The sequence below is a fragment of the Callospermophilus lateralis genome, chromosome 8 (genome assembly GCF_048772815.1).
Source record: "Callospermophilus lateralis isolate mCalLat2 chromosome 8, mCalLat2.hap1, whole genome shotgun sequence".
In the NCBI taxonomy this organism is placed as follows: Eukaryota; Metazoa; Chordata; class Mammalia; order Rodentia; family Sciuridae; genus Callospermophilus; species Callospermophilus lateralis.
The window spans coordinates 67,869,404-67,941,492 of record NC_135312.1 but is presented as its reverse complement, the minus strand read 5'-3'; the positions used below and the strand labels follow the sequence as shown (position 1 = coordinate 67,941,492).

At 37.9% G+C, this 72,089-nt stretch overlaps 1 protein-coding gene and 1 pseudogene across 2 annotated transcripts; both read left to right on the top strand.

The window, feature by feature from the left end:
* Nucleotides 1-26,298: 26,298 nt before the first annotated feature.
* On the top strand, nt 26,299-67,416 carry Sparcl1 (SPARC like 1). 2 transcript variants are annotated; one of them, XM_076865355.2, is made up of 12 exons: nt 26,299-26,716; nt 37,477-37,590; nt 49,067-49,130; nt 52,309-52,455; nt 52,836-53,819; nt 55,327-55,399; nt 56,107-56,225; nt 56,747-56,867; nt 58,120-58,256; nt 60,795-60,943; nt 61,686-61,834; nt 66,959-67,416. In XM_076865355.2, the coding sequence occupies exons 3-12, from the start codon at nt 49,077-49,079 to the stop codon at nt 66,985-66,987; spliced, it is 1,962 nt and encodes a 653-aa protein (XP_076721470.1). In that variant the 5' UTR covers nt 26,299-26,716; nt 37,477-37,590; nt 49,067-49,076; the 3' UTR covers nt 66,988-67,416. The 2 variants fall into 2 exon arrangements, with proteins under 2 accessions (XP_076721470.1, XP_076721469.1); XM_076865354.2 differs by lacking the exon at nt 37,477-37,590.
* LOC143406542 (dynein axonemal light chain 4 pseudogene) lies at nt 47,349-48,735 on the top strand (annotated as a pseudogene).
* Nucleotides 67,417-72,089: the final 4,673 nt, after the last annotated feature.

Below are 72,089 nucleotides of genomic sequence, written 5' to 3'. Positions count from 1 at the left end.
CTTATTTACTTGTTTTTCATTGTCTCAAGAAATTTCTACAGCCTTTTTAGAAGTAGTTTTCAAACTTTATCCCAGGGATTTTTTTCTTCATAAGAAATATTCCCAGAAGAATACACAGTTAGAAGTAGGGCTATTCTGATTAGCAATTTAGTTTTCATTCTCTCCCTTCTTCCTGCATTACCTTCCACTAAAGAAATAACTAAATCTGTCATAGTTCATGAGTTAATGTAATCATTATTTTAACTTATTTTGAAATATTTAGAGACTCACAAGAAGCTGTAAAAATAGCACACAAATTACTTTGGTTGCTTCCCCCAACTTTCTCCAAAGGTAACATCTTAAATAACTGCAGCACATTATCAAAACCAGGAAAAGGGGCTGAAGTATGACTCAGATATAGAGCACATATTAAGCCCTGGGTTCAATCCCTATCATCACCCAGAAAAAAGGAAGACTATAAACTGTACTATAGACTTTATTCAAATTTGGCTGATTTTCATGTACTCATGGCTTCATATGGTTCTATAAAAGTTTATCATATTTATGGATTCCACCACCACAAAGGAACTCCACTGTGATATCCTTTTAGAGTTATAGCCTCCTTCCATCTCTGTCTATAACACCTGGCAACCACTGATCTGTCTCCACTGACCTGATGTCCAGGATTGGAGCATTTCAAGAATATGACATAGATGGAATCATGCAGTATGTCATTTCTCACTGAGTTTGAAATGCTCTTGACATCCATCCAATCTGGTGTGTGCATCAGTAATTCACTCCTTTGTTTTTCAAAGTAATATTACATAGCATAGATTTACCAGTTTCTTTATCCATTCATCTTTTGGAAGAATGGGGTTGTGTCCAACTAGGGTTATTACAAATAAAACTGCCAAGAGTATTTATGTAAAGGATTTTGTGTGAACATAAGTTTTCATTTCTCTAGGATAAATGCCCAAGAGTGGTAAGTAGATGTTTGATGTTTGATAAGAAAATGTTAAACTGGGCTGGGGATGTGGCTCAAGCAGTAGCGGGCTCGCCTGGCATGCGTGCGGCCCAGGTTCGATCCTCAGCACCATATACAAACAAAAATGTTGTGTCCGCCAAAAACTAAAACATAAATATTAAAAATAATTCTCTCACTCTCTCTCTCAAAAAAAAAGAAAAAAGAAAATGTTAAACTGTCTTCCAGAGTAGATGTCCCAATTTACCTTCCTACCAGCATTATAGGAGCCATCCAAGTTTCTCTGCATTCTTGTCAGCATCTACTACTATCAGTGCTTTTCATTACTTTTCCTTCCTTTGTATATCCAATTTAAAATTGAAAAAAAATTAAATATTAACAATATACTTATTAAACACAAAATTAGAATAAATACCTGTGATAATATGAACTCAAGGATAGTATTTCAGATGGAATTTCAATGGCTTACACCAAGGTCAACAATCTAATTCCAACTTTAGAGATTCAGAAACTTGATCTTATTCATTGACCTAGAGACAGAAGGGATATGCAGGCATTGAACTATGCCAGAAAAAACTCCCAAGAGACATATCTGCAAGAAGGCATGTCCCAAATAACAATATAAGACAAAGCTGAAGGGTACCCATTTCCTCTAGCTTGATGAGTCCATGCAACAGCCCAAACCTCAGAGCAAATGTTTACAGAAGGAAAGTACAGGATGTGGGATGTTCTTACAGAAACATTATGAAGCCATTCTGCCCAATGAAAGCCTCACTGCATTTTAGATATTCCTGGATGAATCACAACCAGTCAATAGGGTTAAATTCTTGGGCCATGTCTGTGTTGCAGAAAAAGACTCACTTTTAATTCCCCTTCTATAAAAGGGTCACTTACTTTCTTTTGAGCTTAACATCACAACACTAACATTCTTCTTTCAACTTTCATTAATATGTTAATAATCAAGCATATTAATTTCCATTATATTTTAAAATGCCAACTCCCTAAGAATGTTCTGGATTCACTCTTATGGAGCAGAATACTACCTATAAATTATAGGATAATTCTCAACTTGTAAATAACTAACCATACACTTTGTCTGTAATTTTTTTAAGTTTGTTTTAAATGTAAAAGCAATATAGGGCTGGGGATGTGGCTCAAGCGGTAGCGCGCTCTCCTGGCATGCGTGCGGCCCGGGTTCGATCCTCAGCACCACATACAAACAAACATGTTGTGTCCGCCGATAACTAAAATAAAATAAATATTTAAAAAATTCTCTCTCTCTCTCTCTCTCTCTCTCTGTCTCTGTCTCTGTCTCTCTCTCTCTCTCTTCTCTCTCTCTCTCTCACTCTCACTCTCTCTTAAAAAAAAATTTAAAAAAAAAAAGCAATATATGTCCAGAGTAAATCAGACTTAGTAGTCTTGAGGATGCCATTTCCTGATGTGATTATATTGACCTCTTACTGGCATTTTAACACAGTTATCTTTACTCCAAATTTTAGAGTCTATAATACTTTGATTCAACATCAGTCTATCCATAGACTAAATATGCTAAAATTCTAAATATATAGGCTATGTAGACAATCACACTGGTACATGCCAGAATTCCAATCATAAAAAATAGCATCTAATCACAAATCCAAAAGAGTTCTGGTAACTGAGAACATTGCAAATATGACTATGAGTTACTTTGGGTCTTTAGAGATTGGCCTTCATCATGGCACAAAGTAAGAGAAAAAGTCTTAGAAAATGCTCTGAAGTTAGAAACTAGCAAATGTTTCTGCAACAGAAATTATTATTGTAATAGTAACAGCAGTGACTGTGGTGGTAGATAAGAGTATAAAAGTTACCACCTCACATTCATTAAGGTGAGTGCTATAAAAAATAGACAATAACAAGAGGTGGAGAGGACATAGAGTAATGAGAACTCTTATGTATTTTTGGTATGAATGTAAAAAGGTACAGTCACAGCACAAAATTGTACGGTGGTATCTCAAAATATTAAAAGGAAAATTACCACATACCTGCCGATTACATTTCTAGATACATAATCAAAATAGTTAATAGTTGTTTCTTAAGACATATTCGCACACCTCTGTTTTAGCAGCATTGTTCGAAATAGCCAGGACTTGGAAACAACCCAAGTATCCACCAACAGATGAATGGACCAAAAAAAAAAAGGTGGCTGGATCATTATTCAGCCTTTAAAAAGTAAGGAAATGGTTATGCAACCTTAAAAGGAAAGGAAATTCTGACGCACCGATAAACCTTGAGGACATTATGCTAAGTGAGATAAGTTAATCACTTAAGAGGAGTCTGTCATAGACACAGAAAGTGGCACGGTGGTCACCACTGGCTGTGGGCTGGGTGAGATGTTACTGTTTCGTGTGTACAGAGTCTCAGTTTTACAAGTTCCAAGATGGATGTTGGTAATTGTTGTACATTACAAGCATACATCACTAAACTTACAAATGGTTACCATGGTGAATTTTATATGATAGATATTTTACCACAATAAAAAAAAAAAAAGTTAGGAGAAACAAAGAGTATTGGAAGTGGCCTTTTACTGCACACTTGCTGTATGCCACGTCTTTTCCTGAGTTGTTAATCTAAATCATTTGATTGGATTCTCTTAACAAATCCATGCAGTAATTTGCCTCTTTTGCCTCTCTTGAAAACAAGGGAGCTGAAGCAAAGTGAGGTGAAGTATCTTGCCCCAGGTTTACCAGAAAGTAAGAAGTAAAGCCAGAAGTGTAATATGGGCAGTCTGATGTAATATATATGCTTCATAGATAATGCTTTATTAAGACACTGTAGCAGACTTAGTACGCGTTTAGTTCACTTTGTCCTCACAATAATTTAATACATTTACAGATGGGAAAATGGAATTTTAAAAGTTAGATAGCTTTCCTAAAGTCACATAACTAATAAATGCTGGAAACAAGATGCTAGCCCAGGCAGTCGGACTACTATTCCTTACACTGACGCAGAGCTCAGACTCAGAGTTCCATACATAAAAGTAACTTACTGGCAGCATCTGTAGACTGGGGCAGGGGAGGTAAAGCATACGCCAATATGATTTTTCTCATCTTCTCTTAACCTTTCCATCTTTATTCTAATTCAGCAAGAGCCCACTGAAGTGTTGAATTAAAACAGCTCCATAAGGGTGAACAGGTGGGTTTGTAAAACTACATTTGTTTTGTCTGATGAGTCATCTTCGTCTTGTGTCTGGTAGAAATGAAGTTGTTTTGTCTCATTCTGGCCCTGAGAGGTATTTAAGGTTATATCCAGAGATATCTTGAGTTTGTCATCTTTGAGTATAAAAATAAAACCAACTGGCATGCCACAGGTATAGGCACAAGGCTTGAGTATAGGGAGGTGGCAGGTATAAGAAGTCACATGAGGGGCTGGGGCTCATGGTAGAGCACTTACCTAGCATATGTGAGGCACTGGGTTCGATTCTCAGCACCACATAAAAATAAATAAAGGTCCACCAACAGCTAATAAAAGAAAAAAAGAAGAAGTCATGTGAGTAACCAGAAATGTCTTAGCCATACTAGTCAATGCCTATGTCCTTCTCCCATGCAGACACACTTAATATCCATCAGAAGAGCTGCCTCTGAGCACCTACAGCTAAGCATTTTTCTATCCCTGGATACCTACCAGAAAGGTAAATCCTAGGAAAATTTGTAAAGTGCAGTACATGGTGCCCATATCCATTTTGTTTTCCTTCATAGTATCCTTCAAACTCACCTACACACAGCAGGAATTCTTTATAAAAACCTGTTGTCCTGTGTACCTCTTGTCCCTGTGGTGCTTAGCAAACTCCTTTGCTTTTTCAGCAGTGATGTCCCCAGAGGTCACCAGGAGCCAGGAGCCAGGCACTGTTTCTCTAGGCTCTTAAGATACTTTTGAAAACAAAGCAGCCAAAAATCCCGACAGGATCAGTCAGGAAATAAACACAACATATTATAAATGGTTAAAATATTTAGTTTCTTAGAACATCATTAATATGAAAAGGGGTTTAAAAGAAGTTAGGCAGGGAAAAGGATCCAAAGAGCTAAGGAGAGAAGGAAAAGGAGTGGTTTTCAATGTTAAATAGTATGGCCAGAAGAGGTCTTATTGAGGAGAATTGGAGCAAAGACTTGAGGATGATGAGAGAGTGAGCCAAGTGGATAAACTAGGGAAAAACATTCCAGGCAGAGTTAAGAGCCAGTACAAAGGCCTTGGGACACAGTGTCCAGAGGGTCTGAGCAGCTGCAAGGAGGCTAGTGTTGTAGAGCAGAGCAAGTAAATAAGAAGTGAGTAGGTGGAGAGCAGTAGCAGAAGGGTCAGCAATAGCATGGTGCCACCGCCTCTGGATCTTAAAAACCAACATAGGGACTTTGGATGTTACCCAAAGTGAGGTTAGGTACAAATGAAAGGTATATCCCACTATCCCTTGAATTTAATGAATATAGATAGCATACTTCTCCTCTTTTAAGAACCCATATTAAAAATGTAAGAAATACTACAATGGAGAGGACCAATGACCACCCAACTTAATTCTACATCTAAGTGTTTCCCACTTATGGGGTGGGAGAGCCTTCCCTAAGATCTCCCTCACACCCTGAAGCTCTATCCTAATTACTAACCTCCCCTTAGCAACTATTTGAGACCTTTGTAGAAATGCACATAATCCTGCCTCAAGATGTATTCTTTTAGTGAGATGATACTCTATGTCAACGATAGGAGCTTTCAACACTTCAGGATCATCAGCCACAGCCTCCATTTATGTAGTAGTTACTGCCACAGTCTGTCCTCAAGAACCTGAGACCTCTATGAAATTAAACACAAACGTGGTTTATTCCACTGAAAACTTGGGGATTTAAGTATCTAAGGCATCAGAAATCTGGTTTAGAATCACAAAAGTCTCTTTTCTGTCCCAAATATTTAAGTGAACTGATTCTTTTCTTTGGTTCTCTTTTTTTATACTAATTATTATCTGGTTGTTAATTAATTGAGCTGGAATGGGTAGAATAAAATGATTAAATATTTGAGGGAAAACATTGACATTAAGATGGACATTTTTATTCATCAAAATTATCCTAGTAAGGGTAAAATTCGCAGGCTGGGGATGTGGCTCAAGAGGTAGCGCACTGCCTGGCATGCAAGGGGTGCTGGCTTCGATCCTCAGCACCACATAAAAAATAAAATAAAGATGTTGTGTCCACCGAAAACTAAAAAGTAAATATTAAAAATTTCTCTCTCTCTCTCTTAAAAAAAAAAAAATCGCTGGAAAGATGCTTTAGTGAAATGCAAAACCCCAGGGGAAGTTTCGAATAACAAAAGAGAGTTGGTGAGATACTGAATCCAGTGAATCCCGGGGAAAGGAGTTAGAGGAGGGAACAGAGGGAGCCCTCAGGAAAAGGAAAATGTGAAGAAAACCAGGTCACCAAGGGGATAAGGATGGAAAGAAGGGGCAGGGGATGCTCTGGAACAGGACAAGCTAGGAGAGACTGACAAAACGAACATGTCAGATTAGAGTTTAAAGTGGATTCCTGCAGCCTATATTCAGTGATCCCACTAGGGGACTCTGACCTATAGATTCTAGGCTTCCTTGTGCTGTTTAAACTTACAAATCAGCCCTGAGGGCTGGGTACATAACTCCCTTGGCAGAGTGCTTGCCTTACATGCACAAGGCCCTGGGTTCAATCCCCAGCACCACAAAAAAAAAAAAAAAAAATCACCCCTGAATAAATACACCTCTAAAACCTGGAGACACATAATTCTCTCTAATCAAGAGTAATGAGGTTCTTCTCTGGGTCTGGTCAGTGCTCAAATGGCTCCTGGGGCTTTATGAGCATTATCTCCTCCTGTGAAGAAGCAACGGGCTCCTCCTATTATAAGAACCCTGGATTGCAAGTGATGACATCACCAAGGCAACAAGAAAGCAAGTGGCTTCAAAAGGAAAAGGAATAAAGGTGTTAATTATATCAATAGAGCACCATTTCTCAGCCATGGTTCTGCTGACATCTTGGCACAATTCTTTGTGGGGAGGTTGGGCTGAGGAATATGTTGGGGTTCACCCCAGGGCACTATGGAATGTCTAACACCTTTCTGGTCTCTACCACCATGATGACAGCAGCACCTTCCCAGTCATGACAATAAACATCTGTCCCCAGATTTTGCTCAATGTCAAATCACCTTAGCTGAGACCAGCAGTTAATGAGGTGTCCCAGTTATGCCCTATACAACTTAGCTCACACTCAACCTCTAAAACGATCCGAAAACAATATGGAGGTTGATGCACCTGTGCTTTTGAAAGCTACAACTGGAGTGATGATCAAAAAGTGAGCAGATATAAAAATGAGCTTCACAATTCTATTTAAATGCTGTCCTCTTTAATGCCTTTGCAGTGGATACATGGCTATTTCACACAGTCCAGAGGCAACTTGTGTAAACTGAGGTTTGTGGACATGATCAAAAAATGTAACCAATGAAAAAAAATTTATCAATGGCTGAAAGGGACTGGAAAGCCAAAGCTTTTATTTCCTTGGTCAAACGGTAAGCTTATCCTTTCCTTTCTTCTTTTAAGTGAAATAAAGACATGGCTTGAAAACACACCTGCCCCATTCAGCTCAATAATTAAGTCTTGTCTGGCTTTAGTGTAAAAATAGGTATTCCTCTGTCTGAACGTGAAAATAGCACTTCCCCAACCAAAGCCAAAAGTTTTAGAACAGCAAAAGATGTTTACTTTTATAAAGGAGCCTTTCCTCTTGTGTTTATTTTGGGATTGTGTAGGTGTTCTAGTAGAGGTAAGCAGGTATATAAGGCTCAGAGACAAACCTGTAAGAGCACACTTCCTGCCGAGGGGGCCTGTGACATTTACAACTTCCTACACATATGTCAAAAATATATACTGATACCAGGCACATCTTCCCTTTTGAAGGGGTGGCAATATTGAAATAGTCATAACAGTCATAACTGATTCCTAATCTTTGGGGAGCACTTTGTATTTATTATTCATCATCTGATCATTCTACAAATAATTACTGAATATCTGCCATGCACAGTTCACTCTTGGAACGTATTAATAAACCAACTAAAATTTCTGCCCTTGTGGAAATTTAAAAAAAAAAACAAACAGAAGGTAGGTAGATAGATTCTTCTATACTGTAAAATGTCATAAATAAAACAAGAAAAAAGTTCAATGGGACAATGTGGTAGTTTGGATCTGGAATATCCTCCAGAGGCTCATGTGTTGAAAGCTTGGTCCCCAGTGCAGGAAGGTTCAGAGGTGGGGCTTGGGAAAATGATTGGATCATGAGGATCCAATTGGATCATCATCTCTGACCCCATCGATTGATGAAACCATTGATGAGTTTATACCTGATGGCAATATTAGAAGGTGGTAGAAACTTCAGAAAGCAGAGCCTACGTGGAGGAAGTAGGTCTTTAGTTACATACCTGGAAGAGTTTGTCTTGTCCCTGGTCCCTTCCTTCCCACCTCTTTCTTTCCTGGTCATCACAAGATGAGCAGATTTCCTCTACTCTGCCCTTCAGTCATGAGATTCTGCCTCACCATGGGCTCAGAAACAATGGAGCCTGTCAGCCATGGACTGAAACTTTTGAAACTGTGAATTAAAAAACATTTTTTCCTTCTTTCAGTTGATTTTCTCAGGTATTTTGTCATAAAGATGAAAAGTAGACTAACTCAGGCAATGTCAGCAAATTTTCTGTAAAGCTCCAGGTAGAAAATATTTTAGACTTTGTTGACCATTAGCAATATGGTCTCATCTCTGCCAAGTTGGACAAGACCAGCCATATTCTTTTTTTTTTTAATTTATTTCTTTTTTTTTTTCTTTTTTTTTTTTTATTGGTTATTCAAAACATTACAAATATTGCAGAATTACATCGGTTACACATCCACATTTTTACATAATACCATAATAGTAACTGTTGTATTCTGCTACCTTTCTTATCCTCTACTATCCCCCCTCCCCTCCCCTCCCATCTTCTCTCTCTACCCCATCTACTGTAATTCATTTCTCTCCTTATTTTTTTTCCCATTCCCCTCACAACCTCTTATATGTAATTTTGTATAACAATGAGGGTCTCCTTCCATTTCCATGGAATTTCCCTTTTCTCTCCCTTTCCCTCCCACCTCATGACTCTGTTAAATGTTAATCTTTTCCTCCTGCTCTTCCTTCCTGTTCTGTTCTTAGTTGCTCTCATTATATCAAAGAAGACATTTGGCATTTGTTTTTTAGGGATTGGCTAGCTTCACTTAGCATAATCTGCTCTAATGCCATCCATTTCCCTGCAGATTCCATGATTTTGTCATTTCTTAGTGCTGCGTAGTACTCCATTGTGTATAAATGCCACATTTTTTATCCATTCATCTATTGAGGGGCATGGGGGTTGGTTCCACAGTCTAGCTATTGTGAATTGTGCTGCTATGAACATCGATGTGGCAGTATCCCTGTAGTATGCCTTTTAAGGTCTTCAGGGAATAGTCCGAGAAGGGCAATGGCTGGGTCAAATGGTGGTTCCATTCCCAGCTTTCCCAGGAATCTCCATACTGCTTTCCATATTGGCCGCACCAATTTGCAGTCCCACCAGCAATGTACAAGTGAACCTCCTCGCCAGCACTTGTTGTTATTTGACTTCATAATGGCTGCCAATCTTACTGGAGTGAGATGGTATCTTAGGGTGGTTTTGATTTGCATTTCTCTGACTGCTAGAGATGGTGAGCATTTTTTCATGTACTTTTTGATTGATTGTATGTCCTCCTCAGAGAAGTAAGACCAGCCATATTCAAGACATTTATTTACAAAAGCAGATTCTTAGAAACCATAACTTGCTGACCCCTAAGATAAAAGGAATCAGGAGTTCAAGAGAACCAATTTTGAGTTGCTTTATCATGGTAAGCCTCATGGAGAAAACACTGTTCAATCAAAAACCAGAAGATGGTAGCAAGTTGGATTTGTGGTTATATAGAGAAAGAACATTCCAGATAGAGGGAGCGATTGGTGCAAGAGTCCTGTGCCAGTGATGTGCTTGGTATGCTCTGAAACCCAGGGAGGAGCCCTGGCTGGTTGAGGCAGAATGAGCGAGTAGCCCTCTGTGTAACTACTTCCAAGTGCTGCCCCCAGTTAATTTTCCTTTTTTTTTTTCTTTTTGTCCTCTTCTTTTAAAAGAAACAAGGGCTACTACAATGGATCAGAGCTCAGAATGAGGCTTTTTCCTGGTATAGGAAAGGTAAGAGGCATTGCTATGTTTTGTTTTGTTTTTCCATTAGGGCCTTGGTTCAACTCAGTACTAAGAACAGAGATGGCAGATGAGGACAAGAACACCTAGCCACAGAGGTGTCCTTGAGGGGCCCTCACCAATACCTTCTAAGTCTTGGCAAAGCTGGCAGCATGAAGGTTTACGAATGCAATTATGAAATACACCCTTATTATTCACTTGACCTGTTAATTCCTGGGACGTTTTTCAGGACAAGTGACTGTAACATTTCACAGAACCAGAGGCAGGAATCTTATTTCTAAATGTCAATGAACCCATCTTCTAAGAAGGGGTCCGCATCCTGATGTGCTGGAAAGGAAGAAGAGCTTGAACCTTCACATGCCATCAGAGCAGAGCCAGGCCACACTGCAGACCAGAGGCACACCCAGGGTGGGACAGTACACCTGCTTCCAAGAGTGACAACCATGGACATGTGTCACCTTAGTGGTGGTACCCGTGTGCAAAACTGCTTACATTTAATTCCAGATGGAGTTATATACTTATAACTCCATCTGGAATTATATATGCTTATAAGCATATATATGCTTACACTGAAATTTGGAACAATAAGTTTTCATTTGTACCCCATCTTTTTCTACAAAAATATTTCTGATGAAAAGACAACATAGAACAAGGGATTTAGGGGAAAATAAAAGCCTGGATTAAAAGAAAGAAAAAAAAACAAGCAGAAACATATATACAAGACACCAAAACCTCCCTCCCTCTAGAATTTTGACCCATACTTTCCCACCCATTTGTACCTCAGTCCACCTGGAATTCTCCCAGTTACCAGAATGTACATTGGATTTCCCCACCTTTGTCAGGAATGCCAGGGCCCCACCCCCTTTCCCTTAGATGATGTCTACACATCCTGGGGCTCTAAGGGCACTTTCTTCAAGGAAGACCAGCCTTCCTGTTGCACTCACAGAGGAAGGCTCCACACTCCTAGGCTTGTAGTCTGTACATCCGTCTGAGTGATAACTGAGTATCTGTCTCTGAACTGGAAGCTTCATGAGGACTGAAATCCCTCTCCTTTCATTCCTCATCCTATCTCCAGGAGCCAGCTGTGCCTGACATAGACAGACACTTTGTACATATTGGTTAGACAAAAAGAAGCCTCCCCTCGATCAAAAGATAAAAGCAAGACAGATTAAAATATTGGCAAAGTCAATAAGTAAAAACAAACGAGCTTTTCCAGAAAGACAGGACCTTCCAGATTTTGAGTGAAATATCTCTGTGGGTACTGAAAAAGAGTTGATTTAATGAAATTATAGACAGCAAGCATACATTGACATAATACATTTTAAACAGCTATTTCTTAAGGCATTCTTCAATTCAGGGACCAAGAGATGGCAAGTCACAATTTAATATGAATAATTCTAAAAGAGTCAAAACAAAGGGATCCAAGAACACAATTTTCTCAGCGTTCTAACGCACAGGTCAAATAACAAGGGGTGGCGACTGCAGTCCTTGAGGTTATTCTCCGTAAACATCTTTTTTTGCAGTCAGGATCATGGTATGGCTAGACAGCTGCTCACTGAGGGTTGGATTCTCTGTGAATACAGAAAGAGCAAATCCACTCTTATTCTTTGACAACTGACTGGAAAGAGTATGATTATTCCTTTGACCTTGGTTCAGGATGAAACTTTCTCCATTCTGGAGAAAAGACTCCTTGATCCCTTTCATCTGTAAAAGATGACTGTGGTCCATACTCCCCTCTTGTGGCCACTTCCAAGTATACTAGCCTGTACACTTTGCAAGGAATGAGAAATCAAGGGCCTTTGTTCAAGTCAGGTAACTTGGGAATCGCTCAGTCCTATTTCAGGCCATTAAAAAAAAAAAAAAAAAATCTCCTGGCACATGTTTTACACCATGTTAAAACAAAGGTCTATTGACTTTGTATTAAGTATTCATTGGTCGATGTTTTAAAATGCTTAAAAAGCTTAACTTTTTGAGCTAAAGCATGTGGAGGGATTGATATAAAGCCACAGGAAGCCTGATGGTTCCTTGTATGTTGCCCTTCTGTAGCTACAATTTCCTTCTCAATTTGGCCCTCTTCCAATAACATTAGCAGATTAGGAACATTCGGGGAGTGTGGGAAGGAGTGAGCTAGGAAATGAAGCAATCAATAAAGTTGCAATAATCATTTTACAAATACTAAGTACTTGTCACTATGAGAAATCAAGATTGTATAAGAAATTATCTCCGCTTGAAAATGTTACCTAGTAGGCAACAGAGAACCCCTATATGAATAACCATAATATATCATGTGACTAAGATGTGAAAAATACCAAAGGGATAACCAAAAAAGAAAAAAAAAAAAAAAAACTAAATTAAGATGCTATTCCCCAATGACACAGGACAAGTCCTGAGATGGAAAGTGAAGCAGGAAAGTAAATGGGGACAGTGGAGGAGCCACTTCCTATGAGCCAACACAATGTAACACAGGTTAAATATGGATGCAGCACTGACTGTGTACTGGGCGGTCCAAGTACTTTATCAAAAATAATATACTACTGAAGTTTAGAAAAAGAACAACTTCCTACCAGACACAGCAAGGAAAGCTTCCTGGAAAGGGGGCATCTCAGCTGGACCTTGACAAATTGGTAGGATTTAAGCATGAAGTTTTCAGATATAGAAAACATTGGTCAAGGTTTTAATGTTTTACTTAATGCCAGGTTAGAGCATAGAGGCAGAAAATTACTAAGGAAAGAAAAGAGAAGACATTGGTGTTCACATAAGGGAAGGAAAGACATTCCATAAAGTGCCAGATGGGTTTAAGTGCATGGCTCCTGAGTACAGAAGTGACTTGGTGGGCAAGGGACAGCTATGAAAAGCTTTGAAGCAGAAGAGAGACATGGGGTGAGAGGGGCAAAATAATGTTTAAGATGGATGGGACTCAGAGGTAGAGGAGTATATATTTTATCCAAAAAAGTTTGGTCAATATTTAATAAGCATACAAAATTTTAAATTCTGGTTTCTCTTTAAAACAGTAAAATTCTCTAGCAACACCAGACTGTGATTTCTTCATGATAATAAGACTACAGGAGTGAGCAGGAGCTGCAGCCTTTAGATGGGGGGCTGCATATTTTCCAGTCCCAAGTCCCATGCATTGCCAAAGGCCAAGTGCCATCTGCCAGTCTTCACTGCCAGCGTATATGTGTGTCCTTTTCTGACTTCTGACACTCTTCACTAATTCATGGACCTCCCTGACCCTTGAGGGTAATTACATTTGTGAACGTGAATCTAGAGTAGGAAAAACAGTCAGATGAGCTGATTGGGGCTTTCATCAGGATGGTGATCACAGGAATGAAGAAGGCCATGTGCGAGAGCTGTTTGTGCTGTGTCTTTGCCAAATTTCAAACAACTTAAGCATCCAACATGAGCAGTGCCAATAAAATGGGAAAAAAATATAATTGGGAAAATTTCAATTGCATTTCCTCAGAAAAGCAACCACAATGTTTTTAAAATAGTTATTCTGCCTTATTCTTTCATAAAAATTAATAGAGTAATAAGGGCTTTTGAAGTTTTGTGTAGAGTTCCATGGGAAAACATGCATGACTCCGTTTCTCTAGCCATAAATTATAATAGCCAGCTGATTCCACCACAGCACATTGGGTATTTTTAAGCATGACACATGTTTTAGTCAACTGATGAGGCTCATTAGTCAAGGGGACAAAATTCATTGGGAGGAAACAGGGCTGAAATCCTATTCTTTTGAATATACAATACAGATGTAGGTAAGCTTGAATAGATACATTGTCCATCTGTGGTATTACAATTTCATGGGGGTTGAACACACTTGGAGGAAATGATCAAAAAAAGGCCCTTGGGGGAGTAATATTGAAAAGGGTTGTTTTTTTTTAAATACTAGACTAGCAGGGAGAGGCATTGTACAAATAATTCTATTTGTCTCTTTTGAAGTTACTCATAAGTTAATGCCAATGTAGACTCCAAACAGTCATAACTTAGCTCTCCTGTCATTTGCTAGAGACTGGCCTCCTCTGTAGTATTGATGTATACAACCAGACCATGCAAAATTGTTCTACCAAACCCGTTGCTCTTTCACAACTAAAATACCAACCAAAATATGAAAATCCTTGCTCAAAACAAGGAAGAAAACACACCCACCAGAACAAATTTCCAGAACAGAATCAGTTCATTACACCAACAGCTCTTCGTAGTCTAAAATATCTTCCTCTGGGAACTCAGCACTAGAGGGGGAAAAAACAGATTGGGAAGAAGGCGGCTTTTGGCTAATAACAGCAAAGTGACCTCACCCGTGAGAAGGCCTGAAGGGATGACCTTCCATTCTGGTGAACAAGACACATCGTGCTAGTCAAATGCACAGAAATATAAAGAAGTCCAGCTGCATCTCACTTGGACAAGAGGGCCAAATGCCAGGAGCTTTCATAAATTGGACTCTGTGTCTATCCCAAGGTGAGGTCAGAACAAAAGGGTAGCTGCGTAGCTCATGCTGCAAGTGCACAGCCAAACCAATTCCCTCCAAATTCAATGAGAGCTCTGTCTGAGAAAGAAACTACTTAAGGCTTCAAGATTGTTGAGAGCAGCTGCTGTGTTTGCAGAGCTTGACTAATAGGATATGTTTCAACTTCTGCCTGAAAATCATTCCTCATCAAATATAGAGCAATCCATGGGAAAAGAGGAGGTGTTCTATATCCTATTACGGAAGGCTCCATGACACAATCTCCAGCAATGTTTACACTCCTTCTTGGTGACCATCATCATCATCATCATTATTATTGAGTCCTAGTATTTATTGAGCAAAACACTATGCAAATACTATCTGTTCCTTGCAATTATCCTATAAGGTAGATATTAGCATCCTTGTTTTACAGATAAAAACACCTGGACACAGGAAGGTTAAATAATGTGCTCAAAGTCACACAGCCAGAAAACATCAGAGCTGGGACTTGAATTCAGTTGTCACCCATCAACTCTCTGCTATACTTCCTCCAGCAAGACCAATGATTTTAAACATACACTCCATCCTCAGAGAAGTTGACTGGATGCAGGAAGGATTGAAGGGACAAAACAAATAGCAGACATTGAACTTCAGTTCCAGATCTCATTAAATTTAGACAAATTAACCTCAAAGTTATATTCAGTGATTATTTCCTGGCCAACCTCAGAAATGTGTCATGCGTCTTCCCCAGTTTCCCAGGGATCACCGGTCTCTGGTTTCATGATCTCTTGCTATAGGCCTCTTTGTTTGGCGTATCCTCTGCCTGGGAAGGAGATAAGGTCAGTACTGCTCTGAGGCACACAGTTTGGTCACCTCTCACCAGGCATTACTCACTCCTGCCTTCTCCAGTGAGCGCCCCATTAACACTGCTACATACCACCAACTTCACCAGGCACTCTGCCTCTGTTGAGCCTTACCACTGCCAGTCAACCCAGGAACTACCTGCACTCCGAGTGTGTCCTCTGCGCCCTCTTGCCAACATTCAGAGGCTGAGATGCCACTGAGGTTCTGTACACTCAGGAAGCATCCATGCCACCAAAGTTTGCTGTGCTTTTCTTTACACTAAATCACATAGGTATCAAAGCTGAGCTGCATCCGCCCCAAGGTTTAAAAGAAACTAAATGAAAATGACTTGTTCTTTTAAATAAAGTCCCCCTCTTACAAGAATGCAAATTGGTCCATTGAAAGCTGGGCTGGGGTCAAATCCAAGATAAATAAACAATTCCACCCCTCCAGCAACTGTGATTGAGCTAATCCTGTCTGCCTCGCTTCCTGTTCACTTAGAATGAGTCTTTCCTTGGATCCTCCTAAAGGACCCATCCCACTCATCCTGCGGACCAGTCCAAATTGATGCAACAGTACAGAACACTCAACTCAAACTGAACCCAAAGAGCAGAGATCAGAATCTAATCACAGATAGAAATTACACTTGGAGTTTTGCTAATATCAACATTGTATAATAAAAAGTAAACTATCACAGATCATTTCTTGCTATTCTTTTACTTAATTGAACCTTAGACTTAATGATTACCTATTCATATGGGGGTGTAGGAAACAGCAAAACAAAACTTAGAATGGTAAGAATCTGCAAGGTTTCTGCTGCTTTACACAGTGCCTTTGTATGTTTTGTTTTGTTTTTTCTGAAATTCATGTATACTATAGGACATTATGCATTCTCCCTCTAAGCATAGTTTCCTCATTCCTTTGGTCAATGGAGAGTTTAGAGTTAAATCTGCAACCTACCATTCCGTGGTTAAATTGTATCCCTCACAAAGATACATCCATGTCTCAATGCCTGGTACCTGTGGGTCTGACCTTGTTAGAAATAGTCTTTGTAGATATGCTAAAGCTAAAATAAGGTCATACTGGATCAGGGTGGGCCCTTAACCCAAAGACTGTATCCTTGGATAAGGATACACAGAGGTTCAGAGGATACACACAGAGGGAAAAGGCTAGGTGAAGACAGAGGAGGAGATTGGAGTGATGTAGCCATAAGCAAAGATTGCTGGGAGTCACCAGGATTTTAGGAGAGGCAGGGAAAGACTCCTAGAGCCTTTGGAGAGAACATGGCCTTTTCTGTACCTTGATCTTTGACTTTTAGGCCCCAGAACTTTAAAAAACTATTTTTTAAAGCCATCCATTTTGTGGTAATTTGTTATGGTAGCCCTTGGAAACAAAGACACATTTTGGTACCAAGAGTAGGGTACTATTTTAATAAATTCTGAAAAAACATTAATGTGTCTTTAGAATTGGATAATGGTAGTGGTAGGAAGAATTTTGAATACATGCTAGAAAAAGCCTGGACTGCCTTGAAGAATTTTTGGTAAACCAGGCGTGGTGGCACCTACCTGTAATCTCAGCTACTCAGGCATCTGAGGCAGGAGGATTGCAAATTTGAGGCCAGCCTCAGCAATTTAACAAGGTCCTCAGCAACTTAGTGAGACCCTGTCTCAAAATTTAAAAATATAAAAATAAAAAGGACTGGGATGTAGCTCAGTGGTAAAGTGCCCTTGGGGTCAATCCCCAGTGCCCCCTCCCACCAAAAAAAAAAAAGAGTTATTGGTAGATATATGGACATTAAAGGAGATTCTGTTAAGGGTTCATAAAGAAGTGAGGAGAACTGTAGATGTTTCTTCTGTCATCTTAGAGAATATATATCATGAGAATACATTATCATGACCAGAGTATCAATAGAATAGAAATATCCAATTCAAACCGAACCCAAAGAGCAGGAAACGATGAGCAAGTTATTTCACCTGGAGGAAAGGTGATCCTTGTTACAGAGTGTCAGGAACTTGACTGAAATACATTCTACTTCTCAGCACAAGCCAGAAGTAAAGATGGGTTTACCTAGGACAGATCCATAGAGGTTCCTCTGGTCTGATAGCTTAACCCCTGTGAAAAGATCAACAAGGTTTTTAAGACTGTCGCATCAGCAGAAACACTGGTGGTCTGGCATGAAAGAGACAGAGACAAGACAACAGAAAGGCCGTCAGACTGCCAAAATTCTGTATGGGTATAAACGTATGCTATACTTTGAGAAAAGGGAGTAAAGAATGACTCCTGCTTCGAACTGAATTTGTGTCCCCCAAAGTTTATATTGAAATACCTCAGAATACGACTGTATTTGGAAATGGGGCCTTTAAAGTAATGAAGACAAAAATAAGTCCTATCAGTGTGACTGAATCCAAATGACTCATGTCCTTATAGAAAGAGGAGATCAGGACAAAGACACAAAGAACAAAGACCATGTGAGGACATCTGAAGTGGACAGTCACCCGCAAACTAAAGAAGAAACTCTCCCAACACCTGGATCTTAGAGTTAGAGTCTCTAAAACTGTGAGGGGGAAAGATTTTTTTTTCCCCCCTTTGGTGCTTTAAGCCACCAAGTCTGTGGTATTTTGTTATGGCAACTCTAGAAAAGTAATATAACTCCAAAGGGCCTCTTCTAGGGGGACCTCAGCAGGCCCAGAGAACAGCACCTCTATAGGCCAGAGGTCAGAGAACTGAGCCAGAGAGGATCATTATCAGGCCCAAGTTGTAGAGAAATTTACCCAGCTGAGTTTTAAATTGGCTTGTAACAAAATACCTCTTTATTTCCTTTTTTCCTTCCATTTTCTTCCTTTCAGAATGAAAATATCTCAACTATGCCCTTGTATTTGGGGAGCAGATAATTTTTATTTTATTTTATTTTACTTTATTTTGAGAGAGGGTTTTGCTAAGTTGCCCTCAGACTTGGGATCCTCTTGTGCCCAGCTCAGATAATGTGTTTTCTAGTTTCACAGATGAAGAGAAATTTTTTTCCCATTATAAATTTTCTACATATCTAATTTAGAAGATGAGATTTAGAATTTTTGATAATATTTAGATTTGAGCTCAGAATTGACTGAGTTAAGAGGTTTGGGTTAAGAATATTGAAATGGCATAAATGTATTGTGCATGTAGGTGTGGTAGTAGGAGCAAATGTGACTCCATTTTGTTTTATGACTTCATCCTGTAAAACAACCATGCCAAGTAGAAGAGTCATGACTGGAGCAAGATGTTCTTTTCCTTTTGCTATAGAAACCTTTAAGAACATGGAACTACCTAATGGGGTATTGTTTCTGTAACTAGGGTAACGGGGCTCTGTTTCTGTAACTGGGGTGACTGGGCTAACTGTGATGGGTTAGGCTTCCCTCCGCTTGACTGCACTGTCCCGCTTCTGTAACCTGTCTTGCTTGCATTGTCTAGACCTCCTGAACATCCCTTTTTCGGTTTTCAGGCTTATAAGGAGTGCCCTTGCAATTGTTTGGGGCCGATCAGGGGAATAGCTTTATGTTCTGGTCAGCCGCCACCGGTGTGCTTCAATAAAGGCTTGATTCGATTATAATGAGTGGTCAGGAAGTCAGTTTATGAAACCCTGGGACAAAGCTTTAACTATAACATAGGAAAAACATGAATTTGGGAAGCCAGAGAATGGACTGTAGTTAAATTGTGACCCTCAAAAAGATAAGTACAAGTGTCAACACCTGGTTTCTGTGAATGTGGCATTATTTGAAAACTGATCTTTGCAGATGTAACCAAGTTAAGACGAAGTCATACTGGATTATGGTAGGCTCTAAATCCAAAGACTGGTATTCTTATAGGAAGAAAAGAAGACCCAAAGGGATTAAGAGAAAACACATAAACTGGGCATGGTGGCACACGTCTGTAATCCCAGTAACTCAGGAGGCTGAGGTAGGAGGATCACGAGTTCAAAGCCAGCCTTAGCAACTTATCGAGGCACTTGTAACTCAGTGAGACCCTGTCTAAATAAAATATAAAAAACGGCTGGGGATGTGGCTCAGTGGTTAAGCACCCCTGAGTTCAATTCCCAGTACTCCCCCCTGCAAAAAGAGAGAGAGAGAGAGAGAGAAAGAGAGAAGACACACAAGGAAACAAGGTTGTGTGAAGAGAGGCAGAGGCTGGTATGATGCAGCTATAAGCGAGTAGCAAGGATTTCCAGGAGCCATGAGGAGCCAGAAAAACTCTAGAAAACATCCGTCCTAGAGCATTTGGAAGGAGCATGTGCTGCTGACACCTTGATTTCAGACTTTTTAGCTTTCAGAACTTCAAGAATATTTATTACTATTGTTTTAAGCTGCCCAGTTCATAGTGGTTTGTTATGGAAGCTCTAGAAAAATGATGCATACCTCTTAAAATGATATAGAACCTTATAATTGATATTGCTCTTTATCTAGCTAGTCTAACCCCATCTTTGTATTTTTATAATTTTAATTGACAAATAGCTCATGTTTTATTGTGTACAATACGATGTTTTTAATTATAGTATGTGTCACTTAATGGAAAGGACACATTCTAAGAAGTGTATTGTTAGGTGATTCTATCATTGTACAAACATCATAGTAGGTCCTTACGTAAATTAAGATGACTATAACATCACCAGGCCATATGCTCTTCTGGAAAAAATATTGTAAGAGTGGTCCATTGCTGACCAAACATCATTATGTGTGCATGACTGTATACATTGTAGAGTGGTTAAACCTGGATAATTAACAAATGCTCATCCCACATTGTTATCATTTTTGTGGTAAGAACACATAGCATCCTCTATCTTTATATTTTTAAAGAATCCAATATGTTATTATTAACTATGAAAGCCTTGCCGTACAATAAGTATCTTACAATATGTTCCTTCTACCTGACTATAATTATATAACCTTTGACCAACATCTCATCCTCCCTATTTTTCTTGCAACTTTCCTTCACATGTTATCACTTCACCTATAACCACTTCAGCTTTGAGTAACCACCATGATATTTTCTACCTTTATGAGATCAACTGTTTTAGATTCTACATATGAGTGAGATCATGTGGTATTTACCTTTCTGTGCTTGGTTTATTCATTTAAATATGTCCTCCAGGTCCACCCAGGTGTAGAAAATAGCAGAATTTCATTCTTTTTTAATAACTGAAAGATATTCCATTGTGCAAATGCCAATCTTTATCTATTCACATATCTATTCATCAATTATTGAATATTTAGGTTGATTTCCATAATTTAGCTATTATAGATAGTGCTGTGATAAATGTGGGAGTACAGATGTCTCTTCAATATACAGATTTTATTTCCTTTAGATAAATCCCCAGTAATGGGATTGCTAGATGGTATGGTAGTCTATTTTCAATTTTTAGGAACCTCCTTACTGTTTTTTAGAATAGCTATACTAATTTGCATTCCTACCAACAAGTAGAGGTTTCCTTTTCTCCTCATCCTCACCAGTACATGTTATCCTTTGTCTTCTTGATAATTGTTATTCTAACAAGGGTAAGAGCTCTCCTTGTGGTTTTGATTTGCATTTCCCTGATGATTAGTGATAACTGAGCATTTTTTAATAAGCCTTTTGGCCATTTGTATGTCTTATTTTGAGAAATGTCTATTCAACTTTTTGCCTTTTGTCTATTTTCTGGGTTTTGTTTTGTTTTGTTTGTTTTTTTGGTTTTGTTTTTTGTTTCCTATGATTCCTCCTTTGGGCAGGAAGAACATACTCTCCATCCCATCAAAGTCAAGTGTTGTCATACAGCTTGCTTCAGTCAACGAAATGCAGGTAGAACTAAAGTATATCACAACCAAGTGAATACATTACCAAGCAGAAGCTTTAAAAAATTAAGTATAGTTTTCCAAAGATTTTCTGCTTTTTTCTTCTAAGTGAACTGCTCCATCAGCCTGGATCTCAGAGTGAAGACATGTAACAGAATTGTAGTAGATTTTTAATAAACAGGTAGCATGAATAAAACAAAACAACAACCCCTTTGTTATTGTGAGTCCCTAATATTTTGTGATTATTTGTTATTGCAGCATAAGGTATAGATAGGTATAATATAGACAGATACTTCCTATGTTTCCTAACTCTCAAAGGAAAAACTTTCCAAAGATACATCTACCTAACTTACAAAGGTCAAACATCTTGGTCTGACATCTAAAATACATCTAGTTCAAACCTATCTTTCTTTTTTCTTTTTTTTTTTTTTTTTTTTTTTGCTTCAAAGGTTATTATTAGAAAACTTGCAGTCAATTCCATTAGCCACATTATATTTATAGGAATACTGTACACATTTCGCTACTCTCTGGTTTGTTAGTTGTCTCCTATATGTTAATCCTCTGCCTAAGATCTAACAGAGGGTATGACTGATCCCATTGAAGGGTTGGGCTGGGAAACAATGGCTAGAGTAATCTCCTTCAAGAACCCGTAGCCAGAAATTGACCTAGAAGGTTGATAATCAAGACCAAGATGAGGGACCTGACCTGGTTCGGTGTCAGGATAGGATGGCAGTTTTGGGGGTTGGGGGGAATTGTACAGGCAGGCATAGATCAGTAAGCCAGAATGAAGAGTGTGGGTTTCAGGAAAAAAGGCCCACAGAGAACTAAATATCAAGGTCTAAAAGACATAATTGAAAATTATAGACTAAATTTACACACACACACACACACACACACACACACATACACACACACACATACCCAGAAAAAAAATCATAGATTGAAGCTCTAATCTCCACTGTAACTGTATTTGAAGACGGGAACTTTGAAGAGCTAATTAAAGTTAAATGAGGTCATGAGGTCGAGGCCCTAACCTAATAAGACTGGTGTTCTCATAAGAAGAGAAAGAGACACCAGACACACACACACTGGGAAAGACCATGTGAGGAACTATAGTTTAAGCCACCCAGTTTGTGGTATTTTGTTATAACAAGCAAAATAATGCACTGGAAGTGAGGAAGAGGGTTCTACAGGTCAGGTCCCAGCCAAGATTGCTATAGACATTCTGTTTTCCCTGCAACTTTCCTTCATCTATTATCTCTTCTTACCCAGGACACTCAAACACCCCAAGGAATTGTGCCACTTTTTTTTTTTTTTTTTTTTTTGGATACCAGGGATTGAACCCAGGAATGCTTTACCACTTAACCACATCCCTGTGCCTTTTTATTTCTTTTTTATTATTATTTCTTATTTTGAGATGGGGTCACTAAGTTGCTTAGGGTGTCACTAAGTTGCTGAAGCTGAACTCAAACTTATGATCCTCCTGCCTCAGCCTCCCAAGTCACTGAGATTACAGGCATGTGCCACTGTGGCTGACAATTATGCCACCTTTTGACAATGATGATATGCCTTGAGTCTTAGATTCTTAAGAGGCAGGAACTATGATATATCTTTCACATAATTCAGAGACTTGTTCTATCCACAACAAAGATGATCATTATATGTTGAGGATTTACCTCAGTTTTCTTGAAGAATCAAAAGAACCTTATGGACATCAAAATAGAGGATGCTAGCTCTTATATAAAATGATGTAGTTGCATATAACCTACACATATCTTACTGTATACTTTAACTCATGTCTAGATTACCTATAATACCTAGTTCAGTGGTGCATACCTGTGATCCCAGCCATTTGGGAGGCTGAGACAGGAGGATCACAAGTTCAAAGCCAGCCTCTGCCATTTAACGAGGCCCTAAACAACTTAGTGAGAACCTGTCTCAAATTTTTTAAATTAACCAATTAATTAAAAGGGCTGGGGACATGGCTCAGTTGTAGTTAAGCACCCCTGGGTTCAATCCCAGGTACCTCTCCAAAAACTAAAAAATAAACCTAGTTCAGTGCAAATGCTAGATAAATAGTTATTATAATGTATAGTTAAGGGAATAATGACAAGGGAAAATTTTGCATATGTCCAGTAGCAATGCAATTTTTTTCCAAATATTTTTGATCCATGCTTGATTGAATCCACAGATGCAGAACCCATGAAGGACTGACTAAAATGGGTTCTCTGGTCCTGCTACTGAAAGTTCTTAACTCCATAGAACCCCTGAGTGGATCGGGAGATGGGTATACAGAGAGGCTTCAGATGTTGACCTATAGCTTTCATCAGATTCTCAGAATCTTAACACTAAACAATTAAAAAAGAATACTCCAACTTAGATGTTGACATTTTCAGGTCTCTGACCAATGTTGACACTATGTGGGTCAGTTCATATGCTGTAATGGAATAAGCTTTTGGTCAAAATTCCCTCATCCTATATAGATTGTGTAAGTTTTCTAAATCTGAGCTACAGCTCTATTAGGTGGCTAATGTTGTACTTTGATTGTCCTTGGCTATGAGCTGTAAACTGTTTTAGAAATGACACATTCAGAAACAATAAGAGTTTGGATATGTGCCAATCAACATCCCAAAATAAAGCCATACTTCAAAGACATTGTGAATTCAAAGCCCTCTTATTTATTTTTTAATTCATTTTTCTCTCTTATCTGTAAGAAATACAATGGACCTTTTTAATCATGTTATAGATTACTAAAACATCCTGTAAAACTGAAAATCAAAATTCTCAAGCTTGGCAACCTACAAATGAACTCTCTACATACATATGTACCTTTATGATGTGAATACAGTTTCCTTTAACCAAGTTCCTTTTTTGTTAACAGATTAATTAAAAGGGCTGGGGACATGGCTCAGTTGTAGTTAAGCACCCCTGGGTTCAATCCCAGGTACCTCTCCAAAAACTAAAAAATAAACCTAGTTCAGTGCAAATGCTAGATAAATAGTTATTATAATGTATAGTTAAGGAGAAATTTTATTTTGATCATTTCATAGAAATATGTCCATTTTAGTATGAGGAAAAAAACATTAGTTTGTCAAATATTTTCCCATAGCTATTTAGCTAAAATTTTATCTACATTTTCATTGAATTGATGTGATCAATTAAAATCACCTCATAAAGCCATTTCAAATAAATGGGAAATGTCAGAACAAGAAGTTAGCATTTGGTTCCCTGAGAAAATGTCTTTTAACTAATTAGGACAAAATCCTCAAAAATGCTTTTTCTACATATCCTGCAACGGTCTTACCATTCCCAGGCCCCTTGGGAGATTAAGAGAAAAGCAGCCTGTGTCTTCCATACCTCAAAGACCAGATGTGCACAGAGGCCTGGGAGAAGCAAAGACAAACACAGCCCACTACTTTATGCTTCCTCCCCAAAGTCTGCTCACACCCCAGACCTTGAATAAGGAAAAACATCCCATTGTCTGAGTCAAAAAGACGTCACATCCTTTCATCCTGTCCCTGGAAAGGCAATTTGGAGCAAGTAATCTTGATTGTAGAGAAGAGAGACAGCTCCCAGCTGCACTGCGACATGTTTTTGGTTCCTAGGCAAATTGCCCAGTTTCCTCTGCTCCCAAATTTCCCCAACTGCAAAACAGAGATAATTCTTGCCACCTCTATTTTTTTTTTTAAATAAATAAGGTAAATGTTTCTTAAACTCTTTGAGAGATTTGACTGAGGAGATATTTGCCTAGAATTATTGCTAGGATCTTTGGTGTTTTTTTTTTTCTTTGCTTTACTTTTATTTTTTTGCTTTTGTTGGGTTGTTTTGCTTTTGTCAGATTTTGGCATACTTTTAGAAAATCTAAATTCAGTTAAACCATAAACCATCATTTACAATGTGCAAAGCATCTGTTCTAGGCACCTGGAGAAAAGAGGAGGCACATCCCCCATCTTCAAAGAATTTAGCAGGTTTGCAGTTGAATAGCACAAGTGTGGCCAAGGTGACATGTCTAGAATTCCACTCTCCTAGTTCTGGTCCCCTGGAGTAACCATTTAACTTTACCCAGCATTGGTTTCTTATCCAAACCATAATAACTAACATTTTGAGTGCCTACTAGGTGGCAGTGGGTGTTCTATGCAGTGTACTTGTGTTAAAATACTTTCAACGCAGAACAATTGCCTGAGACAGATTACTATTATGGTTTCCATATTCATAGTCTCGTTTTACAGCTAAGGACTCTGAAGCTTAGAAGGGTTGTAAAGCTGTTCCAGGTCATACCATTAGGATCTGGTAAGGCCAAAATGCAAATCCAAGCTACCTGGACTCAACTTCTGAAGACCTAACCACTTAACTACACTACCCTCCAGTGGAAACAGTGAAACTTACCTCTGATAGGGTTAGGAGAATTAACTGATATAATGCATAAAAAGCTACTAGTGCAATGTCGCACATAATAAATTAAATGCAGCAGTTGAAAAAATTAGACACATCATAAATAATCAGAATGTCATGTCAAAAGCAAGCAACCACTCCCAGTTTATTTCTCAGGAAAATCCCTTCTTATAAACCAAACATTATAACCATGAAGTTATAGGAGGGAGCTGCGTGTGGGGAGAACAGTCTACAAACTGCAACATCTCTGAATCATCTCTACCATAAGGAGCAATGGTTCATGCATATCTAAATTTCCAAAGCTCTCTTGGAGAACTGCTAAAGTAGCTGAAGCACCCCCACAATTAAAATTCAGACTGCATTTGGGAGAACAATTTCCAATCAAGCAGTGTAAAAATGCATCTGTTGCAATTATTCCCCTCTGTAACTCCTGCTCCCCAACTGCCTTTTTGGAAGAAACAACAGCAAAAAAGTTTCTTTTCACAGTCTGAAAATCAAAATCCCCCATAAAGCCATCCTGCCTATGAAACCTTCAGAGCTGTTTTTTTTTTTTTTTTTTAAGGAAAAATGCATAAAGAGCCAAGAGCTTATATTCTGGCCAAGTTATGAGCCTGTGAGAACAAGAGCTTGAGGAGAGGACTGTTAACTCCATGCATGCCAGCAGAATTAGCTCTTTCCCTTTGGGCTTGCACTGCCTGCAAAGCTCACCCTGCCCTCAGAGTGAGAGGCCAGCCTGCTAGAGAAATCCAGGAATCTGCAACAAAAACGATGACAGTCTGAAATACTCCCTGGTGCCAACCTCCAAATTCTCGTCTGTCACTTCAGACCCTGACTAGTTGACAGAGCAGCAGAATTTCAAGTCCAATAGACTTGAATGTGCTTCTGGGCAAAGAAGCACAGCTAACGATGGAAGGGATTTAAAGAGTTTCTCTTGGGTATTTGTCAAACTTTTATTTCCTGTCTGTGCGCAAAGAGGGGATTCAACTTCAATTTTCTATCAACGCTCTGCATCCAGCCACCTATCTGAAGGTAAATTTTATAATTTATTGTCTATTTGCATTTGTTCAGCTGATTTACATGAATCTGATAATGCTGTTTAATATTTTTGCCTAAATAATATGAAGTTATTTATTTTTTTAAAAAAGGCTTTTTACCTAATTTACAGAAAAACTACTGAACAGAGAATTTTGCCATTTGTTATTCATGTTTCCTTTTTTCCTACAAGATTAAGTAGCAAGTATTAGTGAATTATAGTTTTAGTAAAGACCAAGAAGAGAAACAGAACTATTGTTAGCTAGAGTAGCATTCAGATCTTGATGAAGTCTGAATCCTGAAATGTGTTTTGTAGAAATACTTCACTAAAATGTGAGATCAACCATAGGGGAAGTTAATTAAATAGTTTTTTTTAAGGTGTATGTCTTTGATATTTAAATCATCTAGTCATTCAATCACTAGAATGACTCCATAGCTCCGGTCTGTATCTAACAGCAATGTAGAACTGGAACATTTTGCTGAGGTAAGAAAATCCCTCTCATACTTTATTTTTCTTTGTTATTTTTAAGTTATTTTAGGTTATCTCTTTCATCATTTCCTTTTATAGGTTTATAACTGTTTCTTGTCCCCTTTTATCATTTGTTAAGATGCACACACAGGGACATAAAATTTCTCTGATTCCAGATGAAGTCTTATTTAGAAAAGCAAAAAGGGGGAAAGAGAATTTAAAAGATAAAGGCATACAATAGTTCTTATAAAGTTTTATCATTTCTGGTCTGTCTTTTAAAATATAGCAATAATGCAAGGAGGGCTTATTCATTCCTCCAGGCATTAAAGGTTACCCTGCAGGAGAAAACTCTGCTTTCAACTGCAGATCAATACTGCTGAAACTGTACACCGAGGGTACTGCAGAAGGAGTATCTCGTTTGCATTGCCTTTCATCTGCAGAGGTTAAATATGTCACCTTGGCAATGTATCTGCACTCTCCTCTGGTCTGGGGCCTAAGCACACTGAATAGAAATGTTCACTCAGTCCAATTCAGCAAAATCTTTTTTTTTTTTTTATTCTCCCCTTTTCTCATGTATAACAGCTTTTTTTGTTCGCAGCTCACTCAGTTAAACATTGGTGGTTATGACTGTTGTTAACTATGACATTTTTATTTTAAAAGGAACCCTTCCTGGGAAAGATTTATGTTTATATTTAAGATCATCACACAAGATCTAGCAAAGTAGAGCAATCTATCTCATCTGCTTATTATTCAATTAACTAATGCTGCTTTCCATAGTTTGGAAAAGATTATATACATGTCATTCATGAACCTTGCCTTTTTCTTTTAGAGAATTTTTGTACAGCTATTGAGCAATTAGAATACTTGAGGATTTTTTTTTTTTCCTGGTCCTTTGGGATTTAATCCCCAATTTCTTCTCATGGCTCAGTTTCATGTATCAACTAAGTAAAAGTAATAAACAGTGATGACAGAAATAAAATGCATAAGTGATATATCTGAACAACTCCAAAACATTATTCATTTCATTTCCTCTTGAGTGTTATTTTTACTCAGCTGACTTGTAGCAGTATGTGGACATTACTATTTTAGTTAAGTACAATGTCCAGAACATGTTGGGAACATTTTCCATCAAAAATATAAACAACTTGTTAAAAGACTTGAGGTGCACTTTATTTTCATATATCACTCTGAAACAATCTTCAGTGGAGGAAAATGGAACCCCATAAATCCGGGAGAACTTCCTTGATGGATCTGGCTTTCGGAAAGACGCCCAGCCAGGCCAGAGTCTTGTTCTTATATGTCTCACAGGGGATCTTCTGCCAAAAGCTGAGCTCACAATGATGGTCCCAACTATCATTGGCCTGGTTTTTGTCTTGGGCATCAACACATGGACACAACTCCAGAAAACAGAGTGTGTGGTCTTGACCAATTGTTCCAAAGGTAGGGGGCTGGTCTAATAAAGCAAATAAGACTGTGGAATCTTATTTATACATGACCATAGAGGTCTGCTTTATTTAAGACCATATAGATTTGATTCATATTCAGACTTTACCACTAAATAGCTCTGTGATTTTAAGCAAATGACTTAAAATCCTTGGGACTCAGTATCTTAAATGAGTAGCAACCTTAGACATTTGTTTTATGAGAATTAAGAGAAGAAGGTAGCTGTGCCTGGTACATAGTAACTAATCAATCAAAGCTAACACAAAAGTACTGGCCTACCTATGTGTCTGTGTCAAAACTTTAGGAAGGGAGCTTTCTCTAGCTTTCCTTTAGGGCTTATTCCTTGGACTTGTATATGTTGCTCCATAAGAATACGTTGATGCCAGGTCTGTGCCTCTGAATCAGCACAGCCCAGTGGACAGAGCATGGCCTTGAGTTCCATTGACCTGGGAATCCTCACTCTGCCTCTCACAAGCTGTGTGAGCTTAGGCAGTCCCTTCAAACCTCCAGAACTCACTTTGCCTGTTAAGCAAAGTGATGATAATAATGCCCATGGTTGAGGTCATTATAAGAGTCAAATGAGATATTTCTTTAACACAAAGTACAGTATCTAGTAGAGTACTAGACACACGGAAAATTTTTACCTGTTACTCATAAGAAATCTCATATACCAGTGAGATACATGTTATACACTTGAAATGACAGTTTCAAGAGTAAAACTAGAGATCAAGAAGGAAATATTCTGTGAGTTGTCCTTTTTTTAATCCAAAGAAATGTAAAAGTAAATCTGGTGCTACTGGATTCCCCCGGGGGGCTCTAACATGAGATGTTTGTTACTGTAGGTCTCTACTACTTCAGCAATTAGCAGCTTCTTAAGTCACCAGAGAGCATTTTCTGCCGCAACTACCATGAGGCAGAGAGAAGACCTGCTGCTTTATTGGCCCACTTGGACAGGGGAGAAGTCCCCCAACTTTTCTCCTTTCACATCTTTTCTGGAGACAAGAATAGGGGTTTTGACTTACTCTAGAGGGTATTTTTTCCTCTCTCACTGAAATTAAAAAGAAAGGGATTTTTTTATTTTGTTTCTTGTTTTTTTTGTTAACCTCCCCCCTATGTTCCTAGCATTGAGATGTCAGCTGCTTTTTCTGGCTCTGTGAAGCAGGAGCAGCCTGTCGTCATAGCGATGAAAGAGCATAAAGAGACTCCCCGAGTCATGACCGGCTCTGTGAAATAGCTTAGTCGGCTTCAAAATCCTTCTTTAGAAATGAAGTCTCCAGTCCTGGCTTGTTCCTTTCCTATTAGGCAACCAACTTATGTACACCAGTAGCAGTAGCTAAGTGTTTCCTTTAAAGATTCAGTGAATAGGTATTTAGAAAATGAACAAGAAAGCAACTAAAACCAAGGCCAGCCTACTATGGGGTGCAAGGAGAAAAAAAAAACAACTGGGAAGGCAAAGAAGGAGAAATAGAAATGGCCTCACTTAATAATACATACTGCACACCACAATCAGCCCACTTTCCAAGTTCCCACTGCCTCTTCTCATCGCAGGTGCTATTCAGGGGAATGCTTGGACAGCCTCTGCTCAAATCCTGGCACTCACCCTCTCTAGTTTTTTTAATCTTATCCCCTCTGGGCCTCTGTCTTCTCATCTGTAAAATAGAGATAATAACAGTCATAAAATTGTCATGGGAGTTGAATGAGCTTGTGTGCATATGAAACTTATGACAGTATCTGACCTGTGGTAAAGGCTGGTTGCTAAGCCCAAGAGCCTCAATTTCCCCTCCTTGTTATATGGGGATAACAGCTAATTCATAAAATCATTGTAGGATTAACTGAAATGATGGATGTGAATGCTCAGTAAGTAGTAGTTGTTACAGTTCTTTTCACGGTTGGGTCTAACTCTGATAGTTCTTTTTCAACTTGGAATTTCCCAGTGAACACATTGTTATAGTGGCCTTGAAATATCATCACATAAATGTGAAGCATTGACTTCTAAAGAGAAAAAAAGAAGTAATTATGAATTTTCTACTCTATTAAAAAGTAAAGAATATTCTTCTCATCTTGATTAACACCAAAGCAAGAGGTATTAAAGCATCATTCATGAGAATGCTTTCTATTAAAGTTGTTTGGGTTTTTTTTTGTTGTTGTTGTTGTTGTTGTTTTTTTGAGTCTCAAGTATTTCTAGGTCATGCAACTGTGTAAATAATATTTTTTATCTGGTGTCTCAAATAACAAACATACCCAGTGTTTACCTAGTATTTCACATGCTGTGAAATGCCAGATGCACAGGGAACCAAGCCAGAGAGGGCCGTGTCCTTGAGGAGCTTACAATGTCCTTAGGGAAAGGATCATTAATCAAATCATCACATTAAGGAAAATTACATATGCCCAATATAAGATGACCTTGAATCCAAGGCTATCTTCAGTTTTCTAGTGAAAAATTCTGTCCAACCTGAATGTTCAAATGGATAATGTATTATAATGTATAGTTAGAATACTTGATCTATTTTTACACATACATATTTAAAATCTTATTTCATCTCAAATGTTTTTATACTTTAAAAAGTGTCTCACACATCCTGAGACAATTTTGTGAAAACTTTTCATACACGTCCACATTTACATCAGTATGCACCAGATCCACTCTGTAATTATCTAACACTAAGCACATCATCAATCTTGGTGCAGGTTGTTTATAACACACCTTTTAAAAACCTGCTGATGCTGCAGATGTAATCCCCAGGCATAAGTCCTCATTCTGTGGTGATGCTCTCCACATTTTAATTACTTACCATATTGCTTTTTCCACTACTCTTTAAAAGGCTTATGTAAAACCATTTGAATCTATAAGTGTGGTTTTTTGAAAGTGTGTAATTTCAACACTCACAGTAATTAAGTCATACCTCAAGAATAGTGACTGAGTCTTCTTCAAATATCTTTTAGCTCCTTTATAATCCATTCTGCCAAGGTGACCTTCCTAAGAACAAAACAAGCATTGCTTGAGACTATTTCAGTCTGATTTCCTGACTCAAAAGCCCCAACAGGCAGGAGCTATGTCTGTCCTTAGCTGAGACCCACGTGGTGGTAGGTTCATTTAGGAAGAATGGTGGGCAGATGAATGTCAGAGATCCAGAAAAGCTTATCATTGAGTCAGGGCATGTCATATACATTCCCAGAGCAGGGACAGCTTGATGTCAGGTGGTGATTCAGCAGAGAACTCAAAATAGAAGAGCTTTGTTTTCATCCTTAAGAAGACTTGAATGCCAAGCCATTGAGCTCTCCCCAGAGACTCATTAATACTTTAAAAGCACCCAAAGTATCAGTGTTAACTCTGGATCAGGTAACAGCATGTATTTAGTAGCCAAAATATGACTAAGGGATTTAGTCTCTGATAACAAAGCCTTTGATTCTCATGTAAAGACAAGGTGAAGGAGCATGTTCTGTCTGAGTCTGATTATGAAGTACCCATAATAATCATTTTGTTTGCTACCTTTCCCAGAAAGGAAATTTTTCCATAGTTATAATAACTACTAAAAATAGTAGCCTACAGGCTTCCTCTGATATAAACGAATTCAACAGAGGATACCTGACCTTATTTGGATGGGTGGATGTACATCCTCCAGGAAATGAAGAAGAAAAAGAAAATAGCAGGGAGAAGAGTCAAAGCAAATGTCTCCTTTCTCTAGGATACATGATATATCTTTCTTAGGTCATTTGACTTTAGAAGAAACGAGAAAAATATACTAAGCCATAATAATCTGCCTTGAAAACCAAAAACACTGAAGCAGGTCCCCATATTCTAGAAGGGAAGGAAGACATTAGAGTTTTGCTGAGGCTGCCAGTAAAGGAGTCAGCAACTGGAAATCAAGGCAACAAGAGAAAAATTCAGCTAGAAAGATCTGATGCAAGGTCAGGGGTTGTGGCTCAAAGGTAGAGTGCTTGCCTAGCACGTGTGAGGCACTGGGTTCAATCCTCAGCACCACATAAAATAAAATAAAGGTATTGTGTCCACCTATAACTAAAACAAATAAACATTAAAAAAAAAAAGAAAGAAAGAAAGATCTGATGCAAAACTACCAGCACTAAAATTGCCAAAGAGCCATTGATATGGCCCATAGAAAGGAGCAATTCTTTCAGAGGTGTTTCAGCTCAGTGTTCTCCCAGCTTGTTAATTCTTAGGAGAAAAAGAATAAGAGAGAAAACAAGAGAAGAGGAACAATGAGGCAAGCTGCCCAGTGAAGACATGTTTATGTCAGTAAGTTTAAATGACAGGGCAATACACAGAACTTCAAAAATAAGATGTATATCTTTATATTTAAATGTATGTTCTAATTAATGTCCTAAAAACTAAGGAACTGAAAAGAAATTGGAAAAAAAATTACTCTCACCTAATCTTACTCTAGTTTAAATTTCTGGAAAAAATACTATAAACCTGAAGTGAATCCAATTATAAGAAAGAGCACAATATTAATCACAGGACCCCAAATAGATTCTGGTTGTTTGTGTAAATTCACTACCCTGCCTAGGTGGAGAATGATGTTTTAGGGTATGCCAGACTTTGGACACCCTTTTCTTCTCCAGAACATACAAATTTCAGGACAAAGAGATAGAGATTAGTCGGAGGGTTTCATTTGGAGGAATGTCCTATGTTTCCTACCTAACACATTTCCCAAGCAATATGTAGCAATTACACACAGACTCTTCCAGCTTCCACCTGAAGGGCCAAGCACTTGGTCTTAGAGGCCAAAGTGGGAATTTCTTTATCAGAGATTGGGAGTAGCTGCTATGTACATGGCCTACTCCACTGAGCCTTTCAGGCCAGAGTCTGCAGGCTGGGCTGAGCTACATTTCCAGCTAGTTGAAAGGATATTCAGGCCCTTTTCCTTGTTTTTCCAGGGAAACAGGCTGTGGAGCTGCTGAGAAATCTAATTACTACTTCCTTTCATGGTGAAATCTAATTACAACCTCTCCTGTGGTGAAAGCCAATCCTTTTAATACAAAGAGAAGCTAAATAAAAGGGCTTCAAGCAGAGGATATGCCTGTTCTGTCTTCTTTCTTAGGAGACTATGCAGAAAGGTTACAGTGACCTTGGTTTACCTTGCTTAAGAACAATGGTTCTAAATCTACTAGTACCCCATGCTCCCATAAAAAGGAAAACTATTTTTGTATCTGATGCGAGAAGTTTGGGGGTTTTCTAGTGATCCATTACTGGGCAAAGTAATCTTGAACCAGCATCTACTCCCTCCACATACATTTCCTATTCAATAAGATGACTTTTCTTATCGAACGTGGAATGCCACGATAAATATGAAAAAAGAAAGAAGGGAGCTGATACCCTTAATGCTGTATGCTGCCCTTTTAGCCAACCTTGTCACTTGAGGTTAGTGAGAAGTAACAGTGCATCTGGGGAAGGGTCACCCCTAATTTCCTAAAACCTGAGGTAAACAGGTACCATTCTCAATTTATTTATTAATTTATGAAAATACATATTATATATGTACCTACCACAAATCTATAATTTCTGAAATAATAAAATTACTAATTACTTCCCAAGGTCCCATACCTACCCTGGTGTCAACATGTTGGAGACTCCATGAAAAGAGAAAAGGAAAGTATCAATAAAGTAAAAAATGTTCATTTCCAACACAATATTTTCTAGGTCTAGTTGCTCATGTTTCTTTCTAAAGTTCCTCATTCCACAGCATTTTCAAATTTTGTGATGATATCAGCAAAATCATGTTGGCGAGGAGGCAGGGGGAGGATATCACACTTGAATATCCTGTAGCTTCTAATTGTCTTCAAAGATGAAGACTGCTACACTTCATTAAAAAATGAAATTAGTGGCTAGGATTATTGCTCAGTGTTAGAGCATGTGTTCAGCATGCATGGTGCCCTGGGGACTGAGTAAATAAATAAATAAGAATTAATTAAAAATTTTAAAACCCAAGTGCAACAGTTAAGATGGCTCTACAATGACTTAAAACAGAGCACTTTTGACAGTAGGGAGGCAGCTTCATTGGCAGCAGATATTCAAATGAATCCTAAATTTTAAAGCAGACAAGAACCCAATAAGAAAGTGATGGATTGAGTCAGGAAACTCAAATTTAGGAACTTGAGATGAGTGTAATTAAGAAGTTATTTTCCAAAGTATGGACAGATTAAGCAGAGGCCACAGGGATCCTAGGAATAGATGAGAGAACACTTTCTAAACCTGTGGTGAGTCACCCATGAGAGGCTATGGCTAGATATTCACAGGGATCATCTCCTCCCAGGGTGGGACAAGAAGAAAGAATAGCCTTGGACCAGCTGTCTTTTCCTTGCCTGAAGGAGCTTCCTAGAGTTTTCCCTCTGAAGGCATAAATAAGCCACAGCTTTTTAGCCTATTCTCAAAGAACTTCTCCAACTCCAGACCCAAAATCCGTTAGGATTTATCATATCTGCTTCTTTCAGGAAGGTGGGCAAAGAATAATGTTGCCCCACTGGGCAAGCAGTTGTTTCCCTTATTAAATGCACTGGGCCCAATCAAGGAACATGAGGAGCTTCCTCCACAGGCTGCATCCTGAAGGGCCTTCAGCTTACAGTGAGTGCTTCATTCGTGGTTCACATCAGAACTACAAACTCCTCAAAGCACACCATTATTCCCCAGAAGGTCCAAATACCATGAGAATGAGGCTACTGGGAACTGTTCTTAGGTATTATTTGCTGTTTTTCTTAATCCTGGAAGAGAATTCTCCCAGTGAATAATTCTTGGTCAATTCACAGAGCTGAAAGCACTTGAAATTCCTCTCCCAAGTAGCAGAATTTAACAACTGACTTACTTATTAACAAAAGGGAGACAATTTCCACTGAATCCAAAGAGGTTTTATATTATACTGGTGGAGTTTAACTAATGAAGGAAATTCAAATAAATCAGGCAAAAGAGAAAGCCAACAATCAGACACTCAGAGGAAAAAAATTCCAAGGAGGTAGAAAATAAAATAAAATAAGGGGTAGAAAGTACAGCTAAAGGCAGAAAAAGAATAGGATTAATCTATTTGGTCATTTGGGGGCATAGGCTTTAAAAAAGAGTCGTCCCGCTATTAATACTATGAAGCAAATGATTTAGACATTATTAAATCCTATGACATTACATGAAGGCTGAAGTAGGGCCTTCAGGTGTGCCATACTCATGAGTGGCACAGGGTTTGTGAAACCAGGAGTTCATTCAATGTGTGGGATCTTATTTTTTAAAAATAGAAGACTCAAAATCATGTATAAAATTTTGTTTAGAGCCTTTTGTAAAGATCCTAAAACTCAAAACTTCTTAGTTTTGTGGTACATCCACTCTGTGTGCAAATATCTATACCCCAAAGAATACACAAAACATAGTGTGGGGTATAAATTAATGTAAATGTGAGGAAATATTGCAATCACAGAGAAAGAGGAAATAGAAGGATAGCAAAGAAAAATAAATATGGCCAAAATAATTCCCCCCAGTACACTATGAAGCAGGGAGGGTCAGGGGCTTCTGAAGGCAAATGACTGAGGAGAAAACAAAGAACAGCCTCATGGATCTATGCCTTATGGAGTTCTAGAATGAGACACAATGAGAATTGTGAGCAATATGATGAGGAGCTCTTAAAAGAATTATGAAGAGGTGTGGGAAGGTGGTCATGGCACCATCTTGCTTATAAGAAGACTGTAGGACTCATCTAAATGTAATTAAAGAAATTCCTCAATTACACATTATAGAAGAGATGTACTGATTTCTTCTAAGCAAGAAAGAGACAGTGAGATCATTGAGAATGTCCCTGAAAAACCATCCTTTTGGGATGTCCTTTGATTTCCATGACTGGAATGTACATAATGGAAAAGACTATGAACCCTAGCAAAGTAGGATGCTCAGAAAGTTCCCATTGGATGGATATTGCTATGAAGTTGACATGAGGTCACAGGAATGCACCAGTGGTACATAGGTGAGTTGCTTACCACAGTACCCGACTTATAGTATTAGCTTCCACTAGGGTATGAAAATATATAGAGAGAGAGATTTTCAATAAAATTTGATGAACATAAGTGTTTCTAGCCTTAAGATATCTTAATGAATATACTTGAGTTCTCTTTCACATATAATAGTTACAAATTTAATGACTTATAACAATAACTATTTTGTAATGTCTCAAAATTTTGTGGGTCACAAAATTGGGCAGGTCACTCAGGGTTACTCAGTTGGCAGATGGGCTGATCTAGAGTCTCCCACTTGGCTCCACTCACATGTCCTGTACTTTGCAAGGACAAATAGAAGGTAGGGATCAGTAGGAATGGCTAAATGGTTTTCTGTGGCATGAAAGTCTCTTCAAGTGGCTCAGGGCTCCTAAACAACTGTTCCAAGAGATCCAGATAAAAACTCCAGAGTTCTTATGTCCTAGCCTCAAAAATCCCAAAATTTGTATCACTTCCAACTCAGTTACTATGTCAAGCAAGTCACCAAGGACAGTCCAGATTCAAGGAGAGAAGAATCAGATCACCTCTCCATGAGATGAGTTATAAGGAATTTACAGCCATCTTCCCTGTACCACAATATTTATGGATATTAAACAAAAATGTAAGAAATTGTCTCAAGACAGTTATACAATGTGCCTCAGAGCAGACAATTATGAATGCTTATTTCTCAGTGGGAGACCTATTTCTGTCATGCCAAATGTTTCATCTAGTTATTTGTTTTAATGGTACACTGGGCAGTCAATAAAAGAACTCTGGACATTGGAAATTCCAAATTCTAGGCATTTGAAATCTCAGTTTCCCCAAAATGGCCTGGTCTACAAAATGCTGTCTAGCTGTCATTTTTTAACATTTCATTTTCCAGCACTGGGAAGTCTGGTAGTTGAAGAGATCCTGTTCCTAACAGGACAAGATCCTTCTTGAAGTTTCCCACCATTCCTCATCTTCAACCTCTCAAGATTCAGGAAAATACATAGAGGTATGAAGGGGGAAAAAAAAAGGAAGAAATTACTGAAGGACACTAAGTAACAAGAAAATTAGTCTCTGTACATTATCAATTATTGGTATTAAGCCATTTTCTGCCTTAAAGTATACCAAGAAATGATATTTTTTGCCTTATTTTTATAGTTGTTAAAATTGCCAAATGACTATATGATTACATTTCAGTCTCAAAACAACTCTAGAAGACAAATGGAAAATATATTATTATTTCTCCTGTTTTTGTAGAAAAAGAAACCATGACTTGACCAAGGTCTCCTGGCTGATAAAAGGCATCTCAGGCCTGGAACTTAAATATTCCAATTTCATACTATGCTGCCATTGTTGAATAAGCTTGTTTATTTTGGGAAATAACATTTATCAAATTTCGCATGGATGTTACATATTTAAATCTTCCAGAATAATAATTATGTATATTCAAAAATTCATCTCATTTGTGCATTTTTCATCCAGAATTTTATTTTTTCTTTCTGCAAAATAACAACCTGCATTTTGTAGACACAGCACACCAAATTTGAATATCTCAAATAAGTGACTTTTTACATATCCAAGAATAAATGGTATTCAGCAAAGACATCATGGTTTTCATTTTCAAAGTACTTTGCAAACATCAGCGAATTAAGTCTCCCTGAGACTTCAATATGACACTCACTTGTTTTCAAAATATCATTCATTTGCCAGTAAGTTCTACTCTCTTATTTATGCAAGTCAGAGCATTTGTTCAGTTCTTCAAGAAAGACTCTAAAGGCCATGAAATTATTTTCATCAATGTGTGGCAAATACAGTTAGCTCAATGAGCCCCAAATGCCCCATGACTGGCCTGAAGGACAAAGCAGAAAACAATAGAAGAAGTCAAAGTCTTCTAAATTCTAAACATTGGATTGTTCCACACTGTCCAGACATTAGAAATTCAACACAGGCATCTTCTTCACAATTGAAACATGAGGTGGTTTCCTGCTTTAATTGTTCTAAATGGCACAGCCATCTTTTGTCTTTAAATTGTGTTTTCAATTTCAGAATGGAAATAAACACAAGACTCCTAAAAAACAGTTCCATCCTGGGACAGTGCTGGAAGCAATCAGGGCCTATGCAGAGCTTCTCAAAATGCCTGCACAACCAGCCACCCAAAGTTACACCACAAACTCTATACTTGTTCTATACCTTAGACAACTCCCTACAGCTACAGAAGGGATTTTCAGCATCCTAGCTGCCCCTTTGATTTAAAGATAATATGAAAATACCTCTCAGCTGAGAATAGACATTCATTCAGGAATTTTCTTATATCCTAAGTGTAGATTAGATCCATGTAAAAAGGTAAAATTTAAAGATTATCAGACAAGTAAATTTGTTTTTAATGAGTTAATTAAATATAAATATGTTCTGGAACTAAGGATCCTGGACATCTTAAAATCACCCAGGGGAGGAAGGTTTGAAAGGAGGATGGAGACAAAGAAAGTTCTTTTCCTTTATATCACACTTAAGGCACATTCATTACTCTTACATCAAACTTACTACAAGACATAAGTGACTATAATGATAATATTGTTGAGAGGCAGCAGGCAGAAATAATAATCACATAGGTCTGATGCTTCAGAGTTTGTAAAGTGCCTCTCCATTTCAATGGCTCCTTTGACACTGAAATAAATTATTATTCCCACTTCGTAGATAAAGGCTGCAGTGATTTAAATAATTTGCTCACGTTGGCCTTTAGTATTTGGCAGACCCAGGCCCCAAAGCTTCAACTTGTGACTTCTAGTCTGTAGCCTGTCCCACTAGATTGTGCTGTGAGAACACTGGACACTAGGTCCAAAATTCCCCATTCTTATTCTTGACCACCTGTTAGGCCTTGTACATTTGGCCAAATAATTTAGATTCTTCAATCTTATTTTTCTTTATATTTAAACATTATGTAACTTTCTTTCCACATTGAATCAAATGAGAGGGTACATAGGAAGATACTTTATACACTGAAATGCTGTACAAATGTAATTAAATTTGTACATAATTAAATCCATCTTAATGAACTGATGTTTCTGGGGCCCTGCCTCAATTCATCCTTAAAGTTATGGTTTCCTCCCTTTTTCTTAAAGAATAAAGAACCCCTCATTCTCTGCAATGTTAAACCTTCTCCCTATTCATTAATATCAGACCAGCAAATATTTATCAAGGGCTTACCAAGGTTGTATTACCCTACTTAATGTTCACATCATTTTACACATAATGAGTTAAGGCCTCCCAAAACTAAAACACTTTCCAAAGAGTCTGCAAATTAAGAATTAAAGCCCAGAAAGTTCTATTTCAGAGGCTGTGTCTTTGAACTCTATGCAATACTGTCCTGCCGTGGCTCCGGTAACTTGTCTATTTTCTCCTGATTCAGTTCCCTATTGATGCTTAACAATCCACTCCAAAATTAAATGGCTTTAAATTGTATCCCCTTATTTGCTCCTGGTTCTGAAATTTGAACTGAACTCAGCTGAGCGGTTTTTCTGCTAATTTTGTCTATCATTTGTGGCCCAAGTGAACTGGAAGCACAGTTGAGGCTGAACAATCCAAGATGTCCTCATCTTCCAGGGTTCTCTCCACACCACCTCTCAGCATTTAGTAATCTAGTCCAAGCATTTGTAGAGCATGTTGGAGGCTTCCACAAACCCCAATGTGCAAGTGTTTAACAAGCCTCTGCTGGCATCATGCTTGTTAATGTCACATAGGCCCCAGCAAGCCACACAAGGTCAAGCCCCAAAGTTAAAGGGGTATGAAGCCCATGAGCTATGGTTCACTGGGGGCCATCAGTGTTTACCACATCTTCTCTCTTTCCTTCTACCTTCAATTATTTACTTATGCTTTTCCCCCGGCACAGATAATATTTGAATGACCATTTTTATTCACAAAAATTTCCAAGACTGCACATTCACTTTTAGCTACCATTCTACTCTCCTTCCTTTTAAAGTCCAAACTTTTGAAAAAAGTGGTCCACACTCACTGTCTTCACTTTATCACTATCTGTTTATATACTTTTCAATTCAGACTAGCTTTCACCAACCCTATGGAAAAAAATAAAAATAAAAACTTGCTCTAAGTACTCCATAACCTCTGTATTTCCAAAGGCAAAGGATAATTTCTTGGCCTTATTTTGCTCTGACCTCTCAGTGACATTTAACATTTTCCTTTTCATACGTGACCCTCCTTTCATCTTTTGTATCTTTAGCTCTTCCCATCCTCTCTTGACACCTACTAGCCTTTATTTACCTGGGTTTGGTCTCCAGACTTCTTTGTTCACTGTATATCTTCTCATGCAAATAGCACCCAAACCATACTTTTAACTCCAAACTCTATGCTTATCGACACACCAATTTATCCAAGTGTCTATTAGATAGCTTTACTCAAATTCAACAAGTTTATAATTAATTCATCTTTCTTCTAAAATCAGATTTTCCTCCTACGAATTCCTCATCTTTATGGTTAACACCACCATTTACCCAGATGTCCAAAGTAGAAATATGCTAACCCAAGATTCTTCCTTCTCATCTCTTTACAGAATCTAATTAGTCATGAAGTCTCATCTGCTCTTCTTTAAGTATGTCTCACAACTATCTGGAGGTGTGCTGGCAAATTTTTAACAGCCAGCGCTCTGAGTGGGCAAGGGTAACATTTCATTGTTACCGTGATGAAATCTTCCTACGATGACTGACTATAAGCTTCTATATGATATCCTGGAACAGAACTGGGAAGGACATGTAGTAGTAGCACACATTATGTAGTATTTGCACCTACAAATAAAGGTATAAATACCTTGATAATAGATAATAGAAAATGTAGTAAAATAATTATAAAATGATGTGCTTTGAGTTATTATGTCCGTGGTTTTAATATAATTAATTTATAAGTGTATATAATTTAATTTTTATTGCTGGCATTGACAAATTCCTGGCTTACAAAATTCCTGAAATTTGACTCTCATGAAGCAGTACAGATTGGACCTATCCTTCTCGTTCACCATTTCTAAAACTACAGCAAAAATTCAAAGCTCTGCACACATCTCACTTTGATATTGCAATTGGCTCCTAAAAGCGTTTCTACTGGTCTTTCCTCCACACAGCTGTCCCAAAAGCCCTTTCTCAAATGCAGATCACCTCCACATTTACAGCCATTCATTGGGTTCCCATAGTTTTTCAGTTGGAATTTTAAATTCCTAATCGAATGCACAAGGGCTTTCACAAGCTGGATACCTGCCTTGATTTTTAGCTTTATCTTCCTCTACTTCCCCCCAAAATTTTTAGGATTTTTGCCTCGGAATCTTCACACATGCTGCTTCCACCTTGACCTTCCCATCCTTCATAGAGCTGACTACTTTGAAATTTGGTGTCCCCAAATTTCACATGTTGGAAACTTTGTCTTCAAACACATATGTTATGGTATTTGGAATTGGGGCCTTTGGGAGATGATTGGGTCCTGAAGATTCTGCTCTCATGAATGAGTCCATTAATGGATTAATGGGTTATTGAAGGAGTAACTTCGTTATAAAATTGAGCTCTCTCTGGCATTCTGGCCATGTGATATCCTCCTCCTTTTTTGATGAAGCAAGAAAACTCTCAGCAGAGTCTGGTGTCAGGACCATTGTGATATTTAGTCAGTTTCCCCAAAAGAGGGCAGTGAGTCAGATTAGAAATATTAAAGGTATAAGAAATTTAAGAAATAAGGACATGCTAATACGTGAAACTGCAGGATCCGATGGGGACCAACTCTGATGGAGACTGGATCTAACGACAAAATGGAGTGTGTGCACTTTTTTTAAAATGGGTAGGAACACCAATGGGATTCAGTGTGCAGAACTTCCTGAGGAAAACAGGAAGAAGATGGCAAAGGCAACTTGGCTGAGGCTGAGCAGGTTACCCCCATCTCCTCTACTCTGGGCTGCTGCGTTTGAACCTAGGGTTGTCTGAGCCAATGCACAGGGTGTCCGCATTATCTGAGCAGTCAGATTGGTGGAATTTTACCAAGAATTCATGGAAATGCAACCCACTGCCTTGAGATAGCTCAAAATTCATTCAGGCCCCCAACAGTCTGGTACCATGCCCTTGGACTTCTCAGTTCCTACATCCATAAGCCAAATCAATCTGTATTCTTTATAAATTATCTGGTTTCAGGTATTCTATTGTAATTTAAAACAGACTATGACACAACTATTTATTAGTTTATTATTTCAAATTCCAGTTCAAGAATTACTTTCTGTAGAAGTCTTCCGTATACAGGGGCAATATAGCACAATAATTAAGAACACAGACCTGAAATCAAACAGACAGTTCTCAAATATTTACTCTCTCACTTCTTAGCTGTGGATCATGGAAAAGTCACTTAACCTCTATGCTTTAGTTTCCTTACAATGAAATGATTATACCAGATTGCCCACTCATAGGAATGTAGGGAAGATTGTTAGTATGTGGGTAATTGTAAAAATAGTGCCTAAGTACTTAGGACTTAGAAATGTTAGCTATTGTAAATTACCTAATTTTAAATGCTAATCTCTGTCATTTGCACAATATATATAATCATCACATTATAATAAACCCATTGATTTATTTGACTTCCTCCTTTGTAACTTTTTAATGCTGGGAGGCTGTGGGATTACTGCGTATTGAATCTTGGGGCAATTAACCACTGAACCACATCCCCAGAACTTTTTTATATTTTATTTAGAGAGAGGGTCTTGCTGAGTTGCTTAGGGCCTTACTAAGTTAATGAGGCTTGCTTTGAACTCAGGAACCTCCTGTTTCAGCTTCCTGAGCCACTGGGATTATGCCCAGCCCTCCTTTGTAACTCTTTTTCTTAAAATTTCTTTTTATTTGTTCTAATTAGTTATATATGACAGTAAAATGCACTTTGATACATCATACATAGATGGAGTATAATTTCTCATTTCTCTGGTTGTACATGATGTAGAATCCCACTGGTTATATAGCTATATGTGTACACATTCAACATCTTTAGCAACTAGAGAAATGAAAATCAGAACTACTCTAAGATTTCATCTCACCCCAGTCAGAATGGCAATTATCAAAAATACAAACAACAATAAATGTGGGGGGAAAGGTACACATATATATTGCTGGTGGGAATTCAAATTGATGCAACTGTTATGGAAAGTAGTGTGGAAATTCCTCCACCATCTGTCCCAGTTATCCCACACCTCAATTTATACCCAAAGGACTTTAAATCAGCATATTACAAGTGATGCAGCCACATCAATGTTAATAGCAGCTCAACTCAAAATAGAACCAACCTAGGTGCCCTTCAACAGATGAATGGATTAAAAAAAATGTGGTATACTTTAGATTAGGTAGAGGGGAGTGAGGGAGAGGAGGGGATATGGGAGTAGGAAGGATAGTAGAATGAATCAGGTATTATTAGCCTTTGTAACTCTTAAGGCAGAAACTATATCCTTCTACTTTGATAGTGTCTAGGAAGCAGTCAAAAAATGAATGGAAGAGTGAATAAGTGATGCAAGTTCTGGCCAACTAGACACATTTCTTTTTGACACATTCAGCTACATTTAGATTTAGGAATGTGGAGGAAACTCCTACCCTCCTGTGATCAAATTAAAAGATAATCCTTTTCCAAATGTAATTAGCCAATTAGATCAATATAAAAACTAAACTCAAAAAAGAAATAAACCTTTAACCCACAACACTTTTGATTATTCTTACTGCCTATTTGTGTAAAAAAAAAAAAAAGTGGTAAGATTCTCTTAGTCTAATTTCATTATTATTTATGATGAATGTAAGAAAGGATCTTGAAGTTAAAGGAAAATTAGGTAAATTTGTGGCCAGAGTGGACTTTAAATGTTCCATTGGAAATTTTTTTTTACCTTACAACAATTTTATATTATTTTCTTGGACTTGAAGCTGTTTATTTAAGAATCACAAATTCTCTTGAAGATGAGTGGAAAGAATTAAAGTTTATTGAGCAATTGCTGCATGTCAGGTATTGTTATGAATAGCACTAATAATCTTTACAAAATTGAGTCAAATATTGTATTAGGGTTTCCCAGCAAAAATTGAACTGGGGAAGAGAGATTTATTATGAATATTTGGCTTGCATGATTGTGATGCCAAGAAATTCCCATATCTGTACTCTCTGGAAACCTAGAGAGGCCCATGGTATAGTTCCAGTTTAGTTCTAACACTCAGAGAATGAGAAGAACTGAAGGTCCCAGTTCTAGTCCAAGTCTAAGGCCTAAGAACTGGAAGACTGATGGCATAGTCCTAGCCTGAGAGTATGAGAAGGCCAATGTCCCAGCTCAAGCAGATTGGCAAAAAGAATTCTCCCTTCCTCTATTTTTTGTTCTGTTTAGACCTTCAACAGATTAAAAGATATCCACTCACAAGGGTTAGGGAAATCTGATTTATTCAATCTAATAATTCAAATGCTAGTATCTTCCAAACAAACCCTTAAAAGATACCCAGAAATTATGTTTAACCATATATTTGAGCATCTAATGACATAATAAGTTGACATATAAAATTAACCATCAAAAATGTTATCCCCATTTTAAGTTGGGGAATCTGAGACTCAGGGTATTAAGTAACTTGCCAAATATCACATGGATGGCAAGTGTTGGTGCTGGGTTCAAACACAGATCTACACCAAGGGCACTAGTTCCCCTCTGATAAACCAGTGTTCCTTGGTTATGGCAATGTCACTCCCCATAGGACATTTGGCAATGCCTGTAGACAGTTTTGGCTGTCATAACTAGGGAGGGCTGGCGGACTGACACTGACATCTAGTGGGTTGAGGCCAGGAATGCTGCTAAACATACTACAATGCATAGGATGGATCTCCACAACAAAGAATATTCCAGTCCCAAATGTTATTAAAGTATACACTAAGCTGAATTGTTTCAGATTTGTATAGTTTTTACAAATAGAACAATAATATACTGACCTATAAGTAACTAAACTTCCATAAATTTAATAAATACTTGTGGAATGAATGATGAATGCTAAATTTTGGAATAGAGGGAAAAAAACCCTTCATTTTTTCAGTGATTGTTTACAATTAGCATTTACTAAAGAATAAAATATTTTAAGTGATCGTCAATAATAAAGATATAAGTAGATCTTACATATTTGCTGTGAAAATTAAAGTCTCTATATAAAATATTTTATTTTTGATACAAAAATCATAGAATGTATTTTTTTGTGTGTGTGCTTCATCTTTTTATTATTCTTTATTTATTGGTCCTACCAACGTGACTCTTTACCCAGGCCCGCTGTTCCTATGCGTGCTGGCTTTGTAGATATTCGTGTCACATGTCTGTGTCCAGAGAGTTTCAATTAATTTCTCCTTCCTATTCCTTTTCCATGCTCTGCCTCATTTTCTCAGAAATTGAAGGCATTTGCATATTATTGTTTGTTTGTTTGGGTCTGTGTAAAGGTTCCTTGGCAGGAAGACATGCATATGACTTTAAAATAAATACCAACATTCTGACACTAAGGTAATGCACAGAAAAAATACAGTACTTAGACATCATTGCAAATAAATACCCCATACAGATGAAGTTATCTCAAATGTAACAATATTTCTTATGAATCAACACTGTAACAGAAGGTAAAAATAGGAGTCCCAACAACTAGGAATAAGAAATGCTCATTCCAGGAAACAGAATTCTTTGATTCTTGCAATTTATATTATTATAATTTGTCCCTTTTTTTGGAGGATGGAGGACAGCTTCTCTTCCTCCAATAGTACCAATCTGACCACACCCGTGAACCTCACTCAGCAAACAGAACAGGATGCAGACCTGGTTTGCTAAGGAGCTTTAATGAGTTCTGTTTCCTGAAATTAACAGTGATTAGTTACACCAAGCAAGAGAAGATATAATGTCTTGTTCTCACATTTGCAAAGAATACTATGGCTAACGTCCGCCACTCACATGCCGACTACGCCGGCTCTCTCAACGCCCTCAGCTCTTCACAAACGTGGTGTTCGTACAGCTTGCTTAGCTTGTCCCATAAAGTCCATTTGGTTCCCAAAACACACTCAAAGTTTTGTAGTTTTGTTTTCTAAGCCCCTGAATTTGCAAGTAAAGAATCACTGACTAACAGAATTTTGTACAATCACTGTTTTCTCTCCCTCAATGAAGATGCCCAGGTACAGGTGTGAGGTGAGTGCCGCTCCCACCTGTTGGTCCACACTGGCCTTCAACATTCCCAATTAGCTCTTCACTGCACATTGTAGAGAATCAACTTCGCTGGGACACCTCCCTTAACTGATGAAGGCACTACTGGCAATGATTACTAACAAAAAGGCGTTGAAATAGAACACCCAAAAAATCGACAACTGTAGAATTTTCTAAGTGTACCACAATTTGGCACAACAACCAGAGTAACAAAACAATTCCAATTTGGAATTTCACTGGTACAGTTGTATAAAATTCTGTTAATCAGTCATGCTTCACAATGTCCTAAAACCCAGACAATTCTGGAATTTGTAGGTGATACTACTCATTCAATAATTTATCTTTTTTTTCAAGTGCCTATTACTGTTTTAACCAGAGCAAAGGTCAAGTTTTCTTCTTGTTACATTGAACTATTCCTAAGAATAATAATAATACAATATGAAAAACCCCAGAATCGAAATACCCTGGATTTCTTAATGAACATGGCGTTTAAAATCTGTAATTTCAAACATGAGCCATAACGCCTGGGCGTCCTCATTGCCAGTGCCGGCACCTTCTGAGAGTTCCACTCTCTCCTCCCGGGAAGGATCATGGGAGAAACAGAAGGGAAGAAGGATGAGGCGGACTATAAGCGCCTGCAGACCTTCCCTCTGGTCAGGCACTCGGACATGCCAGAGGAGATGCGAGTGGAAACCATGGAGCTGTGTGTCACAGCCTGTGAGAAATTCTCCAACAACAATGAGAGCGCCGCCAAGATGGTCAAAGAGACCATGGACAAGAAGTTCGGCTCCTCCTGGCACGTGGTGATCGGCGAGGGCTTCGGGTTTGAGATCACTCACGAGGTGAAGAACCTCCTCTACCTGTACTTCGGGGGCACGCTGGCAGTGTGTGTCTGGAAGTGCTCCTGACACTCTGTCCCCTGCAGGGCTTTGTCCTGCCCCTGCTCTGGGATGGGGAGCAGCTCCAGGCAGGTCCTGGCTTTTCCAAGGAGTTTGGGGTCTTTTATTTTTGTCCTTGTGTACCAGTGTCTTGAGCCACGCCAGTGTGTGAATTTGCTGACGTCGCCACTCCCGGCTCTCAGCCCTCCCCCTGGGTCCCAAGCTACGGGTGGGGCTGAGGCAGCCCTCTCCCTTAGGGAGGGTGGGAGTGACGGTGGCAGGGTAGGGAGTGGGTTTCTTCTGAGGACACGCCATCCTACCTTTCTCCAGGGTGGCTGTCCCCTGGCATCCCTGGAGCCCGCTGCCTTCCATCCCTGTGCTGCTGGGAAATGCCCACTGTCCTTGTCATTAGTGTCCATATGAAAGTGGCCCCAAGAAGGAGCCTGTCCTCTCAAGGGACACGGGCAGCTTCTTGTCCTCTGGGGAAGTGGTGATCACCCCCTCAAAGAAGCCCCTTCCCAGCTGGACCCCAGGTGCACAAGCCACCACATCCCACTTGGCTGAGGACCAAGCAGTCCTCCCATCCTCCCTTCCCCGCCCCAGGCTGCATGACCCTTGTATGCTGCCTCCACCAACCGCGCAGTCGCAGTCGAGAGCAGGGCACTCGAGGTGTCACTGAGCCTCGGGTGAGACGCCTGGGCCAGGAGTGCTCTCACCGCAAGGCCACTTCAGCAGGGAACCTGGCCTGCAGTGGCTTTCATCAGGGACCGCATGCTGATTTGTACTTTGTATCTCTGCTGGGTTTTCTATATTCTTTCTGAGTGTGGGGAGAAGGGTTTAGTAGAAGGGACGAATCATATTTTTCACAGTGGTCTTATTTATATGAATGTTTTGGTTTTTACAATTAAAATGACCAAAAACTGAAAAGAAAAAAAAATGTCCTCATAGAATGTATTTTAGGTTTAACAATTTAAAGCTAAAAGATAGCAGCATTTAGGAGCTCATGAAATTCATAGATTTTCAATTTTAGAGTTCTAAAATATTAGAGCAAAGGATCATCTAGGCTGCCTCTTCACAGTTCATCACAATAGAAAGCTATGTCTAAAAAAGGATAAGTAAACTGTCTAAGATTCTTGGCCAGTTAGGGACAGTGCCAGAGCCAGAGTCCAGTTCTCCTGTAAAGGAAAATTAAAGTAAAATAAAATAAGAACAAATTTTCAGAGGGACAAAACTGGTAAAAAAAAACTGTAATTATTCGGCTTTTCAGACATACTATTCCACAAAGACAATAATCTCCTCCAAATACAAAAGACAATATCAAACTCAGTGTTTGCTAAGATTATCTTTTAATCTTTCTGAAGGAAACTTTTTCTCATCACTGAAATTATCTTCTTGGTTCACAGGTCCAGAAGCATGAAGACTCTGCTGTTTTTCATATACATCTTGGGAACTGCAGCTGCAATTCCGGTAAATTTCCTTTCTTCTGTCATTACATCTCTCCCTCCTGACATTTAATTCAGAAACCTACTATTTAAAAGGAAATATTCTTATATAGTGGCTTGAAGTTCTGGTTTTTATTTCAGTTATATTCTTTCTTATGCAAACCGTAAATGCATAACTAAAAATCAAGATAAGGTGCTTTTCAAAAATATTTTTTCAGGTCTATCTGGTTTTATAAGATACAATAAATACAGCTGAAAGTGTTGACAGTCCTTTTATTAACCATAGAATATGGCCAAATACCAAAAGGACAGGAAAAAAATTCCCTATGGATCTCATCATATTGGTATGAGATATCTATGAATTTAACTTGGAGCGCATATATATATCCATATCGCCAGCATTTTCTTCAAGATAGAACACATGCTAGATGAGAAATCCTAACAGTCTTGAGATAAAAACAGGAACCAATGGGAACAGAAGCACTGTGGTGATCATAAATGGGTTCTTATCTCATTTTGAGGCACTGTCCAAACAAGTACGCTGAAAGTGAATAGGACTAGAGCATTCTCTAAGTCATGATGAGATATACTGGCTTCAGCATTCACAAGCAATCAAGGGGCCATACACAAATCAGACCATTTCAGACCAGGTCAGGAATCTCAAAACAACCCAAAAGTTCAAAAAAACATAATCATTTATATGATCATTTTAGATGCTCTACAAATGATCCATAGCATCTTTAATTTATATCATGTTTTCTTTTTTATCAATGAACAATGTGATTTCTCTATTGTCCCTTCCCTCCCTTCCTCTCTAGATTTAAAGTTCTGTCCTTGCTTTTCAGATAACTGGTGGCTGCTTCAGGTTAATAGCTGTGTCAGCAAAAACAAGCTACATGCCACCCACCCAGATCAAGCAGTCCAAAGAAAACAGAATTTCTGACCACCACTAAGAATCGTGCTTAAATAGTAGGGAGCTACTCCAGCTGGAATTACATAATGTACTTTAAAACTGCAAAACTGGGACAAATTAATAAAGAAAGGAGATCCCAGAGAGTCATTGTTTTCTCCTGAAAATGTGTTTTGCCTTTGCAAGAACTGTGGCATTGTAAATAGGCATTAAAAACTGTCTTTGAACCAAATGTTTGAATGACATGTCTGCCTAAAGACACATGCCAGATGTTTCTTTTCCAGGGTAATTTGTTTTATGCAGACCCAGGTAAATATCAAAAAGCTAAATATTTTTTCATAATATTGACCTATTAAAAATCTTGTATCATTTTTCTTACCTGCACGAATTCTCCAGAGAAGTGAACTATGAGTGGTTGGGATATTCCAAATGCACTTTCAGAGGGCATGTTAAATATAGATATGGGCCTAATAATATAATAGACTTTTAATTACCAGACATTTCTGAAAGAAAATGAGCTGCCACGGTTTTTATGCATTTCTTCCTGCTAGGGGAAGGTATGATCATATGAAAGAGGAGGTAAGCACTGAGGGAGAAAAGCCATCCACTAAAAAAAACTAAAATCTCCCCCATCTGTTGTTTTCCATGAAGGCCCTTGTTAACAACTCTTCAAAATAGCCACCTTTCTTTCTCCTTGCTCTCACAATTGTTTTTTTGTTTTGTTTTTGTTTTGTTTTTTTTAATCTGTTAATTGCTGGGGAGTGAACCCAGGGCCTTATGCACACTGGGCAAGCACTACTCTACAAAGCTGCTTTTCCGGCCCTTCCTTTCTCCTGTTTTTTTTTTTTGTTTTGTTTTGTTTTGTTTTTTTGCAGGGGGTGGGGGGGGGGTGCCAGGGATTGAACTCAAGGGAACTTGACTACTGAGCCACACCCCCAGCCCTATTTTGTATTTTCTTTAGAGACAGGGTCCCACTGAGTTGCTTAGCGCCTCATCATTGCTGAGGCTGGCTTTGAACTTGTGATCCTCCTGCCTCAGCCTCCTGAGCTGCTGCGATTCCAGGCATGTGCCACTGAGTCCGGCTTTTCCCCTTTCTTTATGACTTCTTTCAAAACTTTTTTGAAGACTACTAATCCTCTTAGTTGAAAAAAGGACAAGAAGCAAAAGAACAAACCAAATCTAAAATACATTTATACCTCACGGGTTGTTTTACAGTACACAGCACTACTGGACCTACTCGTGGAGTAAAACTGAGTCAATCCAAATAGTCTGAGTTTTATCCTTACATCTGGATATAGCTGCTAGGTATCCACAGCATCTTTATTACAAAAATCTATGGCAAATACCTGCCTCAGATATTTGAACAGTTCATATTATCACCACCATATGATGTTATAATTAGGAATTTTAACTTGGGTAGCTCCTCAAAATTTGCAAAATAGTTTATATAAACAACTTTTACTTGATATTTATGCCCACTTCACTTTGAGATTGCAGGGTAGGGTTAGCAACTCCTAAAACCACAGGTGGGAAGTAAGTGGCAGAGTTAAGACTTGAAGGAAAGATTCTCATCATCCAAGTCCAGTTGTTTAACTTCCCATCATACCTCACTGCCTAGCTCTCCATCTTAGTCCCCAGTCTTTCTAGAAACAGACACAGCTGTCTCTGTCATGAAAATGTTCCATAGCTGCCTTTCTCTATTAGGCTGAGTGCCCTGCTTCACATAATCCTTGAATTAGTTCTAGATTAAATTTTTTTATTTAAAAACTTCCTAATGGATATTAAGGCCAACAGTGTTAAAAACTTGATAAATAGTAAAAAGTTTTATAATTTTTTCTATTAATTATCAGTGAATCCTTAAATGTTAAGGAAATGTACAATACTATATCTTATGGCCAGTTTTATTGACTTCAACTTTATACAAAACAATACTTTTCAAAATTATTAAGCACTAATGCATTGTAAAAATTTTAAAACAAAATAATTTCCAAAATCAAAGGTAATCATTATTGAATTATCAAATCATTATATAATTATTTAAGGTTTTTGTTTATTTGATTGATTTTTGCCTAGTTTCTTTGCACGTAACTTTTTTTCAGGTGGGAATTTTGTTTTCACTTAACATTATTCTGGGCATTTGCTTGTGTTCTCAAATATTTTACAAAATACCATTTAGCTGATGCGCTGAATGAGGAAAACTGCTACTAATAATGATGATAACTAAAGAGCAGCAGAAAAGTTTTAAATTGGCACCTAGAGATGAATGACACAAACAAGCTCTTAATTTTTTCAGACAAATGCAAGGTTTTTATCTGATCATTCCAAACCAACTGAAACATCAATAATACAAGACAATACTACAATTCCCAGTGCAAAGGTTGAAGCTGAAGAAAATGAAAAGGAAGCTGCAGTATCCAGAGAAAACCTTCCCAACCATAAGGTAAAAATAGCAGTGTTATATTAATATAATTGTTTATTTCTCCAAAGGATGACTCAGTATTAAACCATGGTCAAAGAGATTACATTATTCATGTCCTCAGTTTAATTTCTTTTCATATAATGATCATATCAACTTCCTCCAATCACTAGATGATATGAAGATTAATGAGTTTTACTCCTTGGGCTAACACTCTATATAATTGTTTCACTTTACAAAATTCAAGTTCAGGTTGAATCTGTGGCCCATAGAATGTGAAGAACATCATTAATACATTTACATGAAATATGTGAAGTAAAAGAAGGATGAAATTAAAGGTTAGCTTAGGAATTGTAAATAAGATAGCTTGTTTCAAAAATAAACATTAAAATTTTTCTTTTAAGGATGAAAAATCTTCAATATTAAAGTCAGAAGAGGAAAACCAGGAACAGTCAGCAGAACAGGACAAAGCTTACAGCCAAGAGCTAGGACTGAAGGATGAGGAGGATAGCGATGGTGACTTAAGTGTGAATTTGGAGTATTCACCAACTGATGGTAGCTTGGATCTAAGAGAAGATATAAGTGGGCCTCAAGAGAAAAAACTCCCTGAGAGCACTGATTTTCCTCCTCCTGATTCTGTGGATTCTAACCAACAAGAAAACATCACAGAGGGAGAGGAAAACCAAGAACAACCCACAAATTATCCACATGATCATTTGAACAAGAATGATACACACAGCCAAAACCTAAGGGATCAGAGAAAGCAAGAGCAGGATCCTAATACTCCCAATGAAGATGAGGAAGAGGGAAAAGAGCCAGGGGAAATTGGTAGCCCCAGTGATAACCAAGAATGGGAGAAAGAATTTCCTAAGGAGAATTTTAACAGTAAGCAAGAAGAAGACAGTAAGAAATCTGGTGATATTTTGGAAGAGTCCAATCAACCAACTCAAATAAGCAAAATGCAGGATGAACTTGAGCAGAATAACCAAGAACAAGAAGAGGATAACTCCAATGCAGAAGCAGAAGAGGACAACGTATCAAACATAAATAAGCACATTCAAGATACTGAATGGCAGAGCCAAGAAGGAAAAATGGGCCCTGAAGCTACTGGCAAGCACGAGGACATGGATAAAAAGACTGTTTCTGAGGCTTTGCTCATGGAACCTACTGATGATAGAAACATCATGCCCAGAAGTCATGGGGCTGATGATGCCAGTCATGATGGACCCAGGCAAAGTGCAACTGATGTCGATTTCACCCCAAGCCAGGACTTTCTAGAGGCTGAAAGAGCTCAGTCCATTTCCTACCATCTCAAATATGAGGAGCAAAAAGAAAGAACACACGAGAATGAACATGAAGATACCAGTGAGCATGGAGACTACCAAGGGGTGAGACTATTTACAATAATTCTTGTCCATTAGTTATCAATAAAGAGCCATGGCCTTTCTTTGTGATTTCACAATCTCCTGTATTTCTATCAGTACATTATTAAAATAAATTATAAGTTGAGCATCCCTTATCTGAAATGATTGGGATCCTAAGTGTTTCGGATTTCTTTTTATTATTTCAGAATATGTGCATATACATAATTTAAATCCTAGAGATGAAACCCATGTCTCAAACTAATTTTTGTTTCATATATACTTCATTTGCATGGCCTGATAGTAATTTTATATAATATTTTTAGTATGTCTGCATTTTGACTGCATTCCAGCTCATGAAGTTAGGTATGTAATTTTCCACTTTAGCATCATGTCAGCAATCAAAAAGTTTTGGATTTTGAGTATTTTGGGTTTCAAATTTTCAGATTAAGGATGTTCAGCCTGTACAATTATTTATTTTTCTGTCCATCTCCATCATTAGACTGAGACCACCTGTTTTATTCAGGTTTCCCCTAAAGTTATTGGAGAGACACAGGGAACAACAGAGGAGTGGAGAAATAATTCAGGCAAGGAGAGTAAGCTAATGAAAGCAGTATCATTATTCCTCTAAAGAAAATTCCTCAGAATTTTTCCATTCGGGAAGTAATTAGGGCATTTATTTTGGCTGGGGGATGCTAGGGAGCACATCCAGTGAATTGAATAGACCAAGTAGATTTCCATGGTTTCTGGGACCAGAAATGCAGGTGATGGCAGTTGAAAATGCCTGGGGCTAGCTGGAATTGGTTCTGACAGACCTGAAAAATAGGAGACGTTGATGGTCACAGTTCTGATGTCTTGAAGGCAGGTGCCATGTTGTGTTGCAACTGAAGCATCAGTGGCAAACAAACTACCTCTGACATGAGAGCCAGCAATGTCCGTTGAGTCAGATATAAATATTAAGGTACTACTTTATTAAGCAAACATATACCAAAATGAGAATCCAGAAATACAGCAAGGGGGGAGTATATTGCTATTTGGCTATTTAATCATTTGGAACTTTTGTGCAAAACTTTGCAGCCACCCATCAGGAGGAATTGGCACAGCTTTTGGTGAGCAAAGTCAAAACTAATCTCAATTATTGAGAACTCTGCCACCATTCTAAGATAGGTGTTTTCTTATATTTTAGAATCCTGTGAGGAAAGCCTTACCAACTTCATAGAGATCACTGATGTAACCCTGTCTTAACTACAGAATCACAAGATAATAATACATTGCTGGCGTTTTCCCAAATCCAAAGAGAAGATCCTAACTCATATTGCATACTCCCCCCAAATACAGCACTGAATTCAGTTGAAGCTAGAGAAGGGTTCTGGTCTCCAGAGATTATTCTCTACCTCTGTAGTTGTGAATGGTTTCCCCTTTTGAGATCTGACATTATTTGGCTGAAAAAAAAAAAAAAAAAACTCAGTGAAGGCAAACACAGTTGGAATACAAGTTAAGTAAGTTTAACTTTTCTGTTCTTGTTATTTTAAAGGCCAAGAAAGCAGGCAGCTCATCAAATGAAGATGACACTTCAACTGAAGGCAATGTGGGGGTGCACAGTGTGGGTACGTGCTGTGCGAGCTGTTTGTGACTATCCCAAGGAAGAGATGGGATCTGCCATCTTGGGTTTGTCCCTCCCTTCATGACCAGAAATTTCCTTCTCCTTTCTCTTGAAGGAAATGTTCCTATAAATTGTTGATATTATCTTGTGATATTTGATAAACTACAGATCGATGTGTTTACAAACTGAAAGTCCTGTTGAGATATAGTACACAGCTAGAATTCTTTTTGCTTCTGAGAAAGCACTAATTCTGCCTTATTTATTCTCCAATCCACAACTTACTATTAAATTTAGATTCCATACTTAACTAAGGGACTAATTCCTACCTTAATCACACACATTTGTAATTTCAAAACAATAAAATTCTTATGGCTTATTTAACTTCTAACCATTTCACGCAACACTGCACTACATATTTCAGATTATGTTCATCTCAGGGAGGCCAAGAAGAACTGCTTGTTCTTTTTACATCACCAAACCAAACGGCTGCAAGAAAGTTAAACAATCATATAAAAGTCTGATGCCAGACGGTTCCATCTGGAAATCAGCGCATCAGTTAAAGCAGTTTGTAATGTTTTCTCACTTTGAAATCTTCAAATTTCAGGATTTCAAAATTTCTGCCTTATTAACAAAAATGAAGTGAATCATACATTTTCATTTACATACTCAATTTTGCTGAGTCCATGTTTCCTATCCAAACTTTTCTGTTAGATCCTTGTGTGAACTTCCAGTGTAAGAGAGGACATATCTGTAAAGCAGACCAACAGGGAAAACCCCACTGCGTTTGCCAAGATCCAGTGACTTGTCCTCCAGCAAAACCCCTTGACCAAGTAAGTACTCAACAACGTAGTCCTTCAGACACATCAGAAAGGCCAAGGAGGGGCCAGGGTTGTGACTCAGTGGTAGAGCACTTGCCTAGCATGCGTGAGGCAGTGGGTTTGATCCCTCGCACCACATAAAAACAAATGAAATAAAGATATTGTGTTCATCTACAACTAAAAAAAATTAAAAAAGAGGGGGCCAGGGATTTGAATGAAAATAGTTTGCCCTGAAATTTTTTTTAAAGGTAGATGCTCAGTTTATAATCTAATATTTGAAGTAATATTGAACAGAAATAAATGCCAGCCAAATCAAAGTATTTCAATGGTTCCATAAAAAGATAACAATGGTATTTGGGCTATGAATATTGTTTGTTGCCAAACTGGAGAGTTACAATTTTAATAATCTTACCTTCCTGACCATATCTTTGGCACAGCACCATTTACCAGACACTCTTTGAGCTTTCGGGAGCAGAGTACTATCCAAAAAGCATCAGGATCTATCAACTTTTTCTCTTGCTTGTCTTCCATAGGCTTGTGGCACTGACAACCAGACCTATGCAAGTTCCTGTCATCTGTTTGCTACAAAGTGCAGACTGGAGGGAACCAAAAAGGGACATCAACTGCAGCTGGATTATTTTGGAGCCTGCAAATGTAAGATTCCTTCACTTCTGCCAACCACCATTTCTGGGAGGGTTTGGGGTGAATCTGTACATGCTTAAATCCTATATATGTAAATAAAAAAGGCTAATGTAGTTATGAAATTAAGCTGAAAATTTAAATCAATTGGAGAGACAGAAAAAATAAGGATTCACAGGCCTTAACCACAGGCGATTCTGACTTAATTGAACTGGGTTGGAACCCTGGCTTTGCTTTTTCATTTGTTTTTCAAGTAACCTAGACAATTCTAACATGCAGCCAGGCCTCAGAACCACTATAATAATGTTATCTACTTAATAATGGTGATGAGAAATGGAATTTTGCCAAACTTTTTGCCCTCTTCCCAATTTAAGTTAAGCCTTTACCAAAAGGTTTTATGACAACATATTCTTCCAGAAGTTTTTTGTTTGTTTGTTTGTTTGTTTGTTTGTTTAAGTTGTCTTCCTTCCCCAGGATACTCTCATTTGTGTTTGGCTCCCCTTGCTGATAAATGATTCTCCACATTGGCAGTGCTCACCCATGTTCTGGTTCTTGCCTCCTTGCAGACACCCAAGAGGATTAAACTTGCCAGACTCCTTGATGTTAGATGTGGTCATATGACTTGCTTTGTTCACTGGAATAAAGCACAATCACCCATGTACGTTCTGGGCAGAAGCACTTCAGAGCTGGTGTGGTTCTCCACTTTTGCTCCCTTTGCCACCACAAACCCAGAGGTCTTGTGTTGAGATGGTAGCAGTAAAAGATAAGCCCCAGGGAGACAGCAGCAGAACCCTGCTGCCAACTTGTATTGGAATTGTAGCAGAATGGAGAAATAAGCCTTTGTCTCTTTAAGCCATTGAGAATTAGCATTCTTTGTAATGATAGTGTAAGCTAAGCCCTCCCTTTTCCTCTCATCCTCTAGTAAATAGCTCCTGTCTCCTCCTTTTCTAAATTCCAGCTCTCTGGTTCTACAGCACAGATTCTTAGCCCTAGCTGCCCATCAAAATTACTTTTGTAGCTTTTAAAACTCCTGATGTCCAGTTTCTACCCCAGGCCAATCAAATTAGAATTTCTTCAAATGGAGTCTGGTATTTGATATGTTTTTTTAAAACACACCAGGCAAATCTGTGGTGTCACCACGATTAAGGACCTCTGAAGTATGAAGGGGCAGTGAGGATGTTCTCTGGGTCCCCAGAAGTTATTAAGCTTCCTGTTATGAAGACTCCAGAGGCAGAACTAATGGTCATGTATTTTCTGCTTAAAACAGCTATTCCTGCTTGTACAGACTTTGAAGTGGCTCAGTTTCCTCTACGGATGAGAGACTGGCTCAAGAATATCCTCATGCAGCTTTATGAACCTAACCCTAAACATGCTGGATATCTAAATGAGAAACAGAGAAGTAAAGTAAGTTATTCACAGGTCTTCTACCTAAGGGTCTGTCTAGAGGGCCTGAGGAAAAAAAATGTGATGGCTACCTACCTCTGCAGAGCTGCAGAAGCCCATTCTGCCTCCCTGCATCTGATTACCCCACAGGGATTAACATTCTTGTACCATTCATGCCACAGGGTTTGAGACACTGTCAAATTGCCCTATTCCTACTGAAAGAGCAATGTCCTTTGAATAAGGTCTCTTTAATTCATACCTAGAGCCAGCAATAGTGGGGCAAAGTTAACATATATTTAGTATTTGTATAACCAGGCCACATGTTAGTCAGCTTTCTGTACTATAACAAATACCTGAGATAATGCAACTTTAAAAGCAAAGATTTATTTTGCCTTGCCATTTCAGAGATTCCAGTCCATGATTAATTGGTCCCATTGTTTTTTAGTTCTGTGTGAGACTGCACATCATGGCATAGAACATGTGGTAAAGCAAGCTGCCTATCTCATGTTGGGCTAGGAAACAAAGAAAGAGGAAGGGCCAGGATCCCAATATTCTCCCATATGACAAGAAGATTGCCAACCTTTTAAACTTCCACCACCTCCCAATAGTGCCATGGGCTAACCAATCTTTAACATATGGGCTTTGGGTGACATTGCAGATCCAAATTAGAATGGACCCAAATGTATTTAAATCTGAACTTTTGTTTGCCCTCATAGATCTGATATAGATATATTAGGAAAATCTATTATTCACAATGTCAATGATATATGTTTAAGTTAGCTTTTTCACTGCTATGGCCAAAGACCTGATAAGAACAATTTTAGAGAAGGAAAGTTTATTTGGGGCTCACAGTTTCAGAGGTCACAGTCCATAAATATCCAATTCCATTACTCTGGGCCCAAGGTGAAGCAGCACGTCATGGCATAAAGATGTGACAGAGGAAAGTCGCTCAGGACATGGACACAGGAAGCCAAGAAAGAGAGAGAGAGCTGCACTCTCCAGGAACAATATAAAAACCCCAAAGCCATACCACCAATGACCCACTTCCTCCAGCCACACCTTATCTGCTTATAGTTACCACCCAGTTAATCCCTATCAGGGAATTAATGCACTAATTAAGTTAAGGCTCTCATTACCCAATCATTTCACCTCTAAACCTTCTTGCATTGTTTCACACATGAGTTTTTGGGGGATGCCAAAGATCTAAAACATAACAATATATTAAGATTAAAAAGTGAAGAATATTAATTCCAGATATTTCCAGGAAAAAATGCATTTACCATATAGTTACTGAGAATAACCTACATTTCAGGAATTGATGTAACTACTGGAGATACAGCAATGAACAGAACAAATCTCCCACCTGCAAGATAGCGAGAGAGAGAGAGAGAGAGAGAGAGAGAGAGAGAGAGAGAGTTTATGAACATATATATATGTAAATATAAACCTATGCAAATATAATCAAATCAGCAAACATATGTATAAGATATGTCAGGTTCTTTAAAACATGTTATGAAGAAAGATCAAAGAAGGAGGATGTGCATTAACTGTATCACTGATTTAGCATGTGGTGGTCATTGTTGACCTTGACACTGGCTGTAAGGTGGATCCAGGCAAGGGAAGACTGAACTGACAGAGTTCAAGAGAGAATAAGAGGAAGGATGTAGAAGCAACAAGTATACACAATACTCTTGAGGGTTAAAGAGAAGTTAAGTGGTAACAGGAGGGGAAAGTGAATTCAAGAAGTCCTTTCTACCAGTTAGAGATGATAGAGGATACTTGTAAGTTTCTACAAATAACCTAGCAATGAAGTAAAATTTAATGAAGACCAGAGAAATGTACCCAACTTCTAGAGGGTGTTCTTGAGTAGTTGTTTCAGGCAGATGAGAAGGGTGAGGCTCTGAATAGGAACACAGGAAGTTCATCACTGGTAACAGCGAGGTAAGCCGGTAGATGTGGGCATGGGAACAGGTGGAAGTTCTGTTTGCTTCCAATTGCTTAGTGAAATAATAGGTAACATCACAAGTTGAGTCTTATGTGCATTGCTCATGGATAATTTCTGTCCTTCCCTTTAGTACATTGTCACAGATAGACTTTCAAGTATAAGGTATGAAAATGGGAATTTCAATGGAGGTAGCCAGGAGCAACAGATCAGAGATAAGCAGACTGAGCAGGAATAGGGGATGAAGAATTGAATATACCAATTGCAGAAAGAACAGGATTTTTCACTAAGTAATCAAAAATTTTGCTCAAGTCAGTTCAGTTCTTTTCATTAAAACCTTCTCATAGTTTTAAGGAATGTAAAGAACATTACTAGTTAAAAGATCAAAAAAGCCTTTCTTTTGAAAACCCCAAATTTCTTACGTTGGCTGTTATTCTATCTAGATGTAAGGAAGGCTAGAGTATTGACTAGAAGACATTTAATTTGATGCACATGATGCCTGAGTGTATTTTCCTCTGTCACATTATTATTGTTACTCTTCAAGCAAAGCTGAACAAGTGTCAATTCCATTACTGTTGACTGATGCTCTGACAATCTTCTCAACTTTTTAATTCCAGGTCAAGAAAATTTACCTGGATGAAAAGAGACTCTTGGCTGGGGACCATCCCATTGAACTTCTCTTAAGGGACTTTAAGAAAAACTACCACATGTATGTTTATCCTGTGCATTGGCAGTTTAATGAACTTGACCAACATCCTACAGACAGGTAAAAATTCTACCTTTCCATTACTAGGTCACTCTCTGATATACAAGTATCTATGCAAAAGGGAAAGTGAAATAGAATTATGAAAATCTCCACTTCATGTTAGAATGATTAAATGCCAAATAATGGTGGTTAGGAGTCTAAACACAAAATTGTTTTGAAAATAGCAGAATATGGCTACATACAGCTCTCAAGTTTACATGCTAAGATCCACCTTCCCACAGAAACTCCTCCGACTTTTTCATTCTTGATTCTAAATTCTATAGATAATCTGACCAACTAGATCAAATGCCTACATCTGGAATAATCAAGTATGACCAGTGGGTTGGAACCAGGTTGTGTAAGTGTGACTCTAGGTAAACTCTAGATTTAGGGTGGATGGAGGACAGTTTCCAGTGGAGAGAAACCTTGGTTATTGACATTCCCAAAACTCTCCACCTCACCCACATATTGTTTATTTCACTTTCAGGGTTTTTTTTTTAAATATTTTTAGTTGTCAGTGGACCTTTATTTTTTATGTATTTATATGTGGTGCTGAGAATCGATCTCAGTGCCTTACATATGCTAGGCAAGGGCTCTCCCTCTAAGCCACAATCCCAGCCCTCACTTTCAGCATTTTATTTGTGTACTATTTATTTGGCACATGCAGCTAACTTGTGGAAGAAAACTATCCCCGGTGATCCTAAGATTTAAATCTTTATATACAATTTACTCAATTAATAGGCTGCCATTTATTTCCCTGCAGAGTCTTGACACATTCCGAGCTTGCTCCTCTACGAGCATCTCTGGTGCCCATGGAGCACTGCATAACCCGCTTCTTTGAGGAGTGTGACCCCAACAAGGATAAGCACATCACCTTGAAGGAGTGGGGCCACTGCTTTGGAATTAAAGAAGGTAAATTCATCATCAGCCAAAGGAGGATGTTGACCCCTTCCCTAAATAAACCCTGAAGGCCTAACAGAGAAGTCCTGCTGTAGGTTCTAATAGAAACCTAAAGGCAATGAGGTGACATATCCCAGACAGGACTGCCTCATGCACAAGCTGTTATTGCAAGGTCATTTCTCACTACTTTTCAGAACGAGGGTGAATATGTGCTGCATTCTCAGAAACTGGATAAGCCTAAGAAACTATGTGAATCCAGAGAGCCATGCCAAATCTCAGAGGTCTTTATACCTTATTTTATCTCATTCCTTAACCTAACTATAGGGCAAATCTTTAAAACTTATAGCTGCACAGCAAGGCTGCTTCTGACAAGGGGGTATGTCAGAAGAATTGTTAGAATTCACTATTAATTAAAAATTGGATCTTATATCACAAATTGTAACCAGATAGTATTGCTTTAATCCAAAACTAGCTCATGCCTGCATCTCAGGTCAGGGAGCAGGGGGAATCAAGTGGTTCTTTCTTTACTCTTGCAGTGGAAGAATTTAAATTAAGACATTTGTTATACTCTGTTATGTCTTAATCTACTTCCTTTTATTTTCCAAAGTTAGAGTTGACTTTTATGAGTAAGCATGTTTTCAATAATCAAGTTATGAAGCACATCCAAAAAATAGCATTGAAACTGCTCACAGAATGTAAATCAACATTAAACACAAAAACTCTAAAGCAGAGACTTTAGGCACATAATTATTACACAGATGTAGGATGAATATGCAATCAAGCAGTAAAGAAAAGCAAGTTCATCAAAAGTCAGAATTTCCCAAAAAGAGGTAAACCATTGCTTAAAAAATATTCTTCATGCTGATGTATAAATGCTTGACATTGAAAAGAACTCGGAGCATGAGGATTTGTTTATTGATTAATAGATTGGCAGAAAGATTAGTTCTTTTCTCCTTTAATATTATTCTGTGAAATTAACACAATCATAATAAAAAATGTCTACTCATGCAAGCACTTAGTTCTGTGTATTAGCTATCCATGTTATATAACAAATTACCCCAAATTTAGCCATGTAAAATCTCTCACAGTTTTCAAGGGTCAGGAATCTGGGAATAGCTTACCTGGATGTTCTGACTTAGTTTCTCTAGGGATGAAATCAAGCTGTCAGTAGTGTGGCAGTCATCTGATGACTTGAATAGAACTGACAGCTTTACTTCTAAACTCACTCATTTGGTGATCTGCAGATTTGACTGCCTCACCATGTGGGCCTCTCCACGGTATTACTGACAGCATGGGATATGATTGCCCCCAGAGTGAGTGACCAAAAAGAATATGAGCCCAAGACTAAAGCCCATACCATTACTTGTGACATGTTCTGTTGTTCACAATGGGCAACCCTGCTATCACATGGGAGAAAATGACATGAGGTAGGGAATTAATGGCAGTTATCCTGAAGGCTGGACCCTGTTAGTACTTATGTGAAATTAATGTTAATAAGACTCATACTCGCACAGATAATGTCAGTTTCCTTCCTAACATTTATTCTATGAGTACTTACAAAAATTCAAATCTACTTCTAAAAATGAATTAAACTGTCTTTTATAACTCCTCTACTAAAAAAACCAAAACATACCCAAGTACAGCTGCATCTCCCCACCAGTATCAAGAGGGGAGAACTTAACTGGGATAAGATATATTTAGGTGTGCCCTTTTATAGGACATGTGATTTTAAAGCTCTGATAAAAAGGCAAATTTGGACAGATGCTGTTTATTTAAGGAAACCAGTTGTATTTCACTGTTCTTTTGCCAAGCTTCTGGCGGCTCTTCAGAATGTGAGCTCACTCAGGCTCCGTGCTGTGGGGTTGCCTGGGAGAGCAGGAAGTGCTTAAAGTCCAGTGACTTGCAAAGCCACTAATGATCTTGTTTGTGTAGTGTGGTTTGGCTGTCATTATATTATTTTGAAAAAGAGAAAGAATTATCACATAATAAACTAATAAAACAAATATTAAATATTCAGTCAGAATGAGTAAATAAGTTATTGCTTTGGGATACAGCTAGGGAAAGGAAAAAAAAAATCTCTTTGTAAGTATACCCTTCCTTCCCTCAGGGAGAAAGCCATGGGAGAAGATAGATTTTTAACTAGTATATTCCTGAATTTTAACTGCCTGTGATCTGAACTAGCTAAATGTGTTCAAATATTTCAGTTCTGTCATTAACTAGCTTTGTTCAATAGGGCATGCCATTTGTCCCCAGTCTCATTTTTTTTAACCTGTAAACATGGGGTTCAAGTAACTGGTGGAGGAGTCTTCATTTATGCAACTAGGCATGTTAATGTTTAAAAAAACTCTCCAAATGAAACTAATAGGGTAAACAAGTCAGATCATGAAGATCCTACTAAGTCATTTTAAAAACATTATTTTAAGGGCACGGGGGGTATCACTAAGCAAGGAGTGATTTTCAGAGTTTGTATTTAAGAAAGATTTCTCTGTTATATTGTGGAGAGGCTGGAGAATAGTTGAGAGCATGTTGTGATAAATCCAGGTAAGAGTTGTGGCAACTTAAACTAGAGGAGTGACCATGGGGAAATAGAGAAGTACCGTATTCAAGAAATATTTTTAAATATAAACATACTCAAGATATACAACATGTAGAACAAGAAGACAAGATTGAACAGGAAATACATAGGAGCAGGGAACAGACAGTTGAAAGACTAAGAACAAGAGAGAGATAATGCCGTAGGAGCTGGCTTGGGTCAGGCAGGATAACTAGAGCCAGTGCCTACTGAGAGAGAAAACACAGGGGCAGAAGCAGATTTGGGGGCAATGACAAATTTCATTTCAAATGACACTGAATTTTGAATTACTCCATGTGCCACTGTCAGTTAAATATATGTCTGCATTTCAAGACAGATTTTTAGATGGGAAATATATATTTGGGGATTATGAGCACACAGAGAATAATTGATACCAGGGAAGGGAATTAATTCTCCCAAGGAAAATGCATAAAGTTACATGAAAATGGGTCCAGAGTTGAATGCTAAAGACCACCACCACTAGATGATGGATATTGGAGGAGGAAGGAATTCACCAGGGAGAATGAAAAGTCTCTTCTGAAATGAAGGAAGACCATGAGAAGAGTGCCATGTTAAGAAGGTGTCTTGAAGAGGAGGAAGAGACTGTGCCAAGTGCTGCTGAAATGTCAAGGAGGATAAAGATTAAGAATGTTCATGGAACATAGAAATAGGGTATGCTGGTGATCTGAGTGTGTTCTTTTTCACCACTGTGACAAAATACCTGAGAAAAACAACTTAAAGAAGTGAGCTCTGTAAGTTAGCTCATGGTTTCACAGGTTTCAGTCCATAGTCACTTGGTCCCACTATTGTAGGTGTGTGGTAGGAGCACCTGGCAGATCAGAGCTGCTCACCTCATGGTGGTCAAGAAGCAGAGGAGAAGAAGGCATAGCGGGGCCTGGGGACAAGATATACCCTCAGGGTACTCCCCCACTGACCTACATCTCTTACCCCTAAGCCCCATCACCTCCCAATAATGCCATCAGATTATAAATCTATGGATAGATTAATCCACTGATGAATTTAGGAGCCCTCATGATTCAATCATTACCCAAAAGGCCCACCTCAGAATATTTCTGCCCAGGGACCAAGCTCTCAACTCATGAGTCTTTGGGAGATATTCCATATCAAAACCATAACACTTGGTAAGAGCAGTTTTGGTGAAATGGTAGGGTTGGAAACCAGTTTCTATATGTTGAGAAAGAATAAAAAATGAGATAGAATAAAGAGTGAATGTTTGGAGGCAGGAAAGAGCTAGAAGAGGACATAGAGTTGAGGGAAGCATTTTTTAGAATAAAAGAGGCTTGAGCAGTCCATTCGTTCTTTCTTATTCAGTCACTTTACTGGTGGTCTCTGTAGAGCCAGGCAATACTCAAGAGGCTGAATATATAAAAGATATTTAAATGCCAAGGAGAAGGATCTAATAAATAGAGAGGTGGGGGGAAAAGGTTTTGAATATAAGGGGGGAAAACAGGAAACTAGGAGAAGCCTCAGATCAGAAGAGATCTTGAGCACAGGTAGAGGGACTGGCCTTAAGATCAATAGAAAGGACACCTCTCAGAGGGTGCAATGGTACATATCTATAATTGCAGCTACTTGGTAAGCTGAGGCAGATTCAAGTGCAGCCTAAACAACTTAGTGAGAGACCTTATATCAAAACAAAAAGGACTGGGAGTATATAGCTCAGTGGTAGAAACTTGCTTAGCATGTATGGGGCTCTGGATTCAATACCTAGTACACAGAAAGAAAGAGAAGGAAAGGAAGAAAAGGAAAGAAAGAAAAGATATCTCTCATCTGAACAACCAAAAGGGTACAGAGTACTATGTGTGCATGTGCAAATATAAATTTACAGGTAATAAAGTTAGTATCTCCATTTTAATAATAAAGTCAGTACTCAAAAAAGAAAATATGTTAAAGTTTATATTCTTTCAACTCTCTGGGCTAAAAACTTACATTGGAAAGGAAAATTACCTGGTGCCCCAGATAGGGTCATAGTTTAGTGTGGTTCAAATTAATCTGCTGTAAATATCTGTTTAACAATTATTGACAAAACACATCCAAGTGCAGGCACATAGGCCAGGCTGGTGTATCTTTTATATCTTATATCTTATATATCCATGATATCTTATGTCTTCTCCTAGTGGTATGGTAATAAGTTCTTCAGATTATTCAATTGAAGTTTGATTGAACTGGTACTATACTTCTGCCTCTTCCTATTAAAATTTAGCTGCCCTTATAGATTATTATATTTGACACTTCTTGGCTGGGTCTCCTCTTAACCTGCCCTTCCTCTATCAGTGATTGAGAACTATCTGCAGAGTTGTCTATATGTCCACCTGCCATCAGTCCACCTGTAGAGAATTCTGATTCCAGAGGCCAGGAATGAGATCAAAGAATTTATATTGTTTAAATTTCATGGATGATGTTGATGCCCTACCAGGGTTCAGAACCACCACTGTGCTGCCTTATTAGATGGCCTGTCTAATCTCCCAGCTCTAACATACTAGTTTATGCTACTACTCTGGTACCTTTCTAAAAGTATATTTGTTTTGTTTTTGTTTTTACAGAAGACATAGATGAAAACCTCCTGTTTTGAATTAAGATTTGAAGAAGTCAAACTTTCCAGCATTCTCCTCTTTCTAACCACTTCTGAAATATATGTAGCCATGATACCGGTAGACATATATTTAGTAAAATATCTGCATGAATGAGAAGACAATGAGAATAACTGCTTGATAATAATATATACACACCAAGCACTCAACATTGACTTAGGAAATAGAACTTTAAAATGAAGTAATGTCACTATATACAAAAGACTGTAAACCATTTACATAAATAGGAGCTTAACTCATAGTGATTTCACTCTCTGAATCAACTTATAATTACTAATTATAAAACTTAAAAAAATTATGTGTTCATACTGTCCATAACATCATGTGCATTTCAAGAAAATGGAATATTTGTGCTTAACATGTATTGTTAATATCTTAATATCCTAATAAAGTGTCCATAAAAATTCAAATGCCTATTCAAGTTTATTTCTAGTCATTTATTTAAATAAACAAATTTATTTAAGTAATCCCTCAGTGAATTATCAACCCAGGACTCACAATTCAAATCAAATTATAAAGATGCTTCCTAGTTCTTACTATTGGAGGGAAAAAAAAAAAAAGAAGCTAGTGTGACATGAAAAGTGTGAGACCTTTCCTATGGAAAACAAATAATCAGTGTGTAAAAATAGTGTTTGCTCACAAAAACCCTTTGTCATATATAAGTTCAACAGGAAAAATGCTATTTAGCCAAATTCAATTTGGATTATTATACACATCTTGATCCAACTAATTGTATCTTTTGTACAGTTGTTTGTGTGCATAGGGGAGGAGGATCTGCAAAATTTCTACATTCAATTTTTTTCAAAATAAAGATAATGAAAAATTAAACAAGCCAGTGGAGAGCCATGAAGTGTCCTGATGGTCAGTGTGGTGAGAGGTGAACATTACTACCATATATTGATAGAAAAAAAAGTTATACAAAATGTGATTTTATTTATGCTCTTCTTTGGTAACAGTTATAGTTAAAGCTGAATCACAAAAATATAAATGAGACCATACAGTTTTCTAAGGTCTGAAACACAACAATAAAAGATCCTGTCATCTACTTCATTCCACTTACAATATTTAAAAGAGGATTTTTAAAAAACATATTTTTTCTATCTGACTTGAAAGATATCACTAAGTTTATTTTTATCTTTTTTCTTCACTTAATAAGTCACTTGCTTTCAACCAGAGTCACATTAAACCAGGTCCTTTCCAAATAATTAAATTGAATTAGTCTTAATGCTAAGGACACTGCCTAAATATTTACTAAACTTTTTTATTTGAAACTAATTTTCATTTTGAAATGCAAATGTCATTTAACATAGAACATTTCAAACCTTAAATTTCTCCAGCAATTAAGGCTTCCGTATGTATACCTAAATGACACATTATAAACACATGAATATTCTTAATGGATATCATTTTTAATTATTGGTTTGTTTTGATAAAGATTTAATCTAACCCCAACCAAAGAGATGAAGTTATTTTCTTAGTAATCCATCTTTAAGTCTCTGTGTAATTGAGATTCTAAAGTTGGAATTCCCGATCTGAAACCAACTGCTCAGTTTAGCTTTGAATTGTGTGACTCATATTGCCCATGACTATAAAGGCATTAGTAATATGGCTTAAACACTTGATGGGTAGAGAGGCTCTAGGAGATCACACTGCTTCCTGAATTTGTTGCTCCGAGGGCCATTTGAAGCAAAGGTAATTAAAGAGATATAATTTGGATGATTCTATTGCACTAGATAAAAGAATGTAAGATATTCTTGTGTTGGCTAATTTAATAAGATCCACTTAACAAAGCAAGAAAGAACTTCAAAAGTTTTAATCCATGAGAAAGAAAAATACAAAGACATGAAAAAGAAAAGGAAAGGAAACAAGTTGCCTAAATTCAGGTAAAGTAGCACTAAAATAACTTAGAATTAAGCTTTAAAGATATATAAAAAGCTAAATAATTATTTATCTATAAATAGTTATAACTTGTCTCACATACAGGAGAGAAGTATTAATCAGAATATGATTGATTTTTTTTCTTCCAAAATCAAATTCCAGGGTACAGTGATTTGGTTTGAAACTCACACAGTAAGGTAATTTGAATTAAGTGTATTTTTAAAACATTTAAATGTTTACTTGCAGGAACAGCAGGTCAGTAAAGATTATGTTGAGTTGCTTTATTAAATTTATTCATCTTGTACTTATTTTCTACCAACCCACTGTACTTTATGAATTTTTTCCTGTATAATCTCTTCCTAAGAAACTGTATTCATCAACAACAGCATCCAGACTATGTAAAGGCCTGGTAAGTCTCCTGGAGGCATAAGCTCCAAGCATACTTATTTGTGTATTACATAAATATTGTCCTCTCATTTTAGCCAGTGATGATAAATTGCCAATAGTAAACATTATGCTCATTAAATATTTGTGTATAGAAACCACAAATTTGAACAACCAAACAGATATAGGCTGAGCTGTAGGTTATAAGGAAGAGTAGGAGATGGCAGGCAATATTAGGAGTCAAAGACTGCATGTCTTGTTAAAAGGCATTCCAAATTTTTTAAATGCTCCTCTGGGTTTATACAACCTGAATCTGTATCTGGAGGCAGGATTTAGCTTGACCCTATTTCAACACCTCTACCTCAACCCTCTATTTACAATGGATATAGGAACGGAAATTGGAAATGATCTCCTAATCTTCAATTCCAGGCTCTACCTTCAGAATGAAATTTCTCATCTTGGCTGGCCTTTTGAGCACTGCTATTGCTCTCCCCATCCCTGTGAGTACTCCTCCTCATTTGTTGACTCAATTTCAGATTTGGAGTCTTCAAGTCTTTGTATTTCTGGGCTAGAAAGCATTTCCTATCTCTTTTCATCTCAATAAAAGGGAAGGTGGAATCCAGGAAAGTCAGGGGCTCAGGGATTCCCACTCTTCCTCAGTTCAATGAGTAGCCTAGTACAAATCCCAGCTTCAGGGGCCATTAACATATGGTTTCCCTGGCTACAAGAAGAATTAAAAGAACAATCTCAGAGTAGTGTGGAGATGATAAAAATATATTTCAAGTACTTAAAAGTCCTAACTCAAATCATAGGAAGCTATCAGCAAACTTTGCAATAGAGAACAAGTTTCTACAGTGATTCAGGTCTAAATTAAACAGTTTGAATTGATCTTCATTTATAATACCCCTGCCCTAAACCATCTTAGGTTTTCTTAAAAGACTGATCTATAAAAATTCTCTGATACCAACCCATCTTTTCCTTCTTTTAGATCTGGTTTTACAGAAAGGAATATTTAAGACTACCTATACCAGTTCCTAAGTTACAAATGTAAAAACTTATACTTGATTTATAAGAATCCAGTATAGAGATAAGTCCAAAAAGGATAACATACAGAAATCTTTAAGTCCAAATATTTTTTTGTTCTTTCTAGATATAGAGTGTATTATGACATATTATACATACATGGAATATAACTTATTCTAATTGGTATCCCATTCTTGTAGTTGTATATGATGTGGAATTATACTGGTTGCAGATTCATACATAAGAATGGGAAAGTTATGTCCCATTCATTCTACTGTCTTTCCAATTCCTATACTCCTTCTGCCAACTTCATTCCCCTTTGTCTGATCCAATGAAATTTTATTTTTTCCCTCCTTACCCTTCCTTGCTGTTGGTTAACATCCACATATCACAGGGAACATTCAGCCTTTGGTTTGGGGGGATTGGCTTACTTCACTAGGTATGACAGTCTCCAGTTTCATCCATTTACTGACAGATGCCATAATTTCATTATTTTTATGGCTGAATAATATTTCATTGTGTATATATATACCACATTTCCTTTATCCATTCATCTGTTGTAGGGAACTAGGTTGGGTCCATAGTTTAGCTATTGTTAAGTGAGCTGCTATAAACATTGAGTGGCTGTTATCGCTGTAATATGCTGATTTTAAGCCTTTTGGGTAGGACCTGAAGAGTGGGATAGCTAGGTCAAATGGCAGTTCCATTCCAAGTATTCTAAGGAATCTCCATACTGCTTTCCAAATTGGTTGCATCAATTTTCAGTCCCACCAGCGATATATAAGTGAGCCTTTCCCCCTACATCCTTGCCAACATTTATTGTTACTTGTATTCTTGATAACTGACATTCTGTAAAAGTTCAAATTTTGAAACCAGATCTGGATCAAAAGCTATATTCATATATATTGCCCCTGGATAAAAGCCTAATCCAGGCTACATTTTTTTTTTTTTTTTTTTTTTTTGCCAAAGTTGACAAGTATTGTTTTGTTTTGTTGCAGTGCTAGAGAATGAACCCAGGGCTTCAGTACATGCTAGAGAAATACTCTACCACTGAGCTACATCTTTAGCCCTAACAAGTATTAACTGTCAAAGTGCCAAACCATTTATATCGTCTGTTTAAGAGTATTATACTCCCGGAAATGTTACAGTATGCATATTTTGTTTATTCTAACATATACTTTTCATATTTTTGTATCTCTGAAATTGAAATGTATCCTACAAACATGATGTAATAAAGCATTATAGCAGCTTAACAGCTGGGGTGGTAATATATGAAATAATGATGCATTTTAGAATGATGGCATCTTAGAATACATGAAATACAGTAATTCCAGAACACCATTAACTCCATCTTTATAGACCTTCTAATACTGACTATAACCATGCCTTCCACATTTGTATAAATGAGATCTATAAATTCAATCCGTGTTTACTGTAGTCTGACTATGCAAGGTACTACACCTAAGCATGAAACCCTCTCCCTTGCACATTTTATAACAAAGGAGTTTTCAAAAAGAGTAAAAGATCTTTCAAAATTTGTGTTTGAGATACAAGATTTAAGTTTACCCTCTCATACTCCCTTTGCTTTGAACTTAAAAATGCTGAAAACTGGGCTAGAGACATAGCTCAGTTAACAAAGCCCTGGGTTCAATCCCCAGCATCACAAAAAAAAAAAAAAAAAAAAAAAATGCTGAAAACTAGAGAACACTATTTATTTCAAAGATTTTTTTAAGGTACATAATGTGCAACTAATCTTAAAAAAATGTAAATAAAAGCATTGGATATAAGTTTAAAGGTA

Excerpts from the sequence above, each read along its gene's own strand:
- Sparcl1 (XM_076865354.2), top strand. The coding sequence starts at position 49,077 with ATGAAGACTCTGCTGTTTTTCATATACATCTTGGGAACTGCAGCTGCA. Across the intron at positions 56,226-56,746 it reads CAGCAAAACCCCTTGACCAA|GCTTGTGGCACTGACAACCA; the intron begins GTAAGTACTCAA and ends TGTCTTCCATAG. Across the intron at positions 58,257-60,794 it reads ATGAGAAACAGAGAAGTAAA|GTCAAGAAAATTTACCTGGA; the intron begins GTAAGTTATTCA and ends TTTTAATTCCAG.